Source organism: Lissotriton helveticus, chromosome 12 (assembly GCF_964261635.1).
Source record: "Lissotriton helveticus chromosome 12, aLisHel1.1, whole genome shotgun sequence".
Lineage (NCBI taxonomy): Eukaryota > Metazoa > Chordata > Amphibia > Caudata > Salamandridae > Lissotriton > Lissotriton helveticus.
The window spans coordinates 840,011,924-840,084,012 of NC_136073.1; the positions used below are offsets into that span (position 1 = coordinate 840,011,924).

Genomic DNA, 72,089 nt, shown 5'->3' on the forward strand with positions numbered 1-72,089 from the left:
TTAATGACGAATTAAAGCCTTGCAGAGAGATGATTGCTCCGAGGATAGGTCAGAGAGGCGCCCAAAATTGCCATAGGGTACAATAGGTCTCACATTTGCGAGAGATTAAGCTAATGGCAATGTAAATGACAATGCCATTTATTTATCTGTTTTCAAAACCAACACATAAATACAAATTTTGTCATTTACAATGCCAATAGCTCTAACTTTTCCAAAGGCGAAACCCTTGCATTGTAAATGCTTGTTTCAAGTGGTTCTGCCTTTTCGTTCATACACTGCTATTTCTGTATGGTTTGAAGCCATGCCAACTGTTGATAAAAAGAGGGGGGTCCAGCTATGCTTTTGTTGAACATAGCCTCCATACTGCCATTGCCAAAAACATGAATGCTCGTGCGTGGGTGGGCACCACTTCATTATGGACCCCAAGTAACACAAGTTGAGGGGTTACCTCAGTTTTAACACCTATTTTTTTTATCCAAAAACTCAATCTCTTTTTAAAGTCCCCCAAGTACTGGGCACTCGGCCAACATATGTACCAATTCTGCCCTAAAAACTGGCATTGTGAACACACTGTGACCGCCCCCTCCTCCCCTCTCCCATTTCACTATTTTCCCAGGAGTTATGTACAGATTAAACCATGTTTTAAAATGTTGGACTTGCAAGTTGGCAGCTATTAAAGTTGATTGAGCCAGATCTAAAGAGTCAACCAAATTATTATTTCATGCATGCAACTTCTCTTGCCACCCTCTCGCATGTTTGACAATGTTATCGGGCTATTCAGTGCCCGGTACAGGGCCCCTACTGAGGTCTCCCCACCATTAATCAACTCTACAATTTCCACTTTAGAAAACCCCGCTTATCCCCCTTCCTTCCTCCCCCAAAAATCCAGGATCTGTGGATATTTTAAAAATTCATTATATTCAAGCTTGTATTTCAGCCTAATAGCCTCAAATGTATTTACAGCCTTGCCTAAAACAAAATCTCCAAGTCTATGAGGGCCATGTTTTAACCACCGTTTAAAATAAGATTCCCAAAAAATACTTGGTAAAAAGGGATTACTGTGCACCGGTGTATAATCGTTAAAGTGGCCAATACCCACTTTTTTTCGGACCGCGGACCATATTCGAAATGCACAAGAGAGTGTCTTAAACCTCACGCTCTTAAAATACCCAAATTCTGTCGTAGCAGACACCCTCAGGCCTTTTCTCCAACCAACAGCTCATATGTTGTGGGGGGAGTTATTCACCAAGGCCTCCCCGCCGCCCCCCTCAACTTGAAGAAGGATAGCCATCTGTTGGATTGCTGATGGCCAATATTATAATCTAAGGTTCGCGACTGCCAAGCTTCCACTTTCTCTTGGGAGGGTCTTAAATGTTAATGTCCTTCTCGCGCTAGCATTAGTCCACAATAATCGTGATACCATCCCATCCAGCTCTTCAAACCACTTATTCCCTATCTCAAGAGGGATGGCCTAGAAAAAGTATAGCCATTTGGGCAAAAACATCAGTTTTATTATAATACTCCTCCAAATTAAAGCCAGACGTATATTATTCAATCATCCAAATCAATTTTCACGATCCTCTTTGTTTCTGCCTTAATATTAACACCCAGATAAACTGCAGAGTCAACCACCGTCTATCCACAAACTCAATTTCCCTATCGATAACATTAATTAAGCTTTACTTTGGAACTCCAAAGGAAAGAAGTCTCACACGCTTGATTTATATGAAACTGCCAAAGGCAGAAACTCTCCTGATGAATGCAGTATCATCAGGGTCAGAGATTAACTCTGCACAATTGAAAGTGGCAATTACTAAAACTGCAACTAAAGACGTCTCTGCAAGAAAAGCTGAAGACAAATATACTGTATGGAGACAAAGGTTTTACAAATACAGTGGAAGGGTGGGACCATTTTTGGCGAGTCGAACAAGACAATTTACTGTTATGGGGCAGATCAAGTAAATTTGTGATCACCCATATGGTGTAATATGTAATAAAGAAGGAATACGGGGGGCTTTTCAGAGGTTCTGTCAGCAGTTGTATACTATTGATTTGGGAGAGATAGTTGAGGATATTGGGGGGGAGGGGGTTATATGGACTCAGTTTTATGTGAAATGCTAAAAGAGGACAGGGTGTCTTTAGAACTATCTATTTCAGGAGGAAATTGGGGTTCCCATTTTTAGTTTAAAATCAGGGAAGGCAGTTGGGAAGGATTTTATACCAGGGTAGTTACATAAGACCCTTTCGGCCTTAATGTGTATAATGTAGGATTTTCTTTGACTGGTCCAGAGGGGGGTAGACCAGCCTGATGTGTGGGCCTTGCCCAACATAGTAGTCTTTCCTAAGAAAAATAAACCAGCCCAAGAATTAGGATCATATTGCCCGATTATGCTGATGCGATTATCAGCAGTAATTTGTCAGCTAGTTTCCACTGTGCAACACGGATTTATCCGTGGAAGGAGCACAATCGACTATTTCCACTGGGTTATCACTCTTTTTGATGCGGCCAGAACATCAGCAGACCCTATGGCTTTAATACTTTTTGAGGCAGAAAAGGTGTTTGATAGGGTCTCCTGGTCGTATCTTTAAGCGGTTATGGCAAGAAGAGGTATAGGCCCAGAGTTTATTAAGGGGGGGGGGTTACTCCAAGCCAGTGGTGACACAGCATGGCATAAGGCAAGGATGCCCATGCTCCTCATTATTGTTTGCGCTCTATACTGATCCGTTGATCATGAGCATAAGAAATAATCCTGCAACCTTTCCGATCTGTCATCAGGGACGGGGAACAAAAACGTTGCCATATGCCGACGATTTGGCAGTCGTTCCCCCAGATCCAAGGGCTGCCCTGACCGAAATTGAAAAGGAGGCGGGCAGATTTGGTAGGTTCTCCAGCTATTGATTGAACCAAGACAAGACGCAGGTAACCTCTATTTAAACTGCAGAACTAAATATTTTTCTAGAACATTGACCTGGCTTTTTGGGAACAAAACTTTAAGTCTTTGATCATGAATGCATTGGTCATTTCAGTAGATTACATGTTCTGTACACCTAAGTGAAATATTATCTGTATAAGAAATATTTTGTACATTCTGAAGTGACCATAGCTCAAACTAAAAACAAATACCTACTCATTTCAATAAGTAGGACAGAAGGACTATATTGGGGGATTCAGGATCGTGGACATAACAGTAGATTTTTGTTGCTAGTTTGGGAGGCTTTTTCATGAGCTAAAATAATTTTCAAAAAAGAAATCTAAAAACAATTTAACACATTTTTACATCATTTTTTCCCTCCAAATGTAACCTATTGTTTTGACCTTTATTTCTACACAACATATTTTTATATAAATTATTTTCATAATCTATTTAGGTAAAACAACCTAGCTGTTGTGAAAACTGAAAAACTTCTCTTTCCATTAACCTGACATGGTAATGATGGCTTTCTATCTCTCCATTAGCATGAAGTTAAAAGCCTTTTCTCAACCACTAGATGGCAGAATAATGCACAGCAAATCAACCACGAATACCTTTACACTGTTATTAGTAAAAGCGTGTCTACTGCCATATCATCGTGTGTCCACTGCCATATATATCATCGTGTGTCCAGGTACCCACAAAAACACTCATTTCAAAGTCATTAATTTTAAACCTATGAATACTGTAGACATTGTGTTGCTGTTTTAAATAGCTTTTTTTTTTTTAATCCTTTCTATCCACCGTAGGAAAATGATTTTTCAAATTATAAAAATTGCGTTAAACATCTTGAAAGTTCACTTAGCTGTTTAAACCTAACTTATGAACCGGGTTGTATAACTAGAAAGAAAACTATTAGCTATATTTTTAATTGACATAACTCGATCTAATTATAGTGGTTGTCGGTTGTAAAGAGGATTTGGAAAATACATTTTAGCAAAACATAATAGGGGAATGATTTTATCTCATTGTAGCCCCTCATAGATGGTTCTTAAAAAGTGTCATATCTAACAGAAGCCCCCATTATATGTTTTAAATGGGACGGTAAAAGTTACCGGTCCCATTCCAAGTTTCCCCCTGGGGTTCCAGATGGTCGAAGGAGCTCAGATCTCCTGGTAAATCCAGGGGTAGGGGATGGGGATGAAGGAAAGGCGTATTGTAACCATAATCAAGCATAGTATTCCTGATTTCCACTGTCATTCTTTTTGCAGTCGGCGGGAGGAGTTTCCAGGTACAAATCCAGGGCATACGAAAGGGGCCATTTGACAACAAACAGTTCTGACTTTATATCCAACAGTTTGTGGGTTTGCGGGGGATATACAAATCCCTTCAATGTGAAATCAAAACAAGATGTAGAATGTAATGTATTGTAATTGCATTTATATAGCGCTTACTACCCCATACGAGGCGTCAAAGTCCTTTTTCGGCGGGTAGCACGCTTCTCCGGGACCCATAGAGGATTAGTGTTGAATTAGTATAGTGAAACATACAAGTACATTTTAAGTGGTTGATAGATTAGTCAGTTATTTGGATTTGGAATATTAGCAGAAGGATAGAGGAGGAAAAAAGGTTTGTATTTATACAGCACTTGTTACCCCTGATGGGGTGTTGAAGCACGCTATTCAGGAAGCCCATAAAGTATTAGTGGTGAATTAATATGGTGAAATATGAAAGTAATTTCAGTGGTCGATATTAGGCAGTTATTTGGAGTGAGAAGGATAGCGGAGGGATAAAAAGGGAAGAAAGGTTTGCATTCATATAGCACTTGTTACCCCTGATGGATGTTGAAGCGCTTTTCTTGTGAGATTATCTGAAAGCATCACATGACACAGCGCCTATTTGGAGGCGTTTGCAATGAACTGCGTCTCTAGTCTCATCAGCCTTATTGTCTGAAGGTGGCACCTTGTTCTCCAAGGATATCAACTTGGACTTAAGTGTTTTAACAAGGCTGATGCCTATTCTACACTAAAACGTGTTTATCACTGAAACTGAAAATACATTTTACAAATACATAGTTTAGAAATCAGAGCATATCCTCTCTAAGTTTGCAGCACTTATAATGTAGAACAAAAGTATGCACCTTCAATAGCTTGATCATTGCACATGCAAAAGAATTGGCAGAAATATGTAGATATCCAATCTTCCGCCGAAGCATCTATAGCAGTAGACGGGAATTGCGATGGTAAAATGGAATTAGGCAGAGATCAACATCAGATTTTTTGAATATTCCTGTCAAGTAAAATTCAGACTGAATTGCAAGTCCTGGAGTGGTCCCAGCACATATCTTTTGATACAATTTAGAAGTCAAAAGCCGTCAAAACACTGATAATCTAAAAATTAGTAGAGGTCCACTCCAAACACATTAAAAACTCAGAAAGTTCATTTTTAGGTCGAGCCTAGCGTTGCAGCGCATGCACTGCTCCCTTTGCGAGGCTTGCTGTATTAGGGTATGTATCAGAAGTGGTGTGGAAACCCCGCCCATATTTTTCATTGGCTGGCGTCATCGTCCATGGTTAAGGCTGGCTTCCGATTTATAATTATGCTTCTTAGTCCCTCCTTGTTACTACCCTGTCTCCTTTTGGGACCACCCACCAGGCCTGGATCTTACTTGCGGCGTTATACTGTCTCTTTCAATTAGCCGTTAAGCGCTTTTTTTTTATTCGCGCAATGGCGACAGCTTGTTTTCTTAATCCATGTTGTGCAGCAGCATGGCTGAAAGTTTTTTATTTTGAAAGCACTATGACGCGGTCAACAATGGCGCGTCGCAGCTTAAATATAAGGAAAAACAAAATATTAAGTTAGAAAACGCTATTCAATGGAAAGTGATGTCCGCGTTACAGCACTTTTCAAAATTGTTTTTCATTTTCTTTTCGCTGACGCCCTGCCCCGTTGTTGTTGGCCCATGTAATCTCCTCCTCCGACCTGCTTGCTCCTCCTGTCACATCACAAAACAAGCATTTACAATGCAATGGTTTCGCCTTTGAAAAAGTTAAGAATTATTGGCATTGTAAATGACAACATTTGTATTTATGTGTTGGTTTTGAAAACAGATAAATAAATGGCATTGTCATTTACATTGCCATTAGCTTAATCTCTGCAGTCACTCTGCACTCTCTAGCACTCCCTACTCACTCAGCACTCTCTAGCACTCCCTAGAACTCCCTACTCACTCTGCACTCTCTAGCACTCCCTACTCACTCTGCACTCTCTAGCACTCCCTACTCACTCTGCACTCCCTACTCACTCTGCACTCCCTACTCACTCTGCACTCCCTACTCACTCTGCACTCCCTATGCACTCTGCACTCCCTATGCACTCTGCACTCCCTATGCACTCTGCACTCCCTATGCACTCTGCACTCCCTATGCACTCTGCACTCCCTACTTACTTACTTACTATGCACTCTGCACTCCCTATGCACTCTGCACTCCCTATGCACTCTGCACTCCCTATGCACTCTGCACTATGCACTCTGCACTCACTATGCACTCTGCACTCACTATGCACTCTGCACTCCCTATGCACTCTGCACTCCCTATGCGCTCTGCACTCCCTATGCGCTCTGCACTCCCTAGTCACTCTGCACTCCCTAGCACTCTGCACTCCCTAGCACTCCCTAGTCACTCTGCACTCCCTAGCACTCTCTAGTCAATCTGCACTCCCTAGCACTCTGCAGTCACTCTACACTCCCTAGTCACTCTACACTCCCTTGCACTCTACACTCCCTAGCACTCTGCAGTCATTCTACACTCCCTAGTCACTCTGCACTCCCTAGCACTCTGCAGTCACTCTACCCTGTCTAGTCACTCTACCATTCCTAGTCACTCTGCACTCCCTAGCACTCTGCAGTTACTCTACACTCCCTAGTCACTCTGCACTCCCTAGCACTCCCTAGCACTCTGCAGTCACTCTACACTCCCTAGTCACTCTACACTCCCTAGCACTCTGCAGTCACTCTACACTCCCTAGTCACTCTACACTCCCTAGCACTCTACACTCCCTAGTCACTCTGCACTCCCTAGCACTCCGCAGTCACTCTGCACTCCCTTGCACTCTGCACTCCCTAGCACTCTGCAGTCACTCTACCCTTCCTAGTCACTCTACCCTTCCTAGTCACTCTACCCTTCCTAGTCACTCTGCAATCCCTAGCACTCTGCAGTCACTCTACACTCCCTAGTCACTCTGCACTCCCTAGCACTCTGCAGTCATTCTACACTCCCTAGTCGCTCTGCACTCCCTAGCACTCTGCAGTCACTCTACCCTTCCTAGTCACTCTACCCTTCCTAGTCACTCTGCACTCCCTAGCACTCTGCAGTCACTCTGCACTCCCTAGTCACTCTGCACTCCCTAGCACTCTGCAGTCACTCTACACTCCCTAGTCACTCTACACTCCCTAGTCACTCTGCACTCCCTAGTCTGCACTCTGCACTCCCTAGTCTGCACTCTCTACTCTGCACTCTCTACTCTGCACTCTCTACTCTGCACTCACTACTCTGCACTCACTACTCTGCACACTCACTACTCTGCACACTCACTACTCTGCACACTCACTACTCTGCACACTCACTACTCTGCACACTCACTACTCTGCACACTCACTACTCTGCACACTCACTACTCTGCACTCACTACTGTGCACTCACTACTGTGCACACTCACTACTGTGCACTCACTACTCTGCACTCTGCCCTCACTACTCTGCACTCTGCCCTCACTACACTGCACACTCACTCTACACACGCACTCTGCACTCACTACTCTGCACACGCACTCTACACTCTGCACACTCACTCTACCCCTGCCCTGCCGAGGTAGCCCCCTGCCCTGCCGAGGTCGCCCCCAGCAGAGGGTGAGCTGGCGTCTTTGGTTCCTCCAGACAGTCCCGGTTTTCAGAGGACTGTCCCGGTGTCCCGACGCTTTCCTTAATTTTAAATACATGACCGAGGTTTTTGGGGCAAAGGTCAAGTCATCCTGCAGAAGAGAATTAAAAGGTATATTCTGGTTAAGTAATGTATCTGTTTCAGGCAGGGCAGGAGGAGGTGGGGGCATGCAGCAGCAGAGGGGAGACAGTGGGGAGGATGGGGAGGGGGCCCAGAGTAGAGGTCCTGTCATGAGCTAATATTATATTAGTGTAACTTGTAAATGTGAGGATTAATAGGCAAATCAGGCTAAAGGCTTTACTCCTACTTTTAACTCTGCCCGTCCCGGTTTTTGCTTTTCAACATCCGGTCACCCTGCCCTGGGACCCCCAACGACACACTGCGCTTGGGGTCTGAGCTGCAGCACAGCGCCTCGGTGCCCAGGGCAGCACATCGCGTGTTTCGGTCTAACACAACAGCACGGTGAGCCGGCAGCGGTCCGGACAGGGCCCTAAATCACGGATCCATAAAAATACCTCGAACAGCAGGAGCAGGCAAAAGCGACTGCGCCGATCCTAGCGTGAACTGAGTGGGAACGAGGCCCAACACCCTCATCCCACAATCACCTGGGCGGCTGCTGTCAGTGAGACACGCACGGCGTATTTGTGTAGTGCACACGCACGGCCTGTTTTATGTAGCGCCTAAGGGTGGCAGACATCAGTGAGTTATGCACGTTTTTATGTAGCGACTTATAACGCCGGCTCGCAAGGATGAACGGCTGGAGTTGGCCACGTTGGCGGAAGTGACCAAGAGCCGAGGCAAGAACTTTCTCAAAACGGCGTATATCAAAGTGGAAAGTGGAGTTGGCAACGATCGTCGTTTATTAGAGGACGGATAAAGTGCCAGCTCAAGATCGAGACCCAGAGGCGCCGAGAAGGCCCTCTTACCCCCTCCGCAGGCACTGGCCGAATGCAGACGCGCTCCCCCGGGCGGAAGTCCCAGAGCCGGTCACGGGAGAGCAGCCTTGAAGCCCCCCCGGCCTGGGTGCGACCATTGAGAAAACCTCAGCTGGTCGACTGGATGGGAACGTGTAGGAGGAACACGTAGGCCCCTCTGCCCACACCCCTTCTGCCTAGGTAGGTACCATACGTCACAAGCGCCTTGAAGCCCCCCTGGCCTGGGTGAGACCATGCAGAGAGCCTCGGCTGCTCGACTGGATGGGAACGTGTAGGAGGAACCGCCACCGAGGTGGGTGCAGCGCGTCACAAGTGCCTCCACCCACACTGTGCGCTGGAGGGAGAGCCGGGAGTGGAGCCCTCCTGGGACCGCCGGTGACCGCTTGACCTCAGCCCTCGACGCCCTCTCAGACCAGGACAGGCCTGTCCTTCACACCTCCGGCTCCCTGGACGTGTGGGTGATTTCGGGGGTGGCTGTGTCCGGGGATGAACGGATGGAGCCCGAAGACCTGTGCGCCCCAGGCCCCACCCCGAATCCTCCCCGCAGGCCCCTCGCCATAGGTCGCACATCCCCTCTGCATCTGTACTCATGGCAACTGAAATACTGAACGGCCGCGCGCATCACCGGAGGAGGCGGAGAGCCAATCATTATTGAGCTCCTCTAAGAAAGACCTACAACATTCTTTCCTACTTAGAAAGTCCAAAAAATGAAAACGTAACAGGTGAAAATGGATGTTGGCAGCAGTAATGTAAATAAAATCAAAAATTAGACTCCTGGTGCCAAGGAAACAGGAACTGCCGCAGCAACCCATAAAAAACAAGTCAGGTCCCGGGCCGTGCTGTGATTGGCTGACGTCACGGGGGTGTCCCGGGCCGGCAGCCAATCACAGCGTGGCCCGGGAAATGACGTCACTGGAGTGTCCCGTGCCTGCAGCCAATCACAGCGCGGCCCGGGACACACGGCAACAAGGGGCGGGGCTTAAAAAAAGACCCAGAAACGCCCCCGAATCGCGTTTTCTCTGGAAAACGTGATTGACGGCCAATCTCTTCCAATGGCTAGCCTCCATTTATGGAGCTAGCCAATGGAAGAAGGGGCGGTTTTAAGTCGCCAATATAGAGCTAACATTAGATTTCGCCCTTGGGCGGAGCAACTGCTACGCAGTTGCAACGCCAGGGCGAAACCTAAAAACATTAAGAAAGCTAATAGATTTCTTATAGCCAAGACCTATCGGCTTTACCAATGCTAGTTGGTTAACAGGAGACAAGAGAGTCTGAAAAAACCCTTTTCTCGGACTAGACAGTGCTCAAAGTTTGTGGCGACCCCTATACTTCATTTGCATACCATCGTCCCGCTGGGGCACCAGACGCCTGTAGGATGCTCCCTGTGCCCCCAGCTCTCACTTCTGCTCAGTTATTCAGGGGCTGCCAGCGTAGCTCTGCCGGGAACTATGAATTGTTCCTTTCACACATGTCTGGAATGAGCATTTTTTTTTTAAAGAGAAGGGGCTTGGCACAGAGCGACGCCGAATCCCCATGTCTGAGGAAGCCAAAGTCCTTTGCCCAGAGACCGCCCAGCCCATCGTCCAAGGAACCACTGGAAGGCCCGAAATCAAGACAACTGGGCAGAGTGGAGACTTTGTTCACAAGTGACCCACGTCAGGGCTGAGGCTATCGATGCATCTTTGAGCCTGGATGGTCAGAGGGCATATACTGTACCCCAGTGACCTCCGACGTCATCACCACGGCGATCGTCTTATCTGTGTCTGGCCTGCTGTACTGAAGGGGTACATTGTTCCTGAGTAACCCGCAGCCCACAACTAAGGCTATCACTACATCTCTATGTATAGCGTGGGGTCAGGCAGTAAACATTGTCCACGTGCAATCCCTACGTCAGCATTTAGTTTGCCACATCTCCGTGCCAGGCCAGGTGGGACCGATGGCTTACAGGACCCCTCAATGCCTCCATTGTGAGACTCCGTCCTCTCCTTCCCTCTCATTGATCTCTAATACGTGGCTCGGCCACCATTCAAAACCACTGTCGGTAAAGCACCATATCATTTTAGAAGCTGGTAAACTCTGTTTCATTGACCTGTTATCCCTACTCTGGAGTCAATAACGTTGACTCTTCTTACTACTGTCCGTACGTAGTTCAGTTACCGCTGCAGTGTGGCATCTTTGCGCAGCCTTCCCATTAAGCCAGTGTAGCCACAGATTACTGATTTCATGTGACATATATAATTACTTAAAAGACATTCTATTTCTGAGCCCGACACCCATTTCAGGGTACAGCTGTTGCATATCTAGATTAAAACCATTCTTGACCATTTTGACCTTTAGCAGCGTACACTGTATATTGTAGTCATGAGCAATGTTTGCATGTTGTCAGAAATTCTGCCTGTGGCCTCTCCTACAATGTTAGTACAGAGAAATAACATACTTGTTTGGTCTACTCTGTGTTACATTATAGAAAGTTACAAAGACGTCCTTACTAAGAGGGGCAGTTGTTTCTTCCAAAAAGGTTGGAGGGATATCAAAAATAAATGTTGTGGATCGGACCATCTTACAGAAAGGCATAAATGTTTATGATTCTCAAGAGCGTGATACTGTAAGCGTGTGACCTTTTAAGGGTTTTTTAATCTTAGTACCATGAGGGATTGTGGTTCGTAAGGCTGATAGATCTGGTCATGACTCTTTTTTAGGTCCAGCCTGGGCAGCGCATGCGCTGCTGTGCGAGGCATGCTGTATTAGAGTATGTACTTGAAGCCCCGCCCATATTTTTCATTGACGTGTCTCTTTGTCCTTTGTGAATGCTGGCTTCTGATTCGGTAATCGGCTTGTTAGTACCACCTTGTCTTCATTTGTAACCTCCCATGAGGTCTGGCCCTTTTACTTCTGATGTTGCTCGGTACGTCTTTTTTAGTCTGTAAGCACTATTTCTTTAGTGAGTTATGTCTTACTGCAGGCACGATGTGCTTTGCAGCAACATTCAGCGCGCCATGCGTGCTTTCACTTTCCAAGCAGCCGGGACAATGGCGGCCACTTCTTTAGAATGCCATAGGTCTTTAGAAGAGTTTGAGCTATTGGCATTGTAAATGACAATAGCTTAAACTCTCGCAAATACAATACCTATTGCTTTACAAATATTTTTTGGGGGGATGTTTCCGAGTGCCCCATGCAGCACTTACACTTAATGGAGGCCACACTATTTTCTTCAGATGCAGCTCGTCTAAAGAAAGGGACCTCTATTAAGTGCAAGCGTGGCATGGGTTACTTGGAAACAAACAATATTTGCAATTCTAGTGGGATGTGGGTTTATAGGGGAATAGGGTGAGAAGTTATTTAATTCCCTCAAATTGTAAAGCGTTCTGATATCCTTCGGGATCAAGTTCGCGTAATATAAAACGTTATAAATAAAAATAAATAGGTCTCACATTTGCGAGAATTTAAGCTATTGACATTTACAGTGCCAATAGCTGTCTTGTAAATGCAAAACCTATTGCATTGCAAATGCTTGTTTAAAAAGGAATCATCCTTTTGACATATTGTTGACATATTGTTGAGTGAAATGCAGATGGAACTACTTTTTCAAATCCTCAGTACATCATCCGTAAGAAAAAAGACAAAAGGACAACCATAACCTGTTTTAAAGCATTTATTCAACTCTTACAAAACAGAATACAAAAAATGTGGTATCCACGGCATTACGGAAAGGAAATAACTTCCCAGTGGAACCGTATCAGATGCCTGATACAAACAGTAAAGTGCTTATTTTTTTTCTTTCTTTTTATATTGTTTTTTTTAACAGTTTCTTTTTCTCCTCTTACAACTGACCCTCAGACACAAAATTCCCAGAGGCTTCAGATGTACAAAATCGACAGTGCATTTATTACACGTACTAGCGTGGAACCAGCTTTTTTGGCAGTCTTCCTTTGCCACCTCCCCGATTTCAGTAAGCGTAAAAGGGGAATAAACAAGGAATGAATTCAGTTTGCAGAAAGACTTTTAATAGTCATTGGAGAGAGAGAAAAAACCGACATTGCAATGTAAACCTTAGGACACACCCTTCCCCCCCCCGCCCGTCTGAAGGGAATATGTGAGACACAGAGTGAAAAACATTAATTTTGATGGTCACCAACGTTAATATTTATTCTTTCATGTTACTCTGGTCTTTAATGGCAAATGCAGGCAACAACATGCAATAATCTATGTGTGCCCACAACAATGGAAGCGCTAGCTAGACCGTAGCTTGCATTTTTATAGCTTGTTCATGGAATTTTCATTCGATCTGAAGATCTCAAACCAAACTTAGTGCATCAATTTTACCAACAGATGTAGTCACAGTTGGTGGCTAGCTAGCTAGCATTTCCCAGTCAACAGAAAACACATTTACAAGGAATTTATGGCAACGATGTGCTTTTACCACAAATTAAACAACCAAAATTCAGAGGCGAACTGGGCTCTATGGAAATGTAGACACCGACATGCCAGCTGGACTTGCCAAAGAACCCATAGTATGTTAAGTGCATTCATATAGCATTAAAACCCCGCCATGGTGATAAAGCGCTTTGTCATTGCTATGTACATTTTGGTGAAAAGGGGGAGTCTCAAGCGTTTTGAGGGGCAGGCGGTGCCTTCCAATGCTATCAAGTCTGGGCAGAACAAGCCACAGCTCTAATACCAGCTGTTTGTAAAAGATCCCCGATATCATATACCTTTAGGGTCTGTCAGATAGAGACTAAACTTAACATACTGTCGAGCTCCAACTAGATCTGAGCTCTCAAGTGCTGTAACAAGGCACTCGGCGCGATAGGCCTGGCAGCTCAAGTCCTAAATTAAGCAGAAAAACACTTGCATGGGTAGTATGCATTTCCCCATGGGAGGGCTTCTTCAAAAGTGGTTAGGGGCTAGATTTCACATACAATCAGTATCTGGAGATTAAGATTGTAACTACAACTCGTAACTTGCTGTTGTGGTGGTGTTTGATGTGCGCACGTCCTTAAGCCATCTAAGAATGATCCCTTTCACTTTCGTCCAGTAGCTCCTGCTTGCTACATGCACTTTGACTCATTGTCCCCCTCAACTCAATAGTGCCTATTTTTACAAAAGTAAATCAAAAAGGATTGCCGTAAACCAAATTTGGCAAGGAACGCAGAAGCCCATTCTCTATCCTTCCAAAGACAGACCTTGATAGGAGATCTTATCAGATTGTCAACAATAAACAGTTTGTGGCTACCAGGTGTTGATTACTTTCAAAAATACAATGTGTACATCCCCCCCCCCCCTCCCTTAACCTGACATACATGTTCTCTCGCCATTCTTCATCACAGCCGCATGAGCACAGAAATGTACTGCAGCTGTGGAAACACACAGCCAATGGCATAACAAAACTTGAGGAGAGCCCCCGGCAAAGTACATGGAGGCTCCCCACGCAAGCTCCCAGGCCCCCCTGCACAGTGCCAGAAGGGGACCCTCTGAAGCTCAGGGCCCTCCACACCGCGGGGGCCGCTGGAGGCTAATATTAGGCCACTGAGAACATCAACCATTTTAACATCCCATTCGCCTGCATCATGTCAGACTTCAGAATACACAACACCAATAGATGCTAAACCTCAGGGCGATGAGCTCACAGCTCCAGGTGCATTGGAGCCACGCGAGAACACCACAAGGGTGTTACCTCTTGTTTATGGGTTGTTCACGTCTGTTTTTTTTCTGCTTCCCTACACTAGCACCATAATGGAAATATATGCAAGTGCCCATCAGGTGTGTCAGTCTGTGTCATTGCTATAACAAGGCAGAAAGACCACTTACGCTTTCATGGGCAGAGGCTATCTGCGGCCGACACATGATTCTCGCCGTGCAACCACAACACCTTTCGTGCCAAAATTTACCTACACAGACCTGAATTAAATCTCCTGCCAAAAATATAATTATATGGCTCCCAAGCGTACAATCACATGGAGGCACTAATTTCAAGGAATAATGTCCCTTCAGTTACTGAAATCATACTGGACTAACACTGTGGATTATTGCTGCAATTATAATGCCCCACCTTCAAAAACCTATTCAAGTATTTATGGTTCTTCAAGCACCACCTGTTGCCAAGCTCACTTAATAGCTCAGTTTGCGCGTTTGACAATATTTACATACAAGACTGCAAGTACCACTCTAAGACACTGAACTCGCAACGTTTAATGAAGGGGGCCTTCAAAGGGAAATTTAACAGTGGCTCTTTAAGAACATTTTTCTTAGGTTTTCACCTTCGGGATAATGCTGATGCCGAAGCCTGCCTGCATTTAATTTTTTTTTTTTTGTCCGAGACTAAAACCAAGAACAGCTTAGGCAGGCTAGTGTAACAGTGGGACAGGTCTGAATGTAACTCCTCTATAAATTCAACAATGTTGATCAACAAAACCTGGCAGCCACAAAAAGAGACATAGATCAATTCTCCAAATGAACGTCTGCTTCGAAAGGGAAACGCTGGTCAGAATCGACTGCAGTCAACAGGATTCCTTCCAAGTAGCCAAGCCACATAAAGGAACCGGTTAATAAGAGCTTAGGTATGGGCAAATTCCTATTGTGCGTAATATGTCCATCCCACATGCCCTGCACAATAGTCGTGTTGGGTACATGTGAGAAAAACTACAGGGGGAGGTGATTTGAGTGCAACTGTGCTCCTCTGGCCAAAAGCAAGAGCCAGGCGTGTAACCAAGGCGCTGGCAGCGATTTACAGTAAGAGAGAAGGTGTCAGGGGATTGAGCTTTCTTTACAGGAAAAGCATCTTGCAGTGATTCTGTGAACATTATGAATATCTGAAAACATCTCTTCCACTGTAAGCAACATGTCTCGAATTGCCATAAGACTCCATGTCACCAGGAAGCCACTTTTTTCAGTCTTGTACTCTTCTATTTGCACATCTTTAGACATCTCCAATTGCTTCACATTACCGTAACATAAACTACAATTCCCAGAATGCAAAGATATATCAAACAGAATGGAAAAAAACATTGCTCGTTTGCAGTGACATATTGCAGGAAAAGAGTGCAAAAATGGATCCTGAGCAAGTCAACAGCTGTTTGAGAACTAAAGGTACACTTGGTGAAAGAGGCAGCTGTTTAATTTTCAGACGCTCCTCATCCCTGCAAAAGTTACCAATATCCCAGCCCCCCCCCCCCCCCCCCCCGAAAGAAATTATATACAAGTCTCATAAGGGAGAGCACATCTTCGAACAAGAGCAACAATGTAACGCGCGCTGGAAACAACCCAAGTGGGGTCCACTCATGACAACCCCCAGTACAATACACATGCCCTGTTCCCTGTCCCCACAAGGGGGAGAAATTGTGCGCAAAAGTGTAGAACTAGCTTATAAGAAAACTGGGAGATGTCTTGGCAGACCAGAACCTTTTTAATTTGTATTGGGATGTTACGCAGAAAGGTGAGAGGTTGGGTGTGTAAGACTTAAAACAAAATCTAAATAAAACATAGGGTTGCCCTGTGCTACCTGTCATCGTGAAAAGAGGAAAAGAAGGCCATATCTCAGCTTTAGCGATTTGCAGGCTACAGAGCGCCCCTAACATATGAGGCGGCTACAAATTATCTTTAAAATGAATTAGGTGAAAACCTCAAGTCCGGCAAATGGATGCACTTCAAGGCACAAGTCGGCCAACAGAGGGCGCCTTTCTGACCAATTAGTAGGGGTGGATTGCACCATTGTCCGTACGAGTTGTTGTTGCACTAAGTCTCTCCAACTCTGCAAAATGTCTACTGCTATCTGCCGAATGACCATTCTCTCTTCACAAGTGAGTTTAAAAACAAAAAAGAGGAGGAAAGAAATCTACCAATGTTTGATTGGGTACAATTTTGTACTAGCAAATACCTTTGTTGGTAACTTTGGTGGTCACTCTGAGGACGGGCATCTTTATTCAGTGGTACCAAACATCCGGGCCCAACACTAGGTGGCCATCTATGCACAGTGTGCAATCTGCAGCTCATATGCCGCGAACCTACAGTTCTCCCAAATTCATTTTTGTCTATTGCCGAACCATCATGAGCCTTTGGGCCCACCCCCATACATTCTAAGGAACGCATAATTGAGTGTGGTGGGAGGAACTTTCACCGTTGCGTGTAGTTGGAAATTAGAACAAATCTTGTGTCTGTCCAAAAGATCCAAGTCATTATGAATACAAATACCAAATAGAACACTGGCCCCTTTTTTAATTTTAAAAAGAATGTCATCGTTTTCATTTTTACTGAAAACGCTAAGAAACCTTCACGGAAGAGTAAAAAGATATAATAAAGATCGGCTGCATGCACGTCATCAGAGATTACAACTGCTTCTTCAGAAGCACACCAGAAGGCAGACTTTGCTGCTTTTAACTGTGGTGCTTGTAAGGTGCGACTGGCATGATTATTGCAGCCTGAGGTTTACCAGTCCCAGGGTGAAGTCCCTCCGCCCCCAATATTGCACAGCACCCACTCCAACCCCATTTTTTCATCCTGCAATAAACACAAAGCAGAAAAAATGCAGTGGTAACTAATTTGGGTGCCTCTGTGTATTTTTTCAATGTTATTTATTATCGCTAGGTTTGTAGATCTAAAATATTCCTGGTGTGATAAAGTGTTCTCAATAGGTGAACACAGCTTGCATAAAGTCCACACCAATCTAGATGTGCAGAAGGTGCAGGAATGGCACTGTGTCGGGGGTCAAATGTATCCCCACACCATGTGCACTCCACCCAATACTCTGCTAGATAGCACTAGGTTTATGAAGACAGAGGGGACTGCTCCAGAAACACCAGGAATCAAGGCTGAGGAAGGGATGCACAATTATCTTGGCCCAGCCCAACACAAGTGTTTGACTGCAGGGAGTCTTGTCATAAATGTTTTGCTCTATTCTGCTCTCTGGAATTGCCTAAGAAAGTCCACCTGGGGACATGTCTGTCTCAGAACCACCACCATACTGCTCAATTCAAACCGGTCAACATCAGGTTCTTCCAAAACCTGGACTTCCCTAGGCTTTGGCTAGTTCCCGTCCTGCTTTGCCACTTGAATTGTGGAGATTGGGGGCAGTGAAACAGTGCACGCACACATCCTTCTGAACTTCCCGAACGTCAAAGGGCTCTGCTGAACCATAAGTGGAATCTGACTAAATACAAAGAGTCGATTACAAACCTAGTGAAGCACATTGCATGTGTCCAGACTGTGTGGCAACGGTACAAGACTCGATCTGAAAGCGGGAGGCGTTCTTGACTATGGTTGACGGTTTGGCATGCACAAACTCGCTGCTGGTCTATAAACCCCCCTACTTTGCAGTTCCTCCCATCTCCAAATATTGTCATTTCCATCCTTAACTTCAAGGTGCCAAGTACATGGCAGAGCTATCTTACACAAAGAACTTTTCAGGAGAGTGAACTATGAACAATTCTTCAACTCTTTTGGACAGGTGGAAGTTGGACAGATTCCCAAACCTCACTCCAGAGGTCTGTCTGATCATCCAACTGTGGAAAACCAACATTTGTAATTACATTCCCGGAGATTCATAGAATCAACCACATCTAACACAGGGTAGCCTTGGTGAAAAAAATAAATGGAAAAAAACACCTGAAACAGGAGTATAAAACTCCAGCATCGAGCTAGCTCAGTCAAACATGGACTTCTGATCCCATGCAACTTCAATTCCGCGGTCTCTCTTGCTTACCTAGAACTAAATGCAAACTTGGAACATGTTTTTGCGACTCTTCACTCAAGAGCAGAAGGAATATGAATCACGTCTTAAGGAGAAAGTGTTTTTTATCAGACATGATCCAAGTAAAATGTCCGATGCAGGTTAAGGAGGACTGACGTCACCATGAGATTATTCATGCGATAAAATTATACATGTAAATGAAAATCATTTACGCAGTTATCATGAAAATCTCTAATGACCCCAACCATATGAACATAGGTTGAACACTCCCATAAACAATCTGGTCTTAGAAAATGTGTAGAATTTTTTTTTGTTTGTATTTTTTTCCCACACTGATTTTTTTTTGGAATGATTTTTTTTTTTTTGCATGGTAATTTTTTGTGTTTTTTTAGCATAAAATAATGACCATTCGCACCCCAAGTTTGCAACAACCAGCAGTGACAATACTGGTAATACACAAAATTGCTACATTTCTCTCTGTAACCCCCAACCCTCTATGGATATATTATCCATTCCCCTCCCGACGCACCCAGTTTTGAAAATATGACCAAAAGTCTTTCACAGTTTGACGGGAGCAGAAAATACTAAAGCAATTGTTATTTTTACAAAAATAGTCTTTTTTTGAGTACAAAACCCCCCCATGAAGTTCAGTTACTGACTGTCCCTTCATGTCCATGAGATAAAGCAGGATTTTCTTCAAGTTCAATTTTTTCTCAATATCATAAAATAAAAACCTTCTTTTATAAAGGGGGTTAGGGGACTTGCCGAGATGCATGGATCAATAATATTTGGAAACCAGCCAGTGAAAGGAAATACTGACCCAGCAATCGGCACCAACATGATTAGCGAAAGAAATTAGGGGTAGGGCCGAGACCCTTAACATACATACAACAGACAGCGACAGGGGGAATAGGAAAGAAAGTGCGATTTTACATGCTGTCGACCATTGCACCGGGTGATGGGCTCCCAGCCCCGGACAAGGTCTTCTGTCTCCGCTTGGCCAATTTGGATTCGGATGGCGGGGACAGTCGCATGGAACATGAGGTAGCTTTAATGACAATTGGTCGGTTCTCCTCCTCCTCCTCCTCATCCTCCTGGTGTTGGGTCAGCTGGCGATTCACTGCCATGGCTTCTGCAGCAAAGGAGGTGAGCTCTTTGGCACTGCTGTTCCTAAAGAAAGAGACAAAAGGGTAAACCTGTTTTAGACTGACAAGCAAAAATGGTCAAAATATGAGCGCACGCTTATAGTGCATCAAATGTACAATATTGAGCCATCTATAAGAATGGTAACATTTTACTGTAAGTGTCCACAACCCTTATTTATTTTGAACTTTTACAAAACATAACCAGATACATTCTTCTGATGCACAATGGGAAAGTAAATTAAAAAACATGGTGGTTATTAGCCAAGCCTGCAACTATTGTAATGCAGACCAATAAGCCGCACCAATCCTTTCTACACCACCACAACAGTGCGTGGAGTCAGGGTCCTGTAAATGAATGAATGTTTAATAATGGGAAAATGTGGGAAAGTAACTTGGTACTATGCTAACTTGAAAAAAGTAACTTTACACTGCATTCAGTTTTTGTGGAGTGCCATGAAGACTACTCAGGGTTGTTGGAAATGTCCTCTGACATTTCAACCATTTTTGTCTAAAGAAGTGAGTAAACCATGAGATGTTGTTGGGAGGATAACAAGTCTTTTTGTTGGATTCATTATGCCCTGAGATTTGTTAAAGATGTTCCTCAAAACATGACTGTCGCTAAGCGCATTAGAGGTAGTGCCAAAAAGATTACATTTCCTTACTGCTTACAGGCCAGGTGATTATTTATTTGAGTGACATAGAAAAAAACTAAGGTATATTACTGCTGAGGCAGAGCACCTACCTTTGTAAGATGATGGGTGTTGGGAGTGTGTTATCTGGAGCACACTGCAACATAAAAAGAGACTTCAGTTAGATTCAAGGTACACCTCGATCAAGAATCTCTACTCATGTCCTACTGCTTCATTCGGTGTGCCAGATATTGTGAGGATGGTAGTGATTTAGTTGCAACTATCATATTTTGTGTTCAGATAAACCTTACAATCCTTTTGCTAAGTAAATAAATGCTGAATAGAGGCAGGTGGTTGTTCTTGAAAACTTGTGACCCAATCCCCGACCCCTTCCCACCCACAGACACACCGGACATCAAAGCAACCCCAGTAAGCTATATCCACTACATCTAGCCTACACCACTGGTCCCACAGATAGACCCCACCTAAACCAAAGAGGTCATTTACGAACGGTGGGAGGTATAAAAACAAAGCCACAAACTAAATTCTTATCAGATCACTCCATCCTCTTGCATCTAAGTGAAATGCTTAATGCACATTGCAGGAGGCTAATTAATGTTCTGCTACAAGAACACATTTTAGGTTGACAATAGATAACCTGCCCCATTATCTGAACTGGGCACATGCAGCACTCTTAGTAACAAGAGTCTTCGTTTATACCCTTGCAGCTCCCTCCCAACATCAAGACAAGGCAGGAAGTACAGATGACTCACCCCCTGCACCCAAGGGTGCTGCAGCACCTGGGCAGCACTGAGACGTTTCTTGGCATCTCGGAGAAGCAGCTTGGAAATGAGGTCTTTGGCGCCGAAGGAAATGTGGGCCCAGTCCTTGTCAGGAAATTCGTACTTTCCTTCTTGAATACTCTCAAACAGCATGTTCTGCAAATAGAAGTTAAGACAGGACATCAGAGTTAGACACCCGAGAGATAGAGGCACCCACCACACATGCCAACCAGTCCCATGTGCCCCTACCTGGCAGGTATGGCATGCCTCTCCACGGTCCCAGCCACAGTCACTGCCACAGTGACCAACGAAGGGGGGGTAGCCACTCAGCATGATGTAGAGGATGACACCCAGACTCCACAGGTCACACCGCTTGTCATAGATGGACGCCTCCTCGCTGAACGCTTCCACCACCTCTGGAGCCATGTACTCCGCAGATCCACACTGTAGTAAAGAAACAAAAGTGGGACTGTGAGCTGGCAAGCATGTATGTCACAGAAGAACAAAAGGCCAAACACTACAGATCTAGCCGGTCACCATACAGCATGGCATTTGTGGAGGGCGTGACTTTCCGCCACAGAAATAGAAATAAGTTACTTACCTGCAAGAATGGTTTTGCTGCTTGAAGCAATATAGTGGTTGATTTGAAAGCTTTTCTCTGGATAGATGTCAACAGAGGTTGGAGTCTGGCCTTCACAGAAAGATAGAATTCCATAATATAGACTAACTTGCCAACACATGGCTTTCTAGAATAGCCGGCCCCCTTTAAAAGGACAGATCTTCAATACAACGTGGTTAAATAAAGTTTGACTTCACTGAAGTATGGTTTTCCACACAGGATGGCACGCATAACACCATAAAAACAGCACAGCTTTGACTAACCCAGCAGGTCCTACACAACTCCCCAACTGGGCATAGCTATACAGCACTGTGCGAGTCTCTTAACCTAGTACCTCTTCAACGCAGCAAGTAGATTGACAGTATATATAAAACTGAAGCGTTCATAACATTGCGCAGTGGTATTTCCATAAACAAGGCTTTCTCGCTGCAGCAACTTGGACCCAAGCCATCAGCGCGGGCGAACTGCCTTCTGGGCGAGTAATAGGGGCCTGTGGAATGTGTAGTCACTGGCCACAGTATCTTAGCTGGGTATCGAAATGTCTGGTACATACAGTGTATTAGGCTTAGAGGGGCGGTTACCCACCATCTGCTCCTAATGGCCCTGTGGCCCAATGGGAAGCGTGTTTCTGTCTGTGCAGAAACTTTGTTTTCATTTCTTTTCCTTCCAACTTTTTGATATGTAGCCAAATATTTCAGCACTATGTCCTCACACTTCTAGGAAAATACATTCCTTTCCGAGAAGGGAAACAGGCGGAAAAGCTAAAGGCCTCACAGCTATTCACAGTACTTTTAGAAGGATGGCTTGGAGCCAAGAACTGTAGCAAGCCCCTCCCAGGGTTGCAAAACACTTGGTTGGCTGCCAGAGAAAACCTGCCCAGGTAGACTTTTGCACCTCCCCTTAACAGGGGTTTGCCGTCTTTATCTGAGGCCAACCGAGGGCATTAACCCTACCACTTACTTTCTTCTTTTTTTTTTTACCGCTAAAAAGCTCCAGGGCCACATTACGTCTAGCAGTGTGGCAAGTTTCAAAAAGCAGCTAAAAACAGGGCGTCCTGGGGTAAACAGAGATGTGTTAAACCTCAGTTCCCAAAATGACAGCTAGTGAATTTAGCGTATGTATCTACAAATAGTAGGTACCGCCAACACGTCAGAATTTTTTATGGGGCCAGCCAGAGAAGGGAAAACAAAAGGTATTTTTGCCCAGCCCTGTCATCACTAACAATCACCACTAAGCATTCTATAAGTGTTCCTTTGGTTATGTCACCGTGGGTTTTGAGGTACATTTTGACATCATTCATTGGACGTCATTGGACAGCTCCTTCAAAGTTGTAGGCACACTTCAGAACCCAGCCACCAGATAGTGCAATAATGTCCCGCATGTAAATCCAGATTACATCTTTGCTGCTAAAGGACACATTTTGCCAACAAGCAAGGGTAGGTTTTGAATGGCCTTGAATTTATTGCATGATCCCTACTTACTGGTTAGGAAGACTTTTCTCCTGCACCTTTCCAGCCCGTCTCCTGGCAACAACCCAGCAGCAGGTAGTTATTAACATATAACCCACACCCTACTGTGCTGTAATAAACAACTTCAAAACCAGGTCAGGTAATTCCCATGAGGAGGGCAGTGTTTGAGCCATGTAAACAGATACCCAATCTTCATATCTCCCTCAGAAGCACTGCCTTTGCTTATTTGTAATGTTCTTGCCAATTAAAATGGCCACCTTACATGTACCCCCCCCCCCAGCCTGGGTAGCAGTTTCAAATCACAGCTGCTTAAAAAGTTAGTAGAGCGAGTGCCGCAGAAATCAGTGATACCAGCAGTTCTCTCATTAGAGTTGAAATACTGACTCCCCGGTAGCAAGCCCATTCAAGCTCAAGTTCAACTTGTATTTAGTTTTAGTTTTTTTTTTTTTAATAGCGCTGCTACATACCGAAGAGTAGCGAGCGCTTTATAGCAAGGGTTAATGGAAAATACAAACTTTTTCAATATCAGCAAACGGAAGAGATATTGCGCTTGCAATTGGAAGGCAGCTAAAAGCTAAATATTTGTGGGTTTTAATCGGTAAACATTGAGGCAGTGATTTAAAACATTTATGGAGCTGCTGCATGCATTCCAAATGTTCAAACTTTGAAGTGGGAGATATTGCAAAAAAAATAAATAAAAATAAGAGTCGAGGAACTGTATTTTCCACATAAACTACAATAGTAAGTTTGGGATGAACACCTAAAGAGTGAAAAGCAGCATTAGTTTTTCAGCAAGCAAGCCCTCCACACCAAGGATCTATAGCCCAGGTAATATTTTCATTGCTGGGCTGCACTTTTTTGGGCCAGCCAGCCAGCCCCAGTGACTGTCTTTATGACACGCTCCGAATGGTCCTCATGCGAAAAACAGCGGATGCGGGGTAAAAAAGCAACACTAGAGCAAATAACCACTAAACATGTTTTCTGGACTCCCACCCAGGCATGCGCCTTTGTTCTCGCGACGGTTTCTCTAGCTGATCCCGTGGCCCACATCATCAAAAGTAGAGAATATAACACCCATAGTGTTTCTCTTGGGTGGTTGGGCGGTATCGGTTACTGCTTTGCTATGTGTTCAAATAAAACAAAAAAACAGCCGGCTGGGCACAGGTCCCAACTACCGGGTTTCGCCTGCATACTGCAAAGCGCGCAGTCAGCATTTTCTGCTCCAGACCCATGTCCCCAATAGACACAGAGTAGGCCTTTGTTCTACTTTTATAAGCTGTGGCGCTCAGTCAACAGCCTGCTTGCCAAGGTAAGAGCGTGCAAGAGACGTACATGAGTTCAGTGGAGGGCCCACACGTAAGAATCCTTGTGGCAGCCTGTTCGAGCTTAATTAACGTTTGATCTGAAGCTGGCACAAATACGGTTTGAGGTGTTTACCATATCCAAAAGTAATCCAAAAGGTTATGTTTTTGCTAGACAAGGTTTTTAGTTGTTGGTCCTCAGAGTTTCGGACACAGGGCAGCCTATCAATAAAAATGTAAAGTGCTTCCGGGGACCAATTCCTGAAATGTGTCTAATGGCATCTATAGGTTTTGGTTGGTGTTTAAAATGAACCAATAGTTACTCCTTTCATTGTCTGGTTTATAAATTGATAAACCTTTAGTTTTGCTGTCCTGTAAAAACCAGTTGATACCTGTGAAAAGTGAATTTCTCTAGGGTATGTTGGACTATAAGCTACCAGAGAGCTTTACGCTTCAGAAACTTTCTGAAAGAAATTCTGTGAAATTTTTCAAACCATTTCAGACATTTCAAAATAGTTACAGGAAGAGACACAGAATCAGTATTACTTATTAGATTAACAAGAAGTTTACCGGGCGGTGGGGTCCGACCGTCTTCAGGGGATTGCAGGTCATCATAACGTCACCTCTCTTCAACATTTACATCACCCATTCTAAAACAATGGGTTAGATTTACTGAAACCCCAGATATTCGTGCCCACTGCATATAAACAGTCTCTTGAATGGTAGTGTATGCCACAGCACCAATCTCGGACACGATGAGTCCTGACCGGCGCATGTCAAACTCCAGTAAGTCCCATTGCCCAGACTGCTGATCACCACTTTCCTTCAACACAGCCGTGCTGACTAGACACCACTCGCTTCCCCCACCGCCACGTCAGCTGCATCATTTTCACAGTTGGGAGTAGGTATTTTCAGACATGGAGCGCGTGTGACATCTGTGCACCCACCATGGACTCTTTCTAAATTTCTGAGCTCTTACTGATCTACTTATTCCTGCTTCACTGGGACCCTTGCCTACACTAACACAAGCAATACCCTAATTTAAAAAAAGTCACAAAAATGCGCAAGCATCTCCATTGCTAGTGGAAATGCCAGAAAGATGAATCTGGCACAGAATAATGTGATCAACATGACTTGAATCAAGAGAAATATCTAGTACCCCTCATTATCGGCAATTCCTTCACCTGGAGTTACTGCTTGTCGGATCCAACATACAAGCCCTAATAGAATGAATAAACAGAAGTTCTGATGTTGTTCACCCTAAAGGTTCCCCAAACTAGAAGTATACTATTAAACTGAGAGTAAAGTACGTATAACATCACCACAAAAATGTCAGCCTCCTGTCTGCAATGGAAATTGCAGACCCAACTGGAAGGCCACAACTGAACTGCCAAAAGAGCCACAAGACCATACCAGCAAGCTATACAGATCCCAATAACCTAGTTTGTTTCCGATCAGCACTACCTGGACCAGGATGTGAACGTCTAGTACCTGTGCTTCCCAAACATTGCTGTAAAGTGTAAACCAATACTTTTTCTGGTGTCTTGTACACTTCCTGATTCTGAAGTAAAGACTGCTCTAGTTCCAGTTTAAATCTGAGCATCTTAAATCCTGTGTATTGTGGGTTATTTACATGTCGGATACCTAACAATTACAGTGCAGATTCCCCAGAACAGCTGTGACCTTCAAAGTGTGGTTTGGATAAGGCTGCATGAGTAAGTGGTTATTACAATAGGTCTGTGTTGATCCTGTAAGGAACTGACACACTCAACAATCAACATTCCATGGCAGCTTGTTGTAGGACTAGTGTTTAAAACAGTTGACTGGCATTACTAAAATGTTACAATAGCTGGAAACGATTCCAATTACCAGGATCTAAAATTCTATGGAAACAAGTCAATTGTAATCCATTCCTGCATGCACCTTCTAGGGCTGGGGTTTACTTTTTCATATCTTTGTTTTCGGGAGCCTCAGTCAAACTGGTTTGGATTGGCTGATCTAAACCACAAGTTCTAACAAGCATTAATTAGGTGGTTGAATTCAGGCTTCGGACTGGAACTAGATGTTAAGAGATGACAAGTCACCTGGGAGCCTAACGTGGTGCCTTTGTTTAATTAAAGGAGAACACCATCAATGCACTTAAATGCTAATGTTGGGGGTGCTCACAATCAAACTAAAGCCCCAATTATATTTTATACACAAAATTGAGGGTATGGATCGGAAGCCGGTAGGTGGAATTTCCTGGGTGGCGAAGATGTCCTCTACAAGTTGATTATTGAATGTAATAACATTGTTCTGAAACTTTTTAAATCCAGTGTAGAGATATTAAACCAGGGAACAAGAGTTCCGACCCTAACCCGCTTCTCGGCATGATTAACGCTGGTATTAAATAAGATTGCAAATAATGTTAACTTTGTGTTGCATCTAGTAAGTCACTGATGGCTGCACTGCCCTGCAAATTTACAGAGATAACAGAAGCCCACTGTTACCCCCTTGCTATTTCCCCCCACAGTGTGGCGTCTTGGTTAACTAGTGGGCAGATACTTATACTTAAATTGTAATTAGTTTTGTTTTATTTAGGTGAATCAAGATGGGAAGATGTGACGTCTTAGTTACCTGTAACAAGATGCTACCTGATCTAGAGTGATGAATATGGGAGCAAGGGAGGCATTTAGACGGAGGACTGGTGATGCGAGGACGCTGTATTTATTGTTTGCTCTCATTAAAGATATGATCAATTACCTTTATTCGTGAGGTCTCGCTTTCTAACTCGGAAACGCTGCACATGCCCACCATTTAAAACTAGTATGAGAAACATTTTTTTTTCGAAAAATGACGTGGACCCTAATTGTTCCCACTCAGTCAAGCAAAGAAAACTTCGGGCGAAAGACAGCCAAAATAAAGCCATATTGGCTTAAAATAAGGAGTCTCCTGGCTGTATCGAGGTTTTTTGACATGTACGGCACGGCACGGGCCTTTATTCTTTTTATTTTTATTTTATACTTGCAGAGTATGGTTTACCAGGCCTTCCATTTCTACCTCCAATAAGGAGCCGCTCATTTAAAGAGGCTTATGTGCGGTCTAGTTGTTCTGCGTTCCCACGGCCTCGCAGCGCGCGTCACGCTCCGCCTCATCGGATGACTTTTGTGTGTGACGCACTTTTGAAAACAGAGGCACGCCTCCCCCCACGCAGCCCGCGCACCCCGCCTCGGCTTCCCATTGGGCCGCCGGCTGTTGCTACCCGGAGCCCGCGTCTGCCTCGGTGTTTTTCCCCTGTGGTTCTTATCGCTGGGGCCTGGCAGAGGCCCAACTGTCAGCGCCGTGCCGGTGGGAGGGGAGCGGGCCCCCCGACCAGGCTCCCGGTCGTTGTGAAAGCTGCACAGGGGCGGTTACTGGAACCAGGCCTAGCAGAGGTGTAATTCAACGCCCCCCTATTCACTGCGAGACCAAAATAACTTGAAAAGAAAGCGACACACTCAAGTTTACTTAACATGTGTTGCCCCTGCGCTTTCGAGGTTGCTCCATCTGTGTTGGTTTTGTAACCAACGGTCTAAGGAGGAAAACACGCAGACCTCCCTGCTGGGCCGTGGGCCTTAAAGGCCCCTCTGTGTGGCGGCCAACGCAAACGCTCTTTTTTGCCCTCGAAGTAAGGTAAAATAAAAGTATGCCATTGTGCAGCAGGTCACAGACCAAACGGTGAACTCTGTAAAGTGCTCAAAACGTGTTTCAGGCCAGGCCACCCCACATAATAAAGTAGTCTTCCCGTGTGTGACCTCGGCTTGTTAGCTAACAGGTGTTACCTGCTGGGGCCTTTATTTTTTATTGCTAATTTATAGACGCCAAGGCTCCCCATCCAGCGCTTAAAGTGCTAATGGGTACAAAAAATCAAAATGGGCTCGAGCTCACTTGTCACTAGCGTGTCATCTATCACCGCATACGTGAAAATGTACTTTCGAAGTGGTTTTTATTCGGAGCCGTCCAAAATACTACATAGAGCATTATGCCGATCATATACAAAACGTGCAGAATCTGGCATGGGGAGAAACGGATATGGGGGCTTGTTCTATCAACCCCAGCAATATATTTGCCTGTATAAATTGTAAGATTGAAGTAGGGGCGAAGGCTTTATCAGGTAAGGGCACCTAAGTGCCAAATCTCAAAAGTAACAAAAACAAATGTCACCGTATATTTCTGCAATTTGATTTGAGTGCAACTTACTTTTATGTTTCATGTGTTGAGGTGTGATGATTAACAAGGTCGTACAGGGTATCTTAGATTTTTATTAAAGCAAAATAAATGTTATTTAGCCTGGTAGTGTTTGTTGTGGTATCTGAAAATGTTGCATGTTTAATGTGATTTTGATCACAATCTAGGATTGCACACCTTTTACTCATGCGTTATCAGAACTGTGCATCCCATTAGTAATGTGGCCTAAGACTGACTATATGTGCACGCTTGTTATTGCATCTTTCGTTTCAAATGGTCTGTAATTTTTACACAATGATTAGACCGGAGTCTCAGCTCGAAAATTCAGCCTCACTCCTGGCACGATTAGCATTGTAATGTCTTGCACCTAGGCTTTTTTTTCTTTTGGTCTCGGCTCTGGGAGGTGCGTTTTATCTGTAGACTTACAGGCTGTCCATCTACCATTGGTAAACTTCAGTGTTGCTCGCATTTTCTTTTATTTATTTATTTATTCAAAGTTTTATATAGCGCGAACAAGATACCAGAGCGCTTCACAATGAAAGGGGTAGGGGCAGTAGAAATGAACAGAGGTAATGGGAGCAATGTAGTAGTCACTAACATGAAAGGATAATAATAACATATATAAAACATATCAAAATACAGTCAGGTAAACAAGTAATATAAGACGGTACAAGTCATTGATCCCACTACAGAGGTGTTTAGGTACACTTTGGGTGTGTGGAAGGCTTATAGCCGTGTTTTTAGTATAGAGAGAGCACTGAGTGGGGGCACCGGGAGGGTGAAACAGTGACCCAACGTGTATCATATATTGGTTGGAAGTAAGAAAGTAGCGTAGTAGTGTCTCCCTCAAGTAGAGGTATAGTGCCAAAGGACAAGGTGAGCATTGTCACAAAGCAATGCAGAGTCTCTGATCCAACACCTATAACGTTCAGGAGATCTTGGCCACAAGGATGGTTTTCACCTCTTTCTTGAAGAGTGCAGTGGAGGAGATACGCCTGGTTTCAGGAGGGAGCGCATTCCAGATCCTGGGTGCCATTCCTGAGAAGGAGCGCTTGTAAGTTTTCTCTTTCCGGAATCTACGGGGTTTCAGGAGTAGATTTTTTGAGCTTCTGTTGGATCTCGAACCTCCTGATATAGACAACTTTTGAGCGAGGTAGTTGGGTGCATTGTGGTGCACTGCCGCGTGTGTCATAACTGCAATTTTTAGTTGTATTCTGGCTTCAAAAGGCAGCCATTTTAGGGACTTTAAGTCTGGGGAAATATGCGAATGTTTTCTTGAGCCAGTAATGAGTCTTGCGGCAGCCATTAGGCATGCGGGAGATATATCCTCTTCTTGTTTGGCCGGTTCATGGCGCATAGACTAAGTACATCTCCCTCCTTACCCGGCTCTTAGTTTGTTTGTTGTTTTTTTAAGCACTTCATAGGAGCCCTCGTGTTTTTTCAGACCGTAACCCTTGTACGCATGTGTACTTAATCGAATTCATTACTTGAACAGGTGTTAAAACACAAGCACTTGCATTATTTTTTATTGCAAAATCTGATGATTGGAGCATTCGCATCGTCATCCGTCTTGCCATAGTGCGAACACAAGCCAATGGTATTTGAGCGCTTTGAGGGCTTACCAGTTATATTACACCACACATTAATTTTGGTCGCTTTTCATATTAAGGTTTTCATATTATGGTTTTCTTTTCACGTTGTTGCTTGTCCTTCTCCCATCCCTTTGTGCTTTATCTGCCTCCCCACTACCTCCCTTGTCGCTGCTACTTTTTTTGTGTATGCAAGATCCAGTGGTATTGGAGAGCTTGGTCCGTCCTCCATCTTGGCCATAGTGCTAACACCAGCTGATGGTATTTGAGCGCTTTAAGTGATCATCAGTTACTTTACACAATGACTCATTCATTGTTGTAGGCAGGGAGATGTGTAAGTAATTTGCCCAGAATCACAAATTGTTCGGCCGACCTCAAAGATTTGACCCTGGTTCCCCTGTTGGCAGCTTTGGCCGTCAAGTCCTCGCTTCACTTCAAAGCTCCTCAATTGTTTCTATTGCTTCCACATTTGTTCAGCAATACCCTGTTAACAACGAACAAGCATTGGCAAAGCCAATAAATCTCAGCAATACCTGAGCTACTGGCCTTGTCAATGTGAGTCTTTTAGCCATGTTGACTAGCAGCACATCTGCTGTTCAGCATGGCTGAATTTCACTGAAAAAAGCAATATGATGCTGCCCGTCCAGGCCAAGTCATGGGGCTTTTTTGTATGAGGAGGACGGGACAATAAACTCTACATTGGAGAAGAGGCTCCGCATCAACTCAACATCCTCTATTTCTGAACTTTCAGCTATATCAGACAACATGGCTAAAACCAGTCACATTGACAAGGCCAATAGCTTGGGCATTTCCGAGACCTACTGGGTTTGCCAATGCTTGTTTTTATTTACTGACTGCTTGGCTCAAAAAGCCTCCTAATTTCACATTTGTGAGCTATAGCGAGCTTTACCAATTTCTGCTCCAATATAGTGGTCTAGTTTTACCACCTCAAATGGATTTCCTGCTAATTTTTTTTAGATCTTGCCTGGTTGCAAAATACTTTTTGTCAGAGACCATGCATCATGAATTTATAGTGGGCTTAGATTAGAGCCCACCCTCTACTTCTATTGGTTGCACCACTCATTTGTTTGCTTATTTGATAATTTTCCTTTCCCCATATTGTTTGTCCCACCCCTGCTAGAGGCATATCTCCTCTTTACCATCCATCCTTTTGCCAGGTTGACTTGTATCCTTCCACTGCTCGCTTTTTAGACTACTCTTGATTTTCGTTAATCATTCCACAAGTGCAAGTGTTCTCTAACTCTCTCTCGTGTGCTTCTCCACCAGTGCCAAATACCCAACCCCACACTCTGCATTGTGGAAGAGAGTAGCATAGTCGTGTGCTTTGCCTCATATATTAGGTAATGCTCACTCATGTGCTGCTTACCATCCAGCCACCCCACACGACCAACTCTACCCCACCCACTCCTCCACAGGTACCAACACTTGCAAGCATTTTCTTTTTGTAATCTGTTGGGCCAGACTGCTGCCATTTGCTGCTGGACACTCAGGAAGGAACTTTTACAAACTTAACATTTCAAATTTAGGTGGTGCCCTCCATCTTATATACATCAAGTAAATAGAAAAAGCAAATGGCAACTGCGTCCTTCTATAGGCGTGTGCAGTGAAACATGACCATACCTATGCCATAATGCAAGCACAACCACGTTTCACCACATATACGAAGGCATACAGATTATTCAACTGACAACATTGGCTGCCTCATTACTTTTTTTTTTTTACTAAACCCAATACTGTGCAGCCAATGATCAACATGAAACAAACTGCCTAAATGTAAATCCCACTATGACTCGCGGACAGAATCCAACATTCACCCCATTCCCAGTAGTCTAAAACTGAGGTGACCCTGAACCACATCTTACCGGGGTCAGCAGCTCTGGAGTGGAGATGGGGGAACAGTCACTGTTGAGCTTTATGCCACTTCCCAGGTCAAAATCACAGATCTTTACTGGAGACATCTGAAGAGGTAATGCAAGGAGAGAGATCAGTTAACAGCTGCACCCAGTCAGCCATGCTCATGTAGCTACAAGGGACCGACTGAAGAGCAGAGTAGCTTTTATATAGATTATAACGTTCAAGACTCTACCTCATTTGTCTACTTGGACCCTGATTCCAGTTCGAGAGCCTAGCATTACACACATTTAAAATGAATCTTGTTTTGTGTATTGAATTAGCCTGAGACCAACTGCCGCTCCCCAACAATAGCGAACGCACTAATATTGTCCATATTTTGATGTACAGTTGTCCTGTTTTAAAGCGTGTATTTTTAAACTGAGGCAAAGCCATTTCAGTCGAGCAGGGAAGCTGGTTTTAGGACTCTAGCCTGGCTTCCTTAACAGATGAAAGCGTGAGTCTGTAGGCAGCTTTGAGACGGCAGAGTATGCTGCCTTTATACTGGCACTGTAGGAATAGTAGCTTTCAGCGAACAACAAAGGTCTTGGGCCCAACTCTGCTCACTTGTCTAACCGTCTTCCTGAGAGTCCTCTTTTTCACTCACCTGCTGTGGACTTTCGCAGAGAATGTTTTCTGGCTTCAAATCTCGGTGGGCTATTCCTGCAACAAGAACACAAGGCAGAGTTACAGCTGAACATTCCTAACAAACCTAGACAGAAATCTCCAAACTTTGTATCCGACATTCTATACTATAAATGAAGTGAAAACCCCCTGGGATGAGGAGGGAGAGATGGATTGAGGTACAGGCTAGGTTACTGCATGGAACGGGGGACTCCCCCCTTGAGCAATGCAGAGAAAAGCAGAAATCCCAGCAACACCAAGGGGACGGTGGGACTGACTACCTGGTGATGGAAGAGCAAAGGCAGCATGGGGCAATGTGCCCCCTTAACAATAAATACCTTTATTGTGCAAGAAATCGAGGGCGCTGGCGATGTCCTGCACCACCACGCTGGCCTCTTTTTCGTTAAAATGCCGCCTCCGATGGATGTGAGTCAGAATCGATCCTAGAAAGGCATGAAGAGGGGACACAAGGTGTAAGGTTTGAGTGGAATGAATGGTGCATACAACTCGCACTACTAGTAGCCAGACTGAAACCGAGATGGCGGCACTGACCTCCACACATCTTCTCGAACACCAGGTAGAACTTGTCCTCCTCCTCGAAGAACTCTATCAGCTCCAGGACGTTCCTAAGAGAGGAGAGAGAAGGAAGCGGGTCACCTCTCGCCCTGCAGCAGCCCGCCCCCATCCTTCCCCCGTGCTTGGAGCCCGGTTAGCATACCTGTGTCCCTGGCACTGGTACAGCATCTCCACCTCCCTGAACACCCGGTTGCGGCTGTGCCCGGGCTGCTTCTCGATTATCTGCAAGGGATTACAAACATGGGTTAGCTTCAGAGCGAGTCTGCCCGCCTTCAAACCTCCATACACTTGGGGCCTGTTACACAACATGCTGGGCCGGCATGGTCATTCGTTTTTCCCCATCTAGCACGCCCTGCCACTCCCATCTCTATCACGGACCCTGTAAACCTTTAATAATTGCCCACAAGATGACTAGCCAGGCCTGCCCGGATGGGAGCCTGAGCCTTGCAGAACTTGGCAACAGCACCTTTGCTAAACATTTACCCTCGTGGCCTGTCTGAGATCAAAACAATCTTCAGAGACAAACAGCAAGTGGGGCCGAAGCTTATCAGAGCTCAGAGACGCCAACATCCAGGATCGAAGGCCTCCGGACGTGGAGTTTTGGACCAAGCACTGCTGTGCAATGCAATGCATGCACGGGAATAACCCTAGGCGGCACCTCGGGCGGTAGGACCCTGTGACACGATCTGGAGCCCGCCGCTCCCTACACGAGCAGCCCTACTGTGCACAAGGCTCCGGGAGGACGCCTTACCGTGTGGTGTGTAGGGCTCGCCGGGACGCAGCGTGTTGGTGATGCAGGCAAGGCTCAGGCGCCTGGAGCTCTAGTGTGTGTACAAGCCTCCGACCAGGCGCTATATATCACGTGTGCGCACAGGCCCCACATCCTATAGTTTTGCAAAAGCTAGACTCAAGTATTGACTTTCTTGTGGACAAAGCACCCCCTCCACCCCACCCTCTCCACAGCAGTGACTGCCAGCACATGGTATCAGCAGCCTTTCCGCCACTGTAGGAATGCAGGGGGAAGGGCGATCCCTTCTCAAACACTGTTTATTTGTCTCCCTTTCTCTCCCTCTCAGGCTGGCTCTGCTCCAGTTACGGGGTGGGGGCGCTCACTCATGGCTCGCACCAGCCCCTGCCATCACTGCATTCATAAACCCGACTTTCATGTACACCAGCTCGGAAGAAGTTCACGTTGAGGCGTCGTGGTTCGGTTCCCCAGCTCTAGCAGCACTGTCATCTCTCCCTATGTCTTAAACTGGGACCACATGCAGCTCGTCCTAACTGAGCAATTGGCCGTGGTATCCTCTGTTATGCGAGAACTTGAACCACGTGGTCTTGTTGTAGAAATAACTAGGCTTTATAAAGGGGGGCAGGGGTGCCCAAAAGCAGTATTTGACCCATGAGCTGGGCAAAGCCAGCATTTGAACAGGACAAGTGAGCGCCACAATAATGTTTGGGGTGTTAAGTATGTGAGCGAAAACAGAAAGCAAACGACCATTTGTTTTCATGGCTTTTTTTGTTTTCCCTATACATTTAGTATGGATGGAACAGTCGAAATGTTCTAAATTGCTAACTAAAGAACAGATGATGTAGAACCGTGGCCAATTATTGATATTTTGCCGAGACACTCGGGGCGCATGCCTTTTTGTGCTGTTTTTATTTTCCTATCTCCACTACAGAACTTGTCCAAGTTCTGGATCGGTGGCTCACATGGTTTGTTTACTACTGTACATCAGAAGGGCAAAACGGTACTGTGGGCTCCACACCCTGCATATGTTTGTGGTACATGAGCATTGCTGAGTAAGCGCTCGGGTGGGCACGACCACTGGCAGTAATGTGCTGCGGGTGCTTGTTTCAACTTGTGACTTGCTCTTCCTCAGCCTTTCAGAACCACCACCTTTCCCAGGGCCCAACCTACCTTCACGGCGTACTCCTTGTTGGTGATGACATTAATGCAGGACTGGACTCGAGCATAGGCGCCTTCTCCAAGCACTTCCTCTTGAAGTTGGTACATATCTGTTGGCAGGCGGAAAAACACAACTAGATGAAGGCAAAGAAAAGGACGGCGAACTGTGTGCTTCTGCCAGACAGCCTGTCTAGAATATGGCACAGTTAAATGACGCCACGACAGGCCCACAATACACTGTTACAGAATATAGACCACCATACCCAGGAACCGACGGCCCCCCAGCCTGGGCCTTTCACTGTAAAGTCAACCATCGGTCTTGGATTTATTGGTGCTCCCCTGGTAAGGTTTCCCCCACCCCACAATGTTCTGGGCGAAAGATGCTCTTCTGGGGCGTGTTCGAGCAGAGACCTTACTGAGTTACCCCAGCGTGGGCCGGCTGGCATAGCAGCCTCCAGCAACTGCCAGCAGAGGTGGCTTAAAATAACCAGTTTAAACCGCTTGTCACGGGCATCCTGGGACTTGGGAGCGTTCAAATCCGTTCTCACAAGGCGGTCCATGTGGACAAGCTCCTTGCATGCTGCGAGTGGTATGGCGACACATGGCCAGCTGCCGCTGCCCCTACCGCACGCACAAAGGGCCTGTCTCCCATAGCGCCGGTCGCCACCAGAGCAGATTCAAAGCCAGCCGATGCTCACCTTCAAAGCGCCCTGAGAAGCTGTCGGTGGCCCGGCACCGTTTCTTCTTTTTGGTCCTCTTTTTGGAATCGGGTATGTCAATTGGTTGACTAGATGGCATGACTGCGGAAGCATCAATGGAGGAAAGGGGTATAAAGAAGAAGCATTAATAGGCAGGACTCTTACCTATTTGTCAAAAAAATAATAGACACCACTGTTGGAAAGCAAAGCCCAACAACAGCGTATGCACACGTGCGCAGTACACACAAACACGAGAAGATGGCACAATCCTGCCTCCTTAAAGTGTAGCCTACACATATGCACAGACCAGGAGAGCAGTGGGCACACAGGAGAACCTGGACACAAACCGCATGGGAGGCAAAGACTACACAAAGGTGACACTTGAGTCCAGCTCCCTGTGATGGGCGAGTATAGCTGCTGTGCTCATGGGGTGTCCTGTAACGTGAGTGGACTGGTTCCACTAAGAGGCAGGCTACACTTTGAAGCAGAGATGTGGGCCTGCGAGCAGCTGCCTGCACTGACAGAGACATCTGCTTCTGTGCACATGCTTGCAGAGTCCTGCTCTCCTCGTCACGGTCACGCTGGGTAAAGGAGGATCAGTGAACCTGGCAGCAAAGAGAAGCCCTGAAATAGATTCTGAGAAAGGGCCCCCACCCCGTCTCTAAAAATATCCGACCCCCGTTGTGTTCAGTGACCTGAGCGCCCTAGGACTCCATTCCACCCACACTAACCATACAGAAAGAGTAACGTACCTGGTCGGATTGGGCAGTCGAAATTGAATACGGAATCCAGGTGGCCAGATTCGGTGTCATTGTAGCCGACCAAATCAAAAGGATTCTGCCCCTGCGTGGAAGAAGAGAAGGTGGTCAGAATCAGATCTCCAAGGCGCTCGCTCTCCTATCAATGCATTCATAGTTCACGATGAACCATGGTTGGACGGGCTTTACATGTAATCAAACCAGGATGCTCCTAGTAAACAAGTTTCTCTAGCAGTTCTGACCAGGGCAGGCCAAAACGCAAATGGTGGAGGCTAAACTAGCTGCTTCCTAAACAGGCCTGGCCCGTAACAAACGGGTAACGCAGTGCGAGGAGGAAAAAAGGATCGCAAATGGGGTCTGCATTCATACACACTACAGCCATGGGATTGTGCTCGAGAGCCTAGGGTAGACAAAACTCCATAGTGTCTGGAGACGGGTATGGAAAGCACATTAACTCATTCAGTCGCAGATTGAAATCCACCACATCAAGCAAACGTTGAGGAGTTTTTGCGCAGTAACCACCTACAGAGTGTAGATGGGGTTTATTTGCCCTACAACAGTGTCGTAAGTGAATAAGATGCTTAACTAAACAGTAACCTTCCCCAAAAGAACAGTAAGTATGTCTTATCTTGTTAGCTGGCTGGTTTAGGTAGGCGCTTCTTCAATATACTCGCTTCTGTTTGTCCGTAACCACTGTCCCATAATGCATATCCTGCTCTTTGCTGACGATACCCTGCTCATTGCAAAGACACCTCAGGGTCTCCAAAAGCTCCTCACCCGCTTCCAGGAGTTCTGCTCCCTTAGGGGCCTGACAATTAACGTAGATAAGACCAAATTCCTGACCATGAATCCTCCCAAAAAATTAGGGCCCCCCCCCCCGGTTCTAAATACTGTTCCCCGGAGAGGGTCCGTGAGTTTGACTATTTGGGGATTCGCCTCAGCAATTCTATGAGCTGGACCCCTCATATCCAAAAGATGTTGCTTAGCCACATAAGGGTGACTGGTGCCCTACTCAGGGAATCCCGCTCATCCCCCAAAACATTGTATCTCCCCGGCTATAGATATATACAAAGTTAGAGGGGTCGCTGCCGCACTGTATGGGGCGGAGTTGTGGGGCACCACAAACCTGGAGGTATTAGCCAAGTCAGAAAGCAAATTCTTGAAAGAACTCTTGGTTCTCCCATTGAGCACTCCGACAGTCCCAGTGCTTCTTGACTTGGGCTGCAAACCAATCGCGGACCAGGCGCGGTTACGGCCTCTGCTTTTGTGGGCCCGCTTGTGGAGGGTCCCGGAACGAATAGTTTTCTTACCTGTCGGTGTAGTTTTGCAGCTTGAAGATCTTTCTGGATTCACTATGCTGTGCATTATTCCGCGGTCTTGTGGTTGGGTCCGGATTCGTAGTCTTTTCTTTGGGTTTTTTTTTGTTGGTTTTTTTCTTAGCCCAGGTGGGCGTCGGCGTCACACCCCCATGGGTGTATTTCCGGTGACGTCGGCATGCTTCCTGCGGAAGCTCCCACTCTTGGGCGCCATCTTCGGGTTCTTTTTTTTCCGTGTTTCTTTTCATTTCCGAAGTAATGGCAATGTTCTATTTAGTTGGTATTTTACCGCTTTGTACTTTTTTAAAAACCTTTCTTTTGTTAACCACCTCTTCTCTCTCCAGCCTCATCTTTCTGGCGGAGGTGGGTGGGTTCGCTAGTGAATCCAGAAAGATCTTCAAGCTGCAAAACTACACCGACAGGTAAGAAAACTATTCGTTTTGCAGCGTGAATCTTTCTGGATTCACTATGCTGTGCATAGATTTCGTAGCGGTTTCTCATTTCTGTGGCGGTTGGGTGGAAGATGAGCGTTGGGTATTGAATATGTGCTGTAGCACCTTCTGTCCAACTTGAGCTTCCTTGTTCATCTGTATGTCCACACAGTAGTGCTTCGTGAACGTGTGCACCGAAGCCCATGTTGCCGCCAGGCATATGTCTTGTATGGGTGTGTTAGCCAGGAAGGCTATTGTAGCGCCCTTTTTCCTAGTGGAGTGGGCACGTGTCCCCTCTGCTAGCTCTTGTCCTGCACGCTTGTGGCAGAGTTGGATTGTCTGTGCGATCCATCGTGCAATTGTCTTTTTGGTTACTGCTTTTCCCATGTAACTGTTGGCAAATGACACAAAGAACTGTTTTGTTTTCCTGTGTCCCTTCGTCCTTTCGATGTAGTGCATGACTGCCCTTCTGGCGTCCAGGGTGTGCAGAGCTCGCTCAGCGGCAGTTGTTGGTTTTTGGAAAAAACTCGGTATCTGTATAGACTGGTTCATGTGGAATTTAGATACCACCTTCGGCATGAAGTTTGGGTCAGTCCTCATCACAACCCTGTCATTGTGTATTTGTATGTAGGGTTCTTGTAGCGTCAGAGCCTGAAGCTCGCTTACTCTGCGTAGGGACGTTATTGCAACCAGAAAGGCTGTTTTCATAGTCAGCATCTTTAAGGACGCCTTGTGGAGCGGTTCAAAGGGCTCTTTCATGAGTTCCGTTAGGACTATGTTCAAGTTCCATGCAGGTGGCGGCACCCGCTTGGGCGGTGCGATCCTTTTCGCCCCTTCTAGGAATCTCTTCACCACCTGTGATGTGAAGAAACTCCTGCACGTTTCACCCCTCGTGTAGGCGACTATTGCTGCTAAGTGAACCCTCAAGGAGGATGAGCTGAGGTTCTTCTCTAGCAAGTGCGTCAGGTACCTTAGCACTGTGGAGTCCCTCTTCATTTTATTGTGAAGTCTTTCTTGTCTACACCATATTGTGAACCTCTTCCATTTCGCAACATAGCACTTCCGAGTGCTAGGCCTTCTTGCCTCCCGCAGGACCTTCAGTGTACTTTCTGGCAATCTTAAATGTGCGAACTCTATGTCCTCAGGAGCCACGCTACTAGGCTCATGCTCTCTGGCTCTGGGTGCAGCACCTCTCCGTTCTGCATGGAGAGTAAGTCTTTCCTCCTGCTGAATCTGTGGGGTGCACACTGTGTCATCTCCATGATCTGCGAGTACCATGTCTGCCTCGCCCACTGTGGTGCGACCAGTATCAGTGTCATGTTGCTCGCTCTGCACTTGCTCAGTACTCTGTGCATCAGTGGTATCGGGGGAAAGGCGTAGGCAAATGTCCCTGACCAATCTATCCATAGGGCATTCCCCAGTGACCCCTCCTCGGGCTGCCTGGATGCGAAGTTTCGGCATTTTGCATTCTGGCGTGTGGCAAACAGGTCCACCGATGGAGTTCCCCATCTGTCGAATAGGTGCCTTGTCTCCTGAGCATTGAGCTCCCACTCGTGGGATGCTGAAGTCAGCCTGCTGAGCCAATCTGCTTGTATGTTGTCCTTCCCTGGCAGGTGTATGGCCAGTAGGTCTATCTTGAGAGGGATTGCCCATCTCCATATCTCCTGTGCTAGCGTTGAAAGCGGGGCTGACTGGGTGCCCCCCTGCTTGTTGATGTAGAACATCGCAGTGGTATTGTCTGTTTGTATCAACACCTTGTGATTGTACAGTCTTGTCTGGAAGGCTTTCAGTGCAAGGAAGATTGTCTTCAATTCTAAGTAATTGATGTGTTTTGTGGCATCCGTTGGTGTCCACAGTCCTCTCACCTTGAGCTCCTCCATGTGAGCGCCCCATCCCTTCAGGGATGCGTCTGTGGTGATGGTCACTGTTGGCGTTGGGGGCGTTAGAGGCTTTCCCCTTGCTATGTTCTCCATGGTCCACCATGTCATCTCCTTCTGCACTGCGTGCGTTACAACCACTAGATCCTCCCAACTGCCTGTAGCTTGTGACCATTGCTCCTGTAGCCATTCTTGAATGGGTCTCATGTGGAGTCGTACATTCGGTACCAGGTGGATGCATGATGCCATCATCCCCATGATCTTGCTCGCAGTCCTCACTGTCCGAGCTTGTCCCTTCCGGTAGAGGCGAGTTTCCTTCACCAGCGCCCTCGCCCTCTTCTCGCTGGGGAACACCTTGCCCTGTAAGGTGTTGATCTGTGCTCCCAGGAAGATCTTCACTTGTTCTGGCTCCATTGATGATTTCTTCCAATGGATGGAGAACCCCAGGTTTATGAGCGTGCTGGTCACTGTATGTGCGTGCAGCTTGCATTTCTGGTATGAGTTTGCTTTCACCAGCCAGTCGTCCAGGTAAGGGTATACGTGTATCCCTTGCCTTCTTAGGTGCGCTGCGACTGCTGCGAGGCACTTTGTGAAAACTCTTGGTGCCGATTTCAGACCGAAGGCCAGTGTCGTGAACTGGTAGTGGCTTTCTCCGACGGTGAACCTGAGCATGTGTTTGTGCTTTCTGTTCATTGGGATGTGCAGGTATGCGTCTTTGAGGTCTATAGTGACCATGAAGTCCCCGATCTGCAATTGTGGGAGCACCTCTTGCAGGGAGGTCATTTTGAATTTTTGCGTTCTTATGAATTTGTTCATGAACCTTAAATCGAGAATGGGTCTCATTGTCTCGTCTACTTTTGGTACCAGGAAGTACGTTGAGTATACTCCTGTGTTTCTTTCCTTGAAGGGTACCCGTTCTATGGCCTGCTTCTGCAGGAGTTCTTTTGCTTCTTCCTGAAGGCACTTTAGCTGCTTGCCTGCTAGTGGCTTTCTTTTTGGTTTTTTGCTTGTTGGCCTCCCCTCCAACTCTATGCAGTATCCGAATTGGATAATGTTGAGGATCCATTTGTCTGATGTGATTTCTCTCCACTCCTGGAGGTGGTATCTTAATCTTCCTCCCACTGGTGTCCTGTGGTCGTAGGTGTCTAGTTTGTCTTGACCCATCTGTACGTGCTGCCCCCTGGGTTCTTTTTTGCGGGCGGGCACACGGAGTTTTTTGAAGTCACTTGGAGGTGGGCTGCTGGCCCCCTCTTCTATTTTGCCCCCGTCCATTTCTCCCTCGAAAGGACTGGCCTCTTTGTTGGTACTGCCAGGGCTGCTTCTGATGACCCTGCTGAGTCTGCGAGTCTGCCTGGTGCGTTTGCTGGAAAGCCTGGTGTGATGTACCTGGCTGGTTTCCGCCTCTCCCGCCGGGCCTCCGTGACGGGGTGCCCCTCTTGTTCCCTCTGAACTGCAATGCCCCCATGGATCTTGCTGTTTCGTTATCTTTCTTCAGTTGGCTGAGTTGTTCATCAACTGTTGGTCCGAAAAGCGTGCTGCCGTTGAACGGTGTGTTCAGGATGCTGTGTTGCACCTCCGGTTTGAAACCGGATATCCTGAGCCAGGCGTGTCTCCTTTCCGTGACGCCCATCATCATGAGCCTGCTGGCGGTGTCTGCCTCATCCAGGGCCGTCTTAAGGCAAGAATTTGCCGCATTCTTCCCCTCTTCAATCAGCTTTTCGGCTTTCTGCCTGGCATCCTGGGGCAAGTCCTTCACCAACTGCCCCAGTCCCTCCATGATTTGGTACATGTGCCTGTTTATCAGGGCGTTGGAATTAGCCATGCGCCAGTGGGTCGCGGCATTCCGTTCGATCCTTCTGCCCACCAGATCCATCCTTTTGCTCTCCTTATCCGGTGGTGGGCCCGAGGTAGTGGGTACGTTAGCCCTCCTTCTTGCTGTGGCCGTGATAATGGAGTCTGCGGAGACCGTGCCCTGAATGTAGGCCGGGTCCTTTGTGGCATGCTTGTACTTCTTCTCAGTTCTGGGAGTTACTGCCTTGCATGTTGCGGGCTCCCTGAAAGCTTCCTTCCCCTGAGCCAAGACGCTCTCGAGCATTGGAAGGAACTGGCTCCTCGTTTGTGTTGGGAGTAATGTTTCTAGAAGGAAGTCTGCTTTCTGCTTCTCTTCGTCGAGCTTGAGCTTGAAAGCTGCTGCGGCAGATTGTATCACCGAGTTGTAGGCCCCGATGTCGTCCGGCGGCGAGGGCCTCGAGGGGTAGGTGTCGACCACCTCCTCCGGGCTGTCGGTGTCGACATCGATGTAATCTACCTCCTGAAGGTCAGAGGGTGCCGACTCTGTGTCTGTCCTGCCCTCATCTTCCTCCCCATAGCTGTAACTTTCGTAGGGATTGTCGTACTCCTCCTGGTCGTCGATCACCTCGACGTCCTGGTCTTGCTCGGTGACTTCGGCGACCTCTTCTTCCTCCTCGACCGCCTCCATCACTGGTGGCTTGGTCTTGTGAGGGATCGTGAAGGCTTTCATCTTTGCGTCGAAATCTTTCTTCCGCTGCATGATGTTCTCCATTTCTGCCTCGAGGCGCCTTCTTTTCTTTTCCATCTCGGCCGCGTGTTCCGCGTCGGATGGGTCGGCCGCTCTCTTCGACGGATGGCTCGTCGCCGTGCCTCTCGGAGTCGAAGTTTTCGACGTCGAACCGGATTTCGGGTCTCTGGTCGTCGTCGTCAGTTTCGGGTCTTTCTCCCTCGTCGATCGATCCTTTTCGGGGACGATTTTCGACGTTTTCTGCTGATCAGCAGCTCTCGGCGCCGGGGACTCCTTCTCGGAGGATCCGCTGGGCCTGGGAGTAGTCGCGGACGCCGCCTTTTTTGGCGTCGGCGCTTTCGGGGTCTTGCCCTCGATTTTTCTAGACTCAGAGTCTCTCGGGTTCTTGGGGGCCGAAGAGTCTCCTACCTTGTCAGAAGTCTTCGTGTAATCGGTCTCTACGACCGTGTAGCTGTCGTCTTCGGCGGCAGCGTTGTCTTCTTCCTCGGAGGACATCCCCAGCTCGTAGAGTGACGGAGTCGGGGCCTTCCCCTGCAGGGCGGCGTGTGCTACCCTCTGCCTCTCTCTCACACGAAGGGTCTTCGGGGTGAAGGCGGAACAGGCGTTGCAGTCTCCGCTTTCGTGGTCCACCGGTAGGCAAAGGTTGCATACCGGGTGCTGGTCCTTCTGCGCGTACTTGTGGTGGCAGTTACGGCAGAACTTGAACGGCGTGTTGTCCATCCTCGAGCGTCCAGGGCCTCTCTGGTCGCGTGTTCGTCGACGGTCGTCGAAGATCTCGATGGAAAACGCCTTATCCTTGCTTGTTTTTCGTCGGTGAAGTCCCCTGGAGTCTTCAGATGACTTCTCCTCGTCTTTTCTGTATTTTCTTTCTTCTTTCTCCAAAAATGTCTGGAGCCCAAACGGGAACGATCCAGACCCGACCGCGGAAAAAAAGAATCTGAAGATGGCGCCCAAGAGTGGGAGCTTCCGCAGGAAGCATGCCGACGTCACCGGAAATACACCCATGGGGGTGTGACGCCGACGCCCACCTGGGCTAAGAAAAAAAAAAAAAAAAAAAACACAAAGAAAAGACTACGAATCCGGACCCAACCACAAGACCGCGGAATAATGCACAGCATAGTGAATCCAGAAAGATTCACGCTGCAAAACTAGCCTCTTATGCAGCAGGTCTGTCTGAGGTAATTGCAATGGAGGGATGGCATCGAATTAAATGGCTAAGGGACATAAAGAGCATACTGGTGGAGCTGGGTTTAGAAGAATCCTGGGTTACTCGTTCTGCTCCTCCAAAAGCCACCCTGAAGAAGCTATATTGGGACTGGATAGCCTCTAAACTCATTCGCAATCCTCGCCACTGCAACTCGACCGCAGCATTCCTGAGAATTAAAGATGTGGCTGCATTTGAGCCTTACCTGGATCTAATCTCCATCCCACTGGACAGGGTTCTCTATTTCAAACTCAGAGTGGGCACCCTACCCTTGGGCAACTTGGTGTCCAGGTGGAGATCCTCATCTTCCCAGTCCTCATCCTTCTGTGCTATGTGCTCGACACTGGTGGAGACGGTGGCACATTTTTTCTTCGAATGTCCGGACTATCGTGCTCCAAGGAGGCGCTGGCTAATACCATTGTGCAGGCTCCTAGGCACACGACAGCATCTGGTGGCCCTCTGCATTTTATTGACTGATACATCCCCCTCCATTGTTTGTGGTGTTTGAAAGTTTTTAAAATGGGCATGGGTGATTCGTGCCAAAAGGCTTGCCAATTCAATTTAATTCTCTTTTTAACTATTTATTGTATTATACTTGATTATTTTAAAACTCACAATTGTATGTTACTATAGGCCTTGAGAATGTATTTTTGTATGTATTGCTTTTAAGATATTTACGTATCGAAATAAAGCTTTTGCAACAACAACATATTTAATATGGGAGGCTGTATCCACACACTATAATCATTCAATTCACTTTGTCTAGGATGCGGGACCAAGTAAAAAAAAAAGTGTATTTGTTAATGTACACAACCTTGCCAGAGGAAAGTAATTTTTTTTTTTGATTTGTGGAAAATACCGACTGCATAATGTGAATTCACTGGCTTAATCATAACAGCGCCCACCTAAGTATAACATGTATTAACTTATTTGCCCTCAAGCAGTTCAATACCAAGTTAATTCATTAAGGATAGCCACATGATTGGTTCTTTAAGTGTTATTTGCAGACCAGTATCTCGCTACTATATAAGCAACGTAGAAGGTGGACCACAGATACCCAACCAGCAGATGACGACTTTTAGCTATACTAACACCATTATTGAGAGATGGAGCCACTGATCTAGCTGCTGTGTACAGGTGACATGGAAGAAACTGCGTGTCTATGTTCAGGAGGGCACAAGCTGGGGAAATTATTAGGCAAGAAGAAAAAGCAGTGGTTTAGCCATACTCTCTGCTGCCATCAAATAGTCTGGGCCAGACAACGGAGTGAAACAGGACCAGAACATGGGCTACTGCCATTTAGAAGTTTAACACCCTTACCGAGGCCGTCTAAAAAATCCAGGTTTGCTGAAAATAATAGGAGGTGCAGAGGCATAAACTGTTTTCCCTCAGTTCAGGCAGACTGGTCTCCAGAAGGCTTTTTAGGTCCAGCCTAGGCAGCACGCATGCGCTGTTTGCAAGACCTGTTGTTATCACCTCTATCAGCTTTTGGCATGCCCATGAATTGCCATTTGTTCGCTGTTGTGCCATTTAGAAATACTGGGTTTTTATTGGTGCATTCGGTCTGATTCTCCCGCCTTTGTATGCTTGGGTCACGCCCAGTCGATTTCACTAATTGTTTGCTTGCATTGGCTATCCCGATATGTCTGCGGTTCCTCCTGGTTATCCTGATCTGACTTTATTTGGTAGGCTATCAACATCATTTTAGGCAATGCTCTGTTCCGCACCTGCAAAGTGGCAATTTCTGTCTGGTAGCTGTTGAGCTATGCCAATAACTCACAAAAAAAAAACGGGTGAAACCTATTGCATTTCTAATGCTCGTTTCTTCTTCATTCCACCTCACTGGACTGCACTGACCAGGTTGACTCCCTTGTGCTCTCCACAACAAAGGAGAGCGCCCCAATGAGGATTCAAGACACGGCTCCAGTTCTACCTTTTGTGAACTGGAACCAGATGGGAACCGGATTGTATTGTAAGCGATTATCTTATTGGTGCTTTCCTTTGTATATTTGTATTACTACTTTAGATTCTACAACTCGTATGCATTGTAGGCAACCGACGCAGGTTACTCCCCCTATTCGGACCAGTGTGTCAGTCTGTTAAGACTAAACCCCTTAGTGCTTCCGTTTTTGCTTGGCTTCTTCTGCCTTGCCCTACTCTAAATCTGCGATAATAGTTGTACTCCTGTGGAAGCCACCCGTAGAAGTGAGATTCACCTTCTGTGCAATCTTGCGTCACCTAAATATTTCGCCAGTATTGTCGCACTCCACAACAGTACATAATTCGGCTCCCTGGAGTGAAACAACGCGGTTCGTCTCAGCACCACAATAATTAGTGTAACTGGACGGAGTAACAGGCTTGTGTCTGAGCACCAGGTGAAGCTGGAGTAGTGGAAATTGGGGTGCGTCTTCATAGAAACAACTGTTGATGCAGGTCAGATCTTAAGTGGAAGCGATTTGTTGAAGCCCCTCTTCTGCTACCACGTACTGATCTTGCAGCTAAATGGCAAAGCTATGGGGTGTGGTCCTATGAGCTCAGACAAGAAAATCTTTTGCCGAAAGTTGTCCTGTGAGATCCCTGTATGACCTCTGTCATTTGATGCAGGTAGCCCCACATCTAGCGCAGGAAGGAGTAACTGACTGTCCATGTAATTGCTCCTGTACCTCGTTAAGATTGTGGAGAAACTAGGTGTATCCGCTTTAGAAGCTCTTTCAGGTTTTAGTGCTGTATGCGATGTACTGTACGATCGGAGAAGGCTGGTTGACAGGGACCGCCGATGGTGGTAGGTCGCCTCCGTTGCGTGGTTTGCTGAAATGTGTATCTGACACTGCTCTCAATGGAGACACTTCTTGACAGTTGGGAAACTGGAAAGTCTAGCCTTTTCTACTCTAAACTTAAACAATCACTTCGTCATGTACTGGAGAGTTCTATGTAGTTAGTTCCCTGTAATGAATGTAAGGTCCTTGGACAACCTTCCCCAAATATTCCAGGGCCAGGCCGACTAAACAGTTGGTCTCTGGTCCGTATCCGCTTGTTAGTTGAGCATCTGGTGTTAATCAGTCGTTGGCTGTCTTCTCTCACTCGCTGAGACATGTCTGTCCTTAATCCCTCAAAGACTGAGCTTCTCATCACCAGGGGTGTCGCTCCTTTGAGTTCTTGCATCAGGGCTCTAGGCTCCACCGAGGCCATGTATTCTCTACTTTGCTGCCAGTCTTTAGATACTCGGGTAGCCATGGTATCTAGAGCCTGCTTTCTCCAAATGAAGAGCTCTTGCTTACATTGACACTCCAGAATCTGGTTATTAACCTCATCCAGTCTGTTAGCCTGTGGCAACACCTTGTATTTGGCAGCCATGAAAAGCTCTAATGCAAGCTCGCGGGGTTGGCCACGTTTCTTTTCTCATGTGAAGTTGTTTCTGGTCCGATGACGCCAGCGAGTTCCTTGAAAAGGTGCTCAGGTGTTCAGTTGTAGAGCTGCTCTGCCCTGCTAGCAAAGGGGCCGGGTGAGGGGGGTGTGACCTGGCATAAGTTACAGTGAATCGAGTACCGCTCAGAGAAAGTAAAGTAAAAGTAAAGTCCACATTTGTAAGGCGCACAATCACCCGTAAGGGTCTCTAGGCGCTGGGGGCCGTCGGGAAGATTAAGCGAGCTATTGACCAGAGTCACATGGTGCTGGGCTAACCTGCCGCCGGAGCCGGGGATCGAACCGTGGTCCCCAGATTCCAGCGTCAGTCGCCCTGGCCCCGGCGCCACACCTCTTCAGCCGAAGGAGCAACCACAGGCAAACACTCGGATGGTATCCCAGTACTCCGCATCTATTAGCGCATTCAAAGGGCCCTTAGGAGCTCACAATGTTAAAAGCTGCTCTGTGCTTGACGTCTTCTAATCCAGCGCCTCAGCTGACTCGTGATCAGGATTGGCCACAATGCTTGGCAGCGCTACAAACCACTAAACAGTTTTTCGAATGTATTGCGCAACAGACTTAATTCCAACACCCAGCACAGCATGCTGCCACCCTTGAGGTTTGGGGAAAGTACAGGGAGGTGCGTTTTCAGATGTCTCAGCATGCTGGGAATTACAGGGTGTTTCTGCTGGCTGCCACCGGGTAGCCCTGGAAGGTAAACAGTCTGACGCAAGGATGTCAGAGCCACACGTGGGGCCATGCAGCAGCTTCTGGCACAGTGGTGCCTGGGCCTTTTTCTGTTGTAGTGGTTTATCGCGACTGTGGTGGCCAGAGCTTTGGTACCACATGCCCATAGAAACCTGTGACTATTAAAAACATCAAATGAAATAATGGAGTTGCGTGCCCAGGTCTCATGTACCTTTAAACATTAATCCACCAGCTACCACTGACCAATGTGTCTGGAAAAGAGACTTGTCAAGCAAATAGAATTTAAGAACTGAAATGCCAGCTGGACTGCTGCAGAACACGTGCTAACCCATGACTTGCACAGAGTATGCATGCGACAACAAGCCTTACTTTTTCAGGGGTTTCAGTCTTCGGACCACCATAGAAGGCACACAGCGTAGGCACTCTTCACCGGACTGTCCCACTGTAGCCACCCCAGTGCCCCAAATATACACTCGCCAACTCGGATCTGGAAGTGCATCGCGCAAGGTCCCACTCCTAGCTGCCTCGCCAAGTGTTTGGAGACACGCAGGCCAGAGGCAAGCTGTGTAGGACAGCATTGAGGTAATTAACACATGGACAGACTTCTGAGCTTTGCTTTCGGTGGAAGCTGCTACAACCGCATGTTGTAGGCGAGATTCAAATAACCCAAGCTAAAAACCAACGCTTCTTCCTTGAAGGGCAGACCTAGTAGATGGGTTCCTAAAATGCAGGCTTTCTGGGGCAGGCCTCAGGCCAACCTACAGCACGCACAGGTCGTCTCTCGGCCATTCGGAGTCTTGTTTTGAACGAAAACAAGGCCTGCGCGGCGGTGAAACTGCACCCAGGCCTTTGTCTGCTGCACCCGCAGGCGGCTCCGAGGAGGCTGGGCTGGAACAGCTGCCAACACAACTTGGCTCAGGCACTCAACGGCTCCTTCGACGCAGGGGGATGGGAGCCAGGTTATGGTACGCACCATGTGTAGCATGTAGGCTCTGTGGCGAGAGGGTTACAGGCAGGCAGGCCTTTAAGTGGGCCGGGTCTCCGACCTGGCAGTAATTAAAAACTGCCATTGAAACGGGTCTCGACCTGTCCCTATTTCAGCGATTTAGTCCCTGTTTATATTTCACATATTCTTCTTTCTTACATTCCCTAAAAGTGTTGGCTATTCACAGGATTATGTTTATGTATTTTTTTGTGTGTAACATTACATTTGTAAAGTGCATACTATTAAACTTTGCCGACAGTTGCGAGCTCTGAGTTGCCCTGTATTCCAATTAAAACTGTGATTTTGTGGAAAAAGTATGTCGAGGTACACAGTTGTCAAAATACTGGTAAAGCGAAAGTTCATCCTACTTAATTAAGCCCTGGTTACAGGGCCTCTATGGAAAACTGCACTTCTCCAAGGGGGGCAGGCCCCGAGGCGGCCAAGCTTTGTGAGGTGCACCCCACCACCCATCAGATATGCACTTATTAACTGGCTGGAAACAAACTTAAGTGGTGATGCTCCGTTCCTGCGGAACATGAATGTTGGTCGGACCAATACTGTTGTCCTATTTACATTGCATGGAAACCTAGGTGACCACCGAAGCAGCCCAGAACTCTGCAGGGGTGCATGAAATCACTTCCCACCCCAATGAAGCAGGGAGAAACTGCTCCACGCGTGGCCCTCGCTCCTAACCAAAGGGAGTGTGCGCTGTGGGAATGCGCCTGGAAGCGAGGCAACCGAGCTCCTGCAGATCCTTTAAGCCGTTAACCACACTGCCTTGTGACCTACTTCACACTGCAAATTCATCCATCAGCCCCTCAACCCCACATATCCTGTTTCTAGGTGAATCCTACTCGAGCGAATACACGGACAGCTGGAGGTGCAGCAGGCCCACGCCCACTGCCCCGGAAGAACAACCATAAAGTGCGGAAGCAGACCCCTTAAGTTTCTCTCACTGGGAGAGGTGATGCCTCCAGTCTTCACTGCTCCAGCAGTCAACTCTCCACACATGCAAGATCAGTGAAGCTGCCTAAACTCGGACTGTCCCTTCCAAGCCCCTCAGACCTTAATGAAGCGCCCAAACAACTCACACGCGTGTGCACTCGTACCCCGACCATCTGCCCAGCAAGCAACAGGCACTTGCCAGGTGAGATGTGTTCCAACCCTGGATCCCTCGACGTCTGAAGAGGCAGGAAACCCCCTTTCTCGTCCTTTTCAAATTAGCATTCATTTCGTCATCTCAATCTGAACCAAAGGACAACACACAAAACAAACTTATGTGCCCACATTGTTCCCTCCAATATGAAGCTGCTCTGCAGGGCAGGCTCTGTAACCTCGTACCTTGAAGGAGCGGTGGAATCCTTTGACTTCTGTCGTCTTCTTTTGCACCATTTTGACGGATATTTTGGATTACTCAAAAGAATGAGTAAGGAGAAAGGATCTGGGACCCCAGAAATTAGGAGGGGTGGTGGAAAAAGTGGAGTGAGCTAGTCCTAACTGGCTGGAAAGAGACCCTGGGAAAAGATAAAAATGCGTATTTGGTGAAGCATTCTTGCATTTTTTCATAAAATAATAGTCTCAATCAGTTCACGCGTTACACAAGACGTTGACAGTTAAGTGAAATGATACTGATGGTTCAGTACATATGTTTGAACTAAAGCAGACCCGATTAGTAAATAAAAAAGTAAACATTTTAAGCACAACAGCACCTTTATTAAAAAAGAATGAACCACTGTTGAAATCTAGTTTCGTGGCCCCAAAAGTGAAGCCATCGAATAACTTTTGGAACTAGTACTGTAACAGTACAGCTACCTGTAGCTCAGTAAGATGGCAGCAGCCCCCCCCCCCCCGACCAAACACTGCAATAATACAGCTGCCTGGCCCTTTAACTTGGCTATAACAAAGCTAATGCTGCATGCAGGCTCAGCCTAAGCTGTAATGATAGACACCATCGTAATAACGGGCCCCGACAGCACAACAGTGCAGCCTGGACTGTAATAACACTGAAAGCTGAGCGTATCATAACAATGCAGCCTGGACTGTAATAACTCTGCTAGCTGAACGCCTCATAACCATGCAGCCTGGACTGTAATAACTCTGCAGCCTGAACTGTAATAACTCTGCTAGCTGAACGCCTCATAACCATGCAGCCTGGACTGTAATAACTCTGCCAGCTGAAATGATCAAAACAATGCAGCCTGGACTGTAATAACTCTGCCAGCTGAAATGATCAAAACAATGCAGCCTGGACTGTAATAACTCTGCTAGCTGAACGCCTCACAACAATGCAGCCCGGACTGTAATAACTCTGCTAGCTGAACGCCTCATAACCATGCAGCCTGGACTGTAATAACTCTGCCAGCTGAAATGATCAAAACAATGCAGCCTGGACTGTAATAACTCTGCTAGCTGAAGGCCTCATAACCATGCAGCCTGGACTGTAATAACTCTGCAGCCTGAACTGTAATAACTCTGCTAGCTGAACGCCTCATAACCATGCAGCCTGGACTGTAATAACTGTGCCAGCTGAAATGATCAAAACAATGCAGCCTGGACTGTAATAACTCTGCCAGCTGAAATGATCAAAACAATGCAGCCTGGACTGTAATAACTCTGCTAGCTGAACGCCTCATAACCATGCAGCCTGGACTGTAATAACTCTGCAGCCTGAACTGTAATAACTCTGCTAGCTGAACGCCTCATAACCATGCAGCCTGGACTGTAATAACTCTGCCAGCTGAAATGATCAAAACAATGCAGCCTGGACTGTAATAACTCTGCCAGCTGAAATGATCAAAACAATGCAGCCTGGACTGTAATAACTCTGCTAGCTGAACGCCTCACAACAATGCAGCCCGGACTGTAATAACTCTGCTAGCTGAACGCCTCATAACCATGCAGCCTGGACTGTAATAAGTCTGCTGGCTGAGCGGCTCATAACCATGCAGCCTGGACTGTAATAACTCTGCCAGCTGAAATGATCAAAACAATGCAGCCTGGACTGTAATAACTCTGCCAGCTGAAATGATCAAAACAATGCAGCCTGGACTGTAATAACTATGCTAGCTGAACGCCTCATAACCATGCAGCCTGGACTGTAATAACTCTGCAGCCTGAACTGTAATAACTCTGCTAGCTGAACGCCTCATAACCATGCAGCCTGGACTGTAATAACTCTGCCAGCTGAAATGATCAAAACAATGCAGCCTGGACTGTAATAACTCTGCTAGCTGAACGCCTCACAACAATGCAGCCTGGACTGTAATAACTCTGCTAGCTGAACGCCTCATAACAATGCAGCCTGAACTGTAATAACTCTGCTGGCTGAACCCATATAACAATGCAGCCTGGACTGTAATAACTCTGCAAGCTGAACGCCTCATAACAATGCAGCCTGGACTGTAATAACTCTGCTAGCTGAACGCCTCATAACCATGCAGCCTGGACTGTAATAACTCTGCTGGCTGAACCCATATAACAATGCAGCCTGGACTGTAATAACTCTGCAAGCTGAACGCCTCATAACAATGCAGCCTGGACTGTAATAACTCTGCAAGCTGAACGCCTCATAACAATGCAGCCTGGACTGTAATAACTCTGCCAGCTGAAATGATCAAAACAATGCAGCCTGGACTGTAATAACTCTGCTAGCTGAACGCCTCATAACCATGCAGCCTGGACTGTAATAACTCTGCAGCCTGAACTGTAATAACTCTGCTAGCTGAACGCCTCATAACCATGCAGCCTGGACTGTAATAACTCTGCAGCCTGAACTGTAATAACTCTGCTAGCTGAACGCCTCATAACCATGCAGCCTGGACTGTAATAACTCTGCAGCCTGAACTGTAATAACTCTGCTAGCTGAACGCCTCATTGCAGCCTGGACTGTAATAACTCTGCTAGCTGAACGCCTCATAACCATGCAGCCTGGACTGTAATAACTCTGCTAGCTGAACGCCTCATAACAATGCAGCCTGGACTGTAATAACTCTGCAGGCTGAACCCATAGTAACAATGCAGCCTGGACTGTAATAACTCTGCAGGCTGAACCCATAGTAACAATGCAGCCTGGACTGTAATAACGCTAATAGCTGAACGCATCACTACAAAGCCGCCCTCCACGTCACATCCACCTTATGCGAGTTCTGATGAGCAGCAATCTGCCTGCCTCATTCTGGTTACAACATAGCAAGGCAGCAGGCTCAGCCTGCATTGGAATAATGCAGTTATCAGACTGCATCACAATGAAAGGACTCACTTGTCCGCTTGTGACGTAGTATTGCAGGTAATAACTGCACTGTAAATGCGTCACAATAATAGTTATGGAGCAGCCTACGGCGTCATAACAAAGCAGATGTCTGCAATACTGCAGCGGCGTGGCCATTGTTTATAAGGGAAAGCTCAGCCTGTGCTGTAATAATGCCCCGGACCAATAGCATTGCAAGAATGAACGGCATCTTCTGAGTGTGGCAGCAAACGTTATCACAACAATGCAGGCGGCTAACCAATCCGGCTCCGATATCGGGGCATCGGGCAGTAAGTCACTCATGTGGCTTAGGCTGTGACACTGCAGACACGCAGAACTGTACCGAACCGCTCCAGAGCTGTGCACCGGCCCATCACCTCTAACCCTAGGTGCAGGGATCCCCCAGGCACGGCAGGCGGCTGAGCTCGGTGTGCCGGCACCTACGGGCCTCTGATCCTCGCAACCAAGAGCCCCAGAAACCTACCACCAGCTCAAACTCGAGGGCACGTCTCCCCACGCGAGGAGCCGGGCCCGCCCCCGCCTGTGCAAGCTGAAGACCAGGCCCCTGGACTCGGCCATGTTTGCCTCCGTCCCACGCGCCGCGGCTGTAACCTGACCCCCGCGCCGCGCCGCACGCCTTCCTTCTTCCGTCCGCGAGGCCCTTCTGGAAACTTCCGCCCTCTGCGGGCCGGGCCTGCAGCACGGGCTCCTCTCATGCACCCACCGGGGGCTGCGCGCTGCTGGCCGGCCTGCAGCACGGCACCGGGGCCGCAGCCGTTACCCGCTGTCCCCTCTGCAGCGTCACCGGCCCTGCACCCCTGCAATGCCTCCCGCCCCCTCGCCCGTCGTCTCCAGTCCCGTCCGTCCGTCTGTCCGATCCGGGCATTCTGCAGCGTCACCGGCGCTGCACCGCCTCGCACCCGTGGGCCCCCCGCCGGCCGTGCGCAGCATCCTTCCTTTGTGTGCATTCATCGGAATGAGGAAGGGGCGGCGCGCACAACAATAACAAACGGCGCACGCACTGCACCGAGCGCTCGTCCCGGGCCTGCCGCAGCACGCACATGCACGCAGCGAGTGCGTGCGGGTTACAAAGCCTGCACCCCTCCCCGCAGTAACACAAGGCAGCAAGCGGAGGGGGGTTCCACCGTCCAGATCGCTCCCTTTTACATGGGATGGGGACGCATCCATCCCCTCGGTGCACCCCCAGATTGTAAGGGAGGCCGTGCAGCAGCCCCTTCCCCGCCACCCCCGGCTCGCCCTGCGCACCCCCTCTTACCGTGGTGGGCTCTGCAGCAGACTCTGCTGGATGGTCACAGCCGGACTCAGCTCATGGATGAGGAGTTACTTTCACATCGCTCGGAGCTCCGGGAGGGGGTTATATACCGAGACAGAAGCCGCCTCCCACGGCCCTGCCCCCTGCCGGAGCCCGCCCCTCCATTCTTCTGCAGCCTGGCCCGCCCTCTGCCTGTGCTGCTGCCACCCAGCGCCTGCCCCCAGTGCCCTGCGGAGACCACGGGTCACCGAGAGGCCTGCTGATGACACCGCTCGCAAGCCCTCCCACCGCCGCCATACCAGTTTAAACCACCCTCGCCCCTCCCACCTCTGAGGCTGCAAGAAACGCAGGGTATTTCCCCCGTCCCAGCTCTCGCCCTCGCTCCTGTGTGCAATGCCCAGGCATGCTCAGATGACAACAACGGCTCCACCAAGGAGCACGTGTACAGCGCTCCGTGCACTGCAGGCGGAACACGCTACACTCAAAACCACTTCCACAGCTTCAGATGCTATGAGAGGGAATGTTAGTTATATGTACTGTTATAATATGTTTACATTTAAATTCCATTTAAATGGCGCTTACGACCCTTGACTAGGCATTGAAGTGCCTTACGGCGCTGAGCACGTTACCCGGGAGCCCAAAGTTAATGGTCATGTTATGACTGCATGTATCAGTTCCTAACAGGTCAGTACATTCATTCGTTATTGGGGTTAGTTTTACATGCTCATTCCATGCATTCAATCTAGGTTGTTTGTGGTACATTAGTGGCACAGATGTGATCACTAGAGGGGGCTATGTGAGAAGCAGTTGCTTGCTGCAAATAAATAGTTATAGTTCCCGAAAAGAGCTTAAGACGGGTAGGCGTTAGATTTAGAGTAACTTGGACACAGAAGAGTCAGGCAGAACGTAGAACGGCACTTAAAATAAGGAATGGAAGCAGGGCTTTCAGGTGCTGAGATGGGTCCCTACCGGGCTCTCCATTTTTGCCTCACCCTCAGGATAAAAAAAATATCTTAACGTCCCTTCACTTCCTTTGATGTAACTTCAAAGAGACGGTTGTATGTTATTACAACGAATTCCGTTGCAACGCATGCCTTTACCACGCATGCGTTAAAACGGAATGCTATATCAACGAACAGCCTTTTCCTCTAATTGTTCGTGGTGACGTCATACGTCGTTAAGAGGAAACGGGTTTCTATCCGTTTCCTCTTAAACAACGCTGAGAGACCTTAGGTGAGTTTCTTTTTATTTGGGGGGGGAGACCCCCCCAAGCCCCCTTTTTTAATGTTAGCCTTTACCACACATGCCTTTACTACGTACCTCGAAGTAAAGGTATGCGTGGTAAAGGCTTTCGTGGTAACCACGCATGCGTTGTAATGCATGCGTGGTTAATGTTTCCGTGGAAACGGCCGCGTTGTAGTGGCCGTTTCCCCAAAGAGACTCGTTATTTCTGTCACTCATCTTTTCAGAACTGAAACAGTTTCAATATTCTATACAACAAAGCCATAGTTGTTGCTTATTTGTTTTATGCAACTAACAATCATTGGCAAAGCCACTAGGCCTGGTTTGTTGTAGGCGGAATGTCACTTGTATTATATATCTGAAGGCAATGACAGAAGCAGCAGATTACCAGTGGGGTGGCACACTATACTAAGCACATTTTTAGTTTACAAGTTTTAAGCCATGGCCTACTTACATCGGCCATGTCCTTTGAAAGACTGCCCCCCCCTTTCCATTTTTTTCATCCCACTTAAAAAACGGGATGGAAGTAAGAAAGTTTCACTGAAGGTCAATTTGCCATTCAGAATTTTAAGGAATAAAGCAGAGTGAGAATTTTGGCATGCGATTTGTGGGTGAAAACCTGTTGAAAGAAAGTGTTTTACTTTCTGATCCTAAGGAATGTAGTTTACACAATATTTCTAAAATCTAGACACGCACACTTCCCTCAGTGACAAAGGAAGCCCAGTGCTTTTTAAGACCCCTTTACTTCAAGTAGTGCGACATATAGGCACATCCTATTCCCAGTAATTACAATTTGAGAGCACCCCGGAGAGACCCCTTTTATATACGTACTACAGCAGTATATTCAATACTATAAAGTATCATTACAGTTTATGCAAATCATAAGCACCATACATAAACTATACATATAATCTAAAACATGTTATGCACACACCTAGCTACTTAAAAATATAACCAGGCAATAGACTGATACATTGCAGCAATCGTTGGTATATTCAGTGCTTGTTTGTGACCGTCGGTGTCTATCTTGGAAAGTGCTCTTCTCTGCATCCACCAGAAGGGCACCCCACCCCACAGAACAGATACCATGCCCAAAAGAATGGCTATGTCTGAGGCCGCCTTCCAGGATTCACCTTGCCTCATAGTGGAGCAAACCTAGCCCTAAACACTATGGGGGTCATAGTCCGCCCGCCATCCTATCAGTTATTGGGACCGCCCGCCATAAGGGCGGGGGTCCCGTGGGGGGTATTAGGATGCGCCCGCCCCTGTGGCTCAGCCGTGGTGCCCATCCAGGACACCCACCACCCTTTTCTTGGGGGCCTTGGCAGACCCAGCCGGCTTCCCGCATCCAGTGGGAGCTGGTATAGCTCCAGCCCGCCGGGAGCAGCTAATAATCCTGCTCCCTGAGGGTGGGAGCAATATTTAAATCTGTTTCCCTGCCCACTTCACTGCAGGCAGGGAAACCGATCTAAAGTCTGCCGGCACAAGAAGTCGAAGAGGCACCATGGCTCTTCAGACTCCCCCCGACGCTCGCGCAACGAGGCCGGGAGTTCGGGTGACACCGCCCGCGCGGCTCTGCCGGAGCCGCAGGTGTCGCAGCCTGCTCCATACCCGCCGGTCCCTGGGCAGACCGCAACGCCGGGGGAGATTGATGACTTGCTCATGGCCATGAGGTCGCTCGCTCCTCCGTTGGGTTCCGCGGTGCCTTCAGGCCAAGCGGCCCCGACTGGGTCCCCACAAGGGCCGGGTGCTTCGGCCCCGGCGCTGTCGACGAGTTCGGTCCCGACGCCGCGGGGCCCCACTGGATCCGGCGCTGGATCCAGGTCGACGTCGCCGACCCCAAGGGTGTCGCCCCCGGCGCCGTCCCAGGACGACACCCTCCCTGGTCCTGCCCTCGATTCAGGTCCGGCGTCGGAGCGGCGCCGCTCTCGATGCCGATGGGAGATTTTTACTTCTACGACCCGGCCCCATCCTTTGAGCCTGAGTACCAGGTGATGGGTGACGAGGGGGATTAGGAGGGGTCTGAGGGACCCTCTGGCACGTGAGTGCCAGTCTTCTGCGGACTGGACAGGAGAGCTTGGGAATGCCAGTGGCCTGGACACTTCGCCCGACACTGGTTTTGTCTCCCCTCCTAGCGTGGCTACGGAGGAGGGGCCTGCTTATAGCATGGTGCTGATGAGGGCAGCCAAGGCCTTGGGCCTTGAGCTCACCGTCGCGGTCGTGAGGACTAACCTCCTCACTGAGGTCCTTAAACCGCAGTCAAGCTCAGCCGAGCCTCTGCTGCCGTTTAATGAGGCCTTATCAGACGTTCTTCTGGGCACTTGGTCCAAGCCCGCTACAGGTCAGCCTGTGGATAAGAACGCCAGGAGCCACCGCCCGGCTCCGGGCGACCCTTGCTTTCTGTCTACCCACCCCACTCCCGAGAGCCTGGTCATCCAGGCCTCTAATTCCCAGACCGCATTCCCGTCGGCTCACCCCGACCGGGAATCCAAGAGGTACGAGCAATACGGAAGAAAGTATTCTCCTCCCTGAGTTTAGGGTTGCGGTCCGTCAACACCGCATGCCTCTTGGGCCGCTACACCCACTCTCTGTGGGACACGGTCGCGGACGTGCTGCCAGAATGCCCGGTGGAGGTCCGGTCTAAACTCGGCCAAGCCCTTGTGGAGGGTTGGGATGCGGCTCGTTATTCCATCCCGTGTGGGCTGGACACTACTGACCCACTGGGCAGAGCGATGGCAACGACGGTGGCGATTCGTCTCCACACCTGGTTGAGATCTGCCAACTTCTCGGCAGATGTCCAAAACACACTTATGGACATGCCGTTCGATGGCCGTCGCCTCTTTGGCAACAAGGCAGACCATGCGCTTGAGCGCTTTAAGGACTCCAGGGCTACGGCCAAGTCCTTGGGCCTCTCAGCCCCGCGCCAGCAAACGTCTGCCTTTCGCTCCTTTCGTGGCCAAGGAAGGGTCGCCCCCACACGTCCTGCCAGCCACGGGCCGCAGACTACCATCCAGCGCGGTGGCGGACGTGGAAACTGCTGTGGCGGCGTTCGGGACAACGGCGAGGCCAGTCCACACCTACCCCTGCAGCATCCGCCTCAAAACCCTCCTAGTCCGTGCTTTCAGGCCCTTGTGATGCCAGTGGGGGGCAGGGTTCGCCATCACCACCACCACTGGCGCACTGTCACTTCGGACAGGTGGGTGCTGCAAATCGTCCTAAGGGGCTACTCCCTCCCCTTGGAGGCGTCCCCTCCAGTCATGCCACCGCAGTACCACACAGTGTTTTGGCGGATCACTTGAGACTTCTACAAGAGGAAGTTACGGCCCTCTTGGCCAAGGGGGCCGTCAAGCACGTTCCTGGGCCAGAAGTAGGGTGTGGTTGTTACTCCCACTACTTTCTGGTACCCAAGAAGGGCAAAGGGGGCCTACGCCCCCTCTTGGACCTATGGAACGTCAACGGCTTCCTCCGGAAGGAGAAGTTCAAGATCCTGACATTGGCTCAGGTCTTAGCTGCCCTAGACCCTGGAGACTGGATGGTAGCGTTGGACTTGCAGGACGCTTATTTTCACATCCCCGTCCTGCCGGCCAACCGGCGTTACCTGCGATTCACGGTAGGCCACGAGCACTTTCAGTTTACCGTGCTCCCCATCGGCCTTACCAGCGCCCCACGGGTGTTTACGAAAGTGATGGCGGTGGTCGCAGCTCATCTGCGCAGGTTGGGGGTTTCAGTCTTCCCCTACCTCGACGACTGGTTGTTGAAGGCGGGCTCGCCCCAGACAGTCGTCAGCCACCTCCAGACTACGGCCGACCTCCTGCACCTGCTGGGGTTCTCCATCAATGTGCTGAAGTCACACCTGTGTCCCTCTCAGAAGCTCGTCTTCATCAGAGCGGTTCTAGACTCTGCGCAGTTTCGGGTTTATCCTCCCGAACAGCGAGTTTGGGATATTCAGGCTCTGATTTACTATCTTTCAGCCTTTATCCCGAGTCTCGGTCAGGTTGACGCTGCGGCTTCTGGGGCTGATGGCCTCCTGCATTCTTCTGGTGCATCATGCCTGGTGGCGGATGCGGGCTCTGCAGTGGGACCTGAAGTTTCAGTGGGCCAGCATCAGGGCAACTTGTCCGACCATGTCTTGATCTCGGAGGGCACTGCAAGACAGTTGCAGTGGTGGCTCACGGACTGCGATTGGGTCAGCGGCAGATCCCTCTCCCTACCCCAACCGGAGCACGTAGTTGTGACGGACGCGTCCCTCCTGGGCTGGGGCTGGGCCACATGGGAGAGGCGGAGATCAGAGGCCTCTGGTCTCCGGCGGAGACCCGGCTCCACATCAACCTTTTGGAGCTGCGGGCGATCCGGCTAGCACTGAAGGCATTCCTCCCCCCGGTCTGGGGGAGTGTAGTGCAGGTGTTCACGAACAACACCACCGCCATGTGGTACTGCAACAAACAGGGCGTGGTGGGGTCGTGGACCCTATGCCAGGAGGCTCTGCGCCTCTGGCAGTGGCTGGTACATCTGGGCGTGACCCTGGTGGTTCAACACCTGGCAGGTTCTCTGAACGCCAGGGCGGATGAACTTAGCCGTCGGTGCATGATGGATCACAAATGGCGTCTGAACTCGGACGTGGCGCAAGGCCTCTTTCATCAGTAGGGAGAGCCTTGGTTAGATCTATTCGCCACAAGAGAACGCGCAATGTCATCAGTTCTGCGCGTTGGAATTTCCAAGGCGGCACTCGCTCAGAGACACTTTTCGTCGCGAGTGGAGTTGCGGTCTATTGTACTACTTTCCGCCTATACCACTTCTGCTCAGATTGCTGAAGATCAGGCCCGACCGGGCCCAGGTTATCCTTGTGGCTCCGGACTGGGCACGAAGATATTGGTATCCAGAGCTGCTCGGCATGTCTGTCGATCCCCCGATTCGTCTGCCTCTTCAGGAGGACCTTCTGTCGCAGCAGCAGGGGACGGTCCTCCACTCGAACCTGTCCAGTCTCCACCTCCATGCTTGGAGATTCAGCGGCGACCGTTGAGGCCATTTGACTTGCCTCCTGAAGTCTGTAATGTCATCCTGGCAGCCAGGCGTCCCTCCACAAAGTCGGTATACGCCTGCAGGTGGAACAGATTTGTGGCATGGTGCACAGCAAAGGCTGTGGATCCACTCTTTGCCCCCCTTTCTGAGGTTCTCATCTTCCTTCTTTCTCTTGCCCAGCAGGGCTCTGCTCTGGGCACTATCAAGGCTACCTGATCAGCCTTCTTTGTTCAAGTCCCTGATTGTTAACAGATTCTTAAAGGGCATCACTCATATGTTCCCTCCTGTTCCTTTCGTGATGCCCCAGTGGGACTTGAACCTGGTTTTAACTTACCTGACGTGCGCTCCTTTTAAGCCGCTTCATAACTGTCTTCTTACACTTAAGACTGCTTTCCTGGTTGCCATCGCCTCTGCCAGGAGAGTGAGTGAGCTCCAGGCTCTTTCCTCTAAACCTCCATTCCTTTCTGTCCATCCGGACAAGGTTGTGTTGCGGACAAGACCCTCTTTTCTGCACAAGGTAGTCGCAGCCTTCCACATCGGGCAGTCCATCACTTTGCCCACCTTCTTTCCGCCTCTGCATCCCTCGAAAGAGGAAGAGAGTCTCCACCGTCTGGACCCAAAACGTGCGCTCTCATTCTATCTGGATCGCACACCCCAGTTCCGGGTGGATGACCAACTCTTTGTTGGTTACGTGGGCGCTAACCAGGGACGGGCGGTGCACAAACGGACCATCTCTCGGTGGATAGTGTTGTGCATCCAGGCGTGCGACTCTTTGGCTAAAAAGCAACCTCCTGTTGAGCTGAGGGCCCATTCCACTCAGGCCACGGCGACTACTACTCCCCTGGGCCGGGGAGTCCACTTGCAGGACATTTGTCAGGCAGCTACGTGGGCCTCGCTGCACACGTTCGCAGCACACTACTGCCTGGACAGCCAAGTCCGGAGGGATGGCTTCAATGGCCGTTCCGTCCTCCAGGACTTTCTGGTTTGATTATTGGTTATTCTAAGGTAAGGAATCTAATACTAACCTGTTTCTTTGAGATGCACAAGTTACTACTTGTGTAACGATATATCTGTAAGAGACATTAGTTAGTGATAGATTCCTTACCGACCCACCCATCCTCCCCGTTCTGCGAACCGATATCTAGGGTTAAGGTCATCCCCTTTCAGGGCCCTAGTTTCATGGCACCAGTGTTGGTTTTTATCATGGCTCTGCGTTTCTGGCGCGGAAAAGCTGTGTATAAGAACTGACGTCAGCGCGCGGAGGTGGCGTCTTAGTACTCCGATGTCATCAAGGCGCCGACGAAGGACGCGGAACAGCGGACGACGCCTACCGACGCACAAAAAAATCCGGATCCAGTCTGACGCCTGGGGATATTCGAAGGTAAGGAATCTATCACAAACTAATGTCTCTTACAGATATATCGTTACACAAGTAGTAACTTGTGCATATAGTGCGAACTTGACCTGAACTGAATCGGGTATCAGAGCGCTTTACGTAGCACCAGTTGCGTTACACAAGGACACATTCATTTTTGTTAGGCAAGGGGAGATTAAGTGATTTGCCCGGAATCACAGGGTGTTCAGCGTCATTGCCGAGACTCGAACCCAGATCCCCAGGAGAATAAAGCTGCCCTTGAGCCCAGGTCAGAAAAGGTTCCCAAATGTTCCGAGGTCCGGGGGATAATTTCCCAAAACGTGCTTAGTTGTGTGTGGCCATATGTGACATCAATTATCCATCTCCTGATTGAGGGCACCCCCTTCTTCCCCCAATGTATTGCAACCTGCCGTTTGGCAAACAGTAGGAGAAATGCATGCAGTGTGTGCTGCTTAGGCGGTGTTTCTTTTAACATAGCCTAGTAGGCCCAAGGCAGGAGTCGGAACATCTGATCTTCCAATGATTTGATTTACTGACGTGAAAATTTTGGAAAAGAATTCGGCAATCTGTGGGCAGGCCCACGTCGCATGCAAGAATGAAGCAGGAGTGTATTGGCAGCGCCAGCAACTATCGTCTTCCCTGATCCCCATACGGGACAGACCCACAGGCGTCCTATAGTATCTATGCAAATATTTAAAGTGGATCAATCTGAGCCTGTAGTTTTGGGAGAGGTTGGTCAGTTGCCCGCAACAGAAATCGCACTGGGACTCAGTTAGCGGAGTAGGGAGCTCATTGTTCCAGCACTGGAGGGACTTGGGTTTCACCAAAGGGGCTGTTTTGCATTTGTGTATATAGGCGTTTTATAAGTTTACGGGAGATAGGATTGCAACACATTCTCCAGTGCAGGAAACGATGGAGGAGCTGCCGGGAAGCCGTCCCAGAGGGTACGGCATGCCATGCGCAGTTTGTGATCTAAGAAGAGCTCTGCAAAGGGTGCAGTCTGACCCTCACCCGCCTCCGGGGGAGGCCTGAAGATGTCTCCAGGCTACAAGTCTGCAAAAGTGTGGAGGTTCATGTGTTCCAGTGTCTTACTGAACCCATCCCAAATACAGGGTAGCATGGGATTTTGTGCCAGTGGGACAGAGGGAGCATACAATATCTGGACGTCCGCCCTCCTTCGCAGCTCTCCCCATGCCAATCGCAGAGTCTCAGCGGTGTCTATGTCGCCGCGGGGGCGTCGTGAAGATTCATAAAGCACCACCTTAATTTGGACAGGGGCTACCGCATCAATCTCGACTGCCACATGAGGTTAATAGGGTGCCGGATGGACCCAGTAGTGTAGGAATTGGGCCTGAGCGCAGAGCGCATATACATGCATATCTGGAGCACCCAAACCCTTGTCTCAACGGGAGTGTCAACAGATCCCAGGATATTCTAGCTTGACCACCCGCCCATACCAGGGAGACCAACTGTGACTTGAGGGTGTTAAAAAGTTGTTGCGTGAGAGGGAAATGTTAATAAATTAGATAAAAAAACTTTGGTAAAACAACCATTTTAGCCAATGCTATCTTCCCGGCCAATGACAGTGGCATCTTGGACCAAATTTTAACCTTCTCCTACAACCAAATGACAGCCCTCCCATAATTCAGATTCAACACCTCCTGCATGTCCCGACCTATCCACATACCCAAGTATCTAACTGCCTCTGCTTCCCATCTCAAAGGGAACTCAGATGTCATGTGGGGCGTGCCATCTGTCAGGGGAAAGACCACCGACTTGGCCCAATTAACAGAGATACCAGCAAGTCTCCCAAACCGGATAAACTCTCTCAGGATAGGGTCCAAGTTTTCCTCTGGGTTAACAATGTATAAATTCACATCATCCGCGTAAAGCATAATGAGTAGGCTTCTGGTGCTAAAGCCAATGCCCTGAGCTGTGTGGTGTTGCCTGATGCGGGCAGCCAGGAGTTCCATTGCAATAGTAAAAAGCAAGGGAGAAAGTGAGCACCCCTGCCTAGCACCACGTGAAATGGGGAATGGATTCGAGAGTAGGCCGTTCACCCTGATCCGGGCGGCGGGCAAGGTGTATAACAGCTGCATGCGGTTGATGAAAAGCGGGCTAAACCCCATATGACTCAATATGGCAAACCGATAGGGCCACTCGAGCGTATCTAACACCTTTGTGGCATCTAGAAATATAGCAGCCTCTGGGTGCAAGTAATGCAGCGCCGAGAAGATGGTTCTCAAATTATGGGAGGTCGACCTCCCGGGGATGAACCCTGATTGGTCGGGGAGCGCAATCATGGGAAGTTAAGGCTGTAATCTATTCGCAATCAGCTTTTCGAGGATTTTAACATCCGCATTTATCAGCGATAGCGACCTATAGGAATCTATCTCTGTTTCTGGCTTTCCGAGTTTCAGTAGAGTGATAATTATGGCTTCTCTCATGGACTGAGGTAGGACACAAACTTCCAGAACCTTCATAGACCGCCAGTAGCTTAGGCGCCAACTCCTCCTCGTAAGTTTTATAGAATGATGCGGTCAGGCCATCTGGCCCAGGGGCCTTATCTAGCGGCAGGCTTTTTATAACCTGTGCAACGTCCTCACTGTAATAGGGAGATCCATATACGTTCTATGGATATGATTGAACCATACTAATGCAATTGAATCCAGAAAGGATTGCATTCCCTCGGGCACGTTTGTTGAGTTGCAGTGTAGAGGTGAGAGTAAAGCGCAGAGAAGGCATCCAAAACTACCGCCTGGCCTCTGATGGCGTCGCCCTGTGTGGTATGAAGTTCGTGAATGAACGTGGCGGACCTAGAAGGGCAGATCATACTAGCCAGCGTATGGCCATGTCTATGACCCTCGCAATCCTGCCGCGCCTCTGCATATTTACCTAGGAACTTGACCTCATGTTGGGCCTCTTCAGCAAAGTCCAACAATTTGGATTGCAGGAGGGCGGCAGTTTCGGGCTCATTGGTGGAATATAATTGGTTTTCAAGCTTTTGTATTTGAGCTCCCAGTGAAGCAATCATACCCCTAATAGCCTTCAGTACTCCCGCCTGTCTGGCAATACACTGACCCCTGATAACAACCTTAAACGCTTTCCACAGTGAGGCATCAGTGTCTACCGAACCTACATTCAGGGTGAAATAATCCGTAATATCCGATTGTATTTCTTCCTTGAAAGCTTCTTCAAGCAGGGCATGCGGCAGAAGGTGCCAGGTGAAAGCACGGGGAGGTGAACCCGGGAGGAGCAGTCTCCACAGGCAAGGGGCATGGTCCGATAAGGAGCGGGACAGGAGCAAGACCTCAGAAGTCTAGGCGGCTATGTCGCGGGAAACCAACCAGAAGTTCAATCGGGACAAGGCACTGCGGTGGCTAGAAATACCCGTACCCTCTCTAGCTAAGGGGTGTCTTCTACGCCATATATCCATTAAATCGCCATCAGATATTATAGCGTGCAGGGCGGCACTAGCAGCCGGATGTAGGGGGCGAGCTGCGCCTTGCCTGTCCATTTCGTCATCTAAGATAGCATTAAAATCCCCACCCCACAAAATTGTACTGCAACCGGTCGCCCTAACCTTAGTCCAGATATCCAGAAAAAACTCTGGTGAGTCCACATTGGAGCTGTACACTGCTGCTATAACTAGGGAAACGCCACCCAGAACGCCATGTATGAGGATAAATCTCCCCTCTGGATCTCCGTGGACATCTCCCTCCCGCCAATCCACTCCCCACCTAATCATTACAGCCACCCCTCGAGCGTCGTTAGAGTAAATAGAGGAGTACACTTTACCCCACCCATTGTGTCGGAGCCTCTGCCATGGTGTGATATTTAAATGTGTCTCCTGCAATAAACAGACATCTATATTGTGCCTGGATAAATAGGCATGCACTAGCCTAGACTTCCTATTGTCATTCAGCCCTCTGTTCCATTTGAGAAAATTTAGTGTATTAGCGTGAAATCGTTGCTGTAAACTCACAGATGTGATACGAGCAGTGCCAACTTGACGTCCCCCAATGGTTGACCAAATATCCTGACCAACATACTGGCATTTAACATTAGAACTTCCCCTACCCTCTCCCCCTCTTCCCACTCCAACCCCCAATCAGGTTGCAGAATATCCACCCCAAAATGTAAACTCCAAGAACCCCAAAGCAGTATAGGGATATTTCCCATGAGGGCGCGGATGCACCGGCAAACCTCCTTGTTTGCACAGGGTGGCCGGGAGTACTGCAGAGAAGCTGCCAGCTCAAATCTCCAATAGCAAACCCTACAAGACAAACTCAGGTTATAGAGCTCCAGGACTCTCTACATCAAATGAGATATATCCGCCCCAAGCTAGCACCTCAGTGTCACATTCTTAAAGGCTAGCAAACACTATGGTACCCAAGTCAATCATTATCACTAAGGTGATCCGCTGTAGATCTCTCTCTCTTTCTCGGGCGTCCTTGGTTTTCTTTCCACCGACATGTTTGGCGAACTTCAAGGCGGACTTTGCATCTATGAAGAAGTGGGCTGTACCGTCATATGAAACTTTTAACTTGGTGGGATAAAGCAGGGAATAAGGGATCTGTGCTTGCATGAGGAGACGCTTGGCAGGGAGGAATTCTCGACGTGCCGCCTGTACGGCCGAAGTGAAGTCGGGATAAAAGGAAATGGTGTTGCCTTTATGTGAAATTTGACCTTTTTCCCTGGCCAAACGCAGATAGTCTTGATAGTACAATAGCTTTGCTAGGATGGGCCTAGGTGTTGCGCCAACAGGATGTTTTGGTCCCCGACATCTATGTGCACTCTCCACCACGAAGACTGTGGATAGATGAGGATCAAAGGGTTCATGTAGTAGGTCCGTTACAAAGGTCTCCATCTTAGATATGACGGTAGTCTCCAGGATTCCAGTAATTCGGAGGTTATTTCTACGTGACCTCGCCTCTAAATCATACATTTTAGCCCGGATAATTCCCAGCAATTTATCCATATGCAGCATTTGCTCCTTTGTTTCCACCTGGAAGTCATGGAATTCAGTGTGCTGATTTTCCAGGACATCGAGTCGAATCTTGTGCGTCGCCACTTGCGTCTTGACAGTCCAGTTGTGTAGTCAGGTTATCCAGCTTCGTCTCTGTTGCGCAGGCTGGAGCGCATCTCCAACATAAGGGTCCGCAGGTCTTCCCCATGGTCTTCCGCCTGTGTGTCATGCTGACCATCCACCTGTGCATCCGAGTCGGGCTCTGTATGTCACATGGCACGCTTATTTTCAAAAGTCAATTTCGGGTGCTTAGCATCCTGTTTACCTATAGTGGCAGCGGCGGAGGGGGTGGCAAAACGCAAGGGCTAGTGTACTGTGGTTAGTCCAGCACTTCGCCACACAACCTCACACAGAGCAGCGAGTACGATGCAGGACACCAGCGCCCCACGGGCCACCAATGTGTACCCACACTTTGTGCAGCTCTTCAGTCTACTAAGGTCTCCCAATGGCTAGGATAACGCCAGCGCACCACACATGAACGCCACGGGGAAGCGCCCCTGATGGACCTGATCACAGACAAACTGTTCCACAGCCAGCAGAGGTGCAACTCGGCATATGCCGCGATGCAGGTGGGGAACAAGGCTAGTGTGCACGCGGTCTCCAGGGAGCCCCAACCAGAGCACCGCACCCTGGCCACCACAGTCCTCTGCAAAATCAGATTATCCAGCCATAAGCAGACCAACTCACGCATTAACGCATACAGCGTCCAATCCACCACACAGAATCACTCACCCTACTGCTGGTGTGGGTGATCCTCCGCAGGGGCAGCATGTACTCAGGGCCGCATCTGCTCACAAAATGGCGGGCTCTCTGTGTAGGGCCCTTCCTGTCGCTCCGAGCGCACCTCACCGGTGCAGGCACCCACAATGAGACCGCAGCGCTCGTGGAAGCGGTGGTGGGAGCCCGATGGCGGCCGTGGGCTCAATTTTCAGGGTTGCCCGGCTGCAGATCGGCAGGAGACCAGGATTGTCAGACCTCTGGCGGTTTAGCAGCCAATCGCACAACTCCGTCCCAGAGCACATCTGAGCCGCCTGAGCGCCAGCACCAGGGTCTACAGATGTTCCGCCACCCGAGGAGTGTCATAAAGCGTTACAGCAGCTCTCCATATCCAAGATTATTAGAGGATTACTTCCAGGCCGGCAGAGCTCACTCAGAGCGGCCATTCCGCTGCGCGGCAGACCACGCCCACTGACCTGTGTCTTTAAATGCACAGCAAGCATAAGATTTAAAGGTCTGTTTACAGAAAGTGAGTTTGTGGAAGAATGCATTAAATATGGTTAGGGCAACGGGAGGGATAAACTCGAGCTGAGTAGCCGAAAGCAACTAAAGCCAGCAAACAGCCAGAAAATGTGAGTTACAATCCACAAAGCAAATGGTAAGCAACTAACAGAATGCATCCCTAAGTCCGCTTTTTCAATGTCCCCAAGAGGTCTTCAGCAAACCACAGCTACGCTGTGTGGTAGGCTTTGACCTAAAGAGGACAAAATAACCAAGTAATGCTATCACAAAAGGTGCTCATTATGCCATATAATTAGCCTTTCTTCACGCATAATTTAGTCAACCTTTCAGCATAATTTGGTCCACCTCCGCAGCATAATCCCAGCGGGCCTGTCAATAACCCTGGTAAGCAACAGGTCTGGTTTCTGAGACCCCCACGTTCCAGCAGAGAGGTAAGTGTATAGGGCCTTTTACTGAACAAGGCTATACACTAATCTCCCTAAAAAAAAAAAAACCTTACAGGAAACTAGAGTTGTGTGTAACAAAGGCAAAACAATAGGGCCAAGAGTGAACACTACAAGCGAGAAGCACTAATAAAAGTGAAGTAGGTGTGGGCCATCTAAAGAAAGCTTGCATGATCTACTCTGGTGTAATGCTGGTTGAAGCTTAAGAAGTGACAACTCTGCATTAGCTGTCTCCTTGTTTGATCTTGAATGCTTGAAAATCCCAAAAGAAGCACGATCACCAGGGTCCATATCATCTTGGGAGTACTTAATGAGGGAAACCCTTGTGCCTTTTGATCTCTTATCCCTTTGACCCAAAATGATGCATAAGGTCCTAGGTTTTTAGCAAGTGATACATGTTTTGCTAACCATAGAAACCACAAAAGATCAAGTGTCAAGTGGAAAGGAAGCTTATCTTAAGCAGAAAGTGCATGGTTATGAAGCTTGACGTAGTTCTCTTACCAATGGGAGAAATGTAGAACATTTATTAAGGTACTCGCTGTTAAAGGTTCTGTTTCAGGAGTAGCAAGATTCAAAGTTGTTGGACTCTCTGTGCTCTGTTTAGAGGGATCAGTTGAGGTGTATCTTTTTTACTGTTAAGGATAGATGCTCATACTCTGTGGCAGGTAACCTAGATCCCTCCTACTGCTTTTTGATCACCACTTTGCTTTGGAGACATCCATGACCAGTAGAGTAGCAGTTTCTGGTGTCTTTATTCTTACACCATAAACCTTTATCTGGTTTCTACTGCTGGTCCTCGCTTTGCCGTTGCATATGGCCAGTGGTAGCGGTAGCTAGAGCCTCATACAAGACTTGCTCAACAATGCTATGATATTTATTGCATCCTACTTGAAAGATCTTCCATACAATCCTTACTCCTGGGCAGTTAACAGTGACTTTATGGTGGTCATTGCTGTCAAGCTGTCTCTGTGAACTAGAGGACGTTACATTTCCAGCGCCTCTTCTGCAGACACTGATGGCCTCAGTTAAGGGTGCTGTCTCCAAAATAGTGACATTACAGTGAGAACTTGGATGGCAGTTAGTGAGGACTTTACCTGGGTCAGTTGGTGCTGTCTCAACAGCTTGCTCGGCTTGCTGTTGCTAACATATTGCGCATGGCATGTTTCGAGAAGGATCCAGGAGTGCAGACACTAATTTTTTTCATCCCTGCTGGGAGCTAACAAAGTGACCATGGAGTCGATGTGATTTGAGATCCTGTTCTCTAATCAAATATTGGTCTGGTAGCTTAGTTCCAAGTCCCTTGACATTTTAACACTATTTATTTTTAGGTCGAGCATTCGAGACCTCTTGTATATACTTTAGTATATACTTATATTTGTATGTACTTTGTGGGCTCTGGACATCAGCCCTAGGACTTGTCTCCTTCCGCTTAGGGACTTTTTTTTTCTCGTCAACTGCCTCTATTTAACTGTCTTGATAGAAAACGACCAGTAGACGTCAGTAAAATACCAGAATTGCTTTCTGCTTGTTCAACTGCCTCTATTTAACTGTCTTGATAGAAAATGACCAGCAGAGGTCAGTTTAATACCAGAATCACTTTAGCATTCTCTAGATTCCAGGCCATAGAAATTGTCTTCCACAAGCACCCGTAGACAATAATATTTTATTCAAATCTTGTATTTTCAGGTATATGACCACTGAAGGCCCTGATTTTTATATTAAAAACAGAGCTTAGGACTATACCATTTCCAGCTGAAAGGCAATATTTCTCTCCATGTGTTCGCATACCTGGCGTGCCACGTAGTTTGGTGCTTACTTTCCCTCCATGCCGTGAGCAAACATTTCTTTCCACATGTACGCTGATAACACTCAGCTGTACATCAAAGTCACGTCGACAGAAGAGATAGGCATCATGAACCAGGCACTAAAGAGAACCAATCATTGGCTAACCAGTAACCATCTGAAGCTTAACCCACATAAAACCGAATTCCTGCTGATCTCTCCCCAGAAAAGCTCCACGAACATTGAGTGGACCAATCTGATTACAGCATTAAATTGTACTCTGAAGATTGTTGATTCCACTAAATCCTTGGGAATTATTCTGGACAAACACTTGAACATGCTATCACATATTAACACGATGGAAATAAACGCCTGGTTCCATTTAAGCTACCTAAGAAAACTGAAACCATTTTTAAAGAAGTCAGACCTCAAAACAGCAGTACAGGCACTTGTCATATCAAGGATAGAATATGGTTGCACAAAGCTGGCCGGCCTGCCAAGATCTCAACAGCCCCACTGAAAGCTTGTCTTAATGCGGCCCCAAGACTTATAAAGGGGTCCAAAATATTCGACCACATCACCCCTCATTTGAAAGCTCTCCACTGGCTGCCCTACGAAGCAAGAGTACAATTTAAGTTGGCATGCATCACTCACAAAGCGGTACATTTCCAAACACCTGTGTACCTAGCCCAGAAAATCACTCTATATGGAGGGTGCTGTATCTCTTGGAGCCTTGGAGATCTACTACTGAAACCGTCCCGTTTTCTTAAGAAAAGAACATATGACCGAGTGTTCTCTGGCGCAGCTCCTAGAATCTGGAACGCTCTCCCTCCCAACATTAGAAAAATCCCGTCCATCTCTGCATTAAACAAGCATTTTGTGGAGCTGGGTGGCGGGCGGACCGGAATAACAGGCGGGGAGGCCGTATATATTGAGCTATGACAAGTGTTTTATTGCAGCAGAAGGACAAAGTCAAAATGAGGGAGGGAGGCAGTGTAGAATCCAAGGGGTGGTCGGCTGATAGAAACGGCAGTGAACCAGGCTCGGCGAGGTTGTTGGGGATCAGGATCTGCTTCTCCTTGTTCCGCCAGTAGTCTCCTCGGTGTGGTACTGGGGCTCCTTGGAGGCTTGAAAAAGAGGAGAGAAGCGTAGGGCTTTTAATCTGAGTACTCAATCAGTACACCCCACCACCTACACCGGGGAGTGAAGGGTACGTAGAAAGGCCAGTGAGGAGGGGACGGTAGGGGGGATGGAACAGGCAAGAAAAAGGTGGGAGGGTTGAAGGCGGGATGGTGCA

At 47.9% G+C, this 72,089-nt stretch overlaps 1 protein-coding gene across 1 annotated transcript; it reads right to left on the minus strand.

Annotated features, from left to right (window-relative positions):
* Positions 1-12,423: 12,423 nt before the first annotated feature.
* Positions 12,424-54,892, minus strand: MKNK2 (MAPK interacting serine/threonine kinase 2). The gene is made up of 14 exons (XM_078671545.1): positions 54,667-54,892; positions 50,486-50,658; positions 36,677-36,767; positions 35,925-36,026; positions 35,239-35,336; positions 33,463-33,542; positions 33,297-33,370; positions 33,083-33,187; positions 32,728-32,783; positions 32,093-32,188; positions 21,275-21,469; positions 21,017-21,181; positions 20,357-20,400; positions 12,424-19,639 (listed from the first exon to the last, which is right to left on the minus strand). Exons 2-14 carry the CDS (start codon positions 50,534-50,536, stop codon positions 19,399-19,401), a joined length of 1,398 nt encoding a protein of 465 aa, XP_078527671.1. The 5' UTR covers positions 50,537-50,658; positions 54,667-54,892; the 3' UTR covers positions 12,424-19,398.
* Between the last annotated feature and the right edge of the window lie 17,197 nt (positions 54,893-72,089).

Excerpts from the sequence above, each read along its gene's own strand:
- MKNK2 (XM_078671545.1), bottom strand. The coding sequence starts at position 50,536 with ATGGTGCAAAAGAAGACGACAGAAGTCAAAGGATTCCACCGCTCCTTC. Across the intron at positions 35,337-35,924 it reads CTTCTCAGGGCGCTTTGAAG|ATATGTACCAACTTCAAGAG; the intron begins GTGAGCATCGGC and ends GCCTGCCAACAG. Across the intron at positions 33,371-33,462 it reads TACCAGTGCCAGGGACACAG|GAACGTCCTGGAGCTGATAG; the intron begins GTATGCTAACCG and ends CTCCTCTCTTAG.